At 40.0% G+C, this 68,588-nt stretch overlaps 2 protein-coding genes and 1 long non-coding RNA gene across 4 annotated transcripts in view; 2 read left to right on the top strand and 1 right to left on the bottom strand.

The window, feature by feature from the left end:
• Positions 1 to 13,411: 13,411 nt before the first annotated feature.
• UBE2N (ubiquitin conjugating enzyme E2 N) lies at positions 13,412 to 50,456 on the top strand. Its single transcript, XM_047743486.1, has 4 exons — positions 13,412 to 13,757; positions 48,542 to 48,788; positions 48,968 to 49,108; positions 49,737 to 50,456. Exons 1-4 carry the CDS (start codon positions 13,728 to 13,730, stop codon positions 49,775 to 49,777), a joined length of 459 nt encoding a protein of 152 aa, XP_047599442.1. The 5' UTR covers positions 13,412 to 13,727; the 3' UTR covers positions 49,778 to 50,456.
• Positions 50,457 to 58,389: 7,933 nt separating this feature from the next.
• NUDT4 (nudix hydrolase 4) overlaps positions 58,390 to 68,588 on the bottom strand; it is a 15,667-nt gene continuing 5,468 nt past the window's right edge. Inside the window, exons 2-5 of one of the 2 annotated variants that reach the window (XM_047743483.1) lie at positions 63,468 to 63,578; positions 62,252 to 62,296; positions 60,070 to 60,157; positions 58,390 to 59,791 (exon numbers count right to left, since the gene is read on the bottom strand). In XM_047743483.1, the coding sequence (XP_047599439.1) occupies positions 59,589 to 59,791; positions 60,070 to 60,157; positions 62,252 to 62,296; positions 63,468 to 63,578 (447 nt within the window). In that variant the 3' untranslated portion in view covers positions 58,390 to 59,588. The remainder of the gene's footprint in view (positions 59,792 to 60,069; positions 60,158 to 62,251; positions 62,297 to 63,467; positions 63,579 to 68,588) is intronic. The other variant, XM_047743484.1, reaches the window with a different exon arrangement.
• Positions 60,300 to 60,904, top strand: LOC125107957 (uncharacterized). Its single transcript, XR_007129713.1, has 2 exons — positions 60,300 to 60,442; positions 60,653 to 60,904. It is a non-coding gene; the product is annotated as an uncharacterized LOC125107957 (long non-coding RNA).

Raw genomic sequence — 68,588 nt, 5'->3', positions numbered from 1 at the left:
AATAAAGTCTAAAAAAAAAAAAGAAAAGAAAGAAAGAAAGAAAAAGAACTTCATCTGCTCTTAACCCATTGCTCTCCTTTATTTTTCTTCATAACATTTACCATTATGCAACATTCTATTATCATTTGTTTCTTTGCTTAATGTCTGTTCTTATGCTGGAATGCAAGCTCAATGAAGGCAGGAACAAGTACATATCGTGTTCTATACTCTGCATAAACCCAACATGTAGGACTGCATTTGGCCCCATTGTAGGCCTCTAATATTTGTTGAATGAATGAAACAATAACCCTGCAGATATCCAAAACAATAGATGATTGACTGCTGAAGCAGCAGTTTAGCCTGGAATTCCTTTCCTAAATGATTTGCAAAAATCAACTGACATATCTACATTTTTCTGAAAAGAATTCATAACTTTTATCATGTATTCAAGGGGGACAATAAACTCCTTGAAAGTCAAGGGCCATGTGATTTGAGTGCCTGAGTGGCTCAGTTGGTTAAGTGTCTGACTCTTGATTTTTAGCTCAAGTCTTGATCTCAGGGTCGTGAGTTCAAGCCCTGTTTTAAGTTCCACGCTGGACTTGGAGTCTACTTAAAAATCAAAAATAAAAACTTAAGGCCATAATCCTGAGTGGTTAATATTGAAAATAAATGGATGTAATATAAGTTCACAGTAAAGAAAAATAAATGTGAGCTGCTTTGGTGTCTTGCCCTACTTCTACAGAATACCAAGCTTGTTCTACTACTAATCTTAGGGCCCATGTCTGTCCTTTCTAATCTTGTCCATCCTTCAAAGCTGTCTTGTAATGTCTCTCTGAACTATGTTGTAGGAAGAGACAGAGAGGAGAAACAGACTTGAATGAACAATCAACTGGACTTGTTAAACATTTGTTATGCAATGCAGAAGAGGACTGGATCAACGATGACTCCAGAGGACACATTTTGATGGCTGAGAGCTGCGTGGGGATCACTGACCAACAGGAAGACTCACTTCATGGGACCAGGAAAAAAAAAATGACAAAACTGAGATGAGAAAAGAAACCAACCATGGTTTGGCTCTAGGCAAAGAGAATAACTTAGAAGTCTAAAGGGGGTAGAAATAGCTTATCCTCTGCTGGAATATGGTGTGGAGGAGAATGACAGGAGATGAGGAGAGTAAGAGCCAGGTCATGTTGGGCATATAGGCCGTGTAGTGACCACATGGAATCAGAACAGAGGCCATATGCATCGATGTTATGCTAAATGCAGTATGGAGTCACTGAAATGTTCTACCACCAAAAAAGAAACATGATATGATTTATGTTTGTATTTATTTTTATATTTTAATTTTTAAAGCTTTTATCTATTTATTTGAGAGAGAGAGAGAGAGAGAGCGCGCGCGCGTCGGGGGAGGGGCAGAGGGAGAGGGAGAAGCACACTCCCTGCTGAGCAGGGAGGCCTGACATGGGGTTTGATCCCAGGATCCTAGATCATGACCTGAGCTGAGACAGATACTTAACCAACTGAGCCACCCCAGGTGCCCCAGATTTATGTTTTTAAAATGTTACTCCGGCTCTGCTTGTGAGGAGTGGTGATGTGGTAGAGGATGGCAACCATGAGAGGAAGTGAAGGGCAGAGTGTCCAGGTATACATTGGAAGTAGAAATGATGGCTGAACCTGCTGCTGGATTATTGGATGTGGGAGTTGACAAGAGAGAGGAAAGACATCTCAGGAGTTGTTGATGACTACCTTGAAGGTGGTGTGGTTCAGGAGATAGGGGAGACTGAAAGAGGAGCAGGCTGGGCTGGGGGGGTGGTGAGAATAGAGATGAGTAATTCCATTTGGGCATTGCTGAGTTTGAGATATCTCTGAGATGTAAATAGAGCTATAATAAAAATATAAAAGGAGGCAGGTGGTTGGACATATGTGTCTGAAGAATAGAGTGTAGGCTAGATGCCGATTTGAAGCCAGGGGAATGTTGAGTGCATATACAGAGAGACTGTAGAAAAAAAGAACGAGAAAAAGGCCCCAGAATGTGGGCCCAGTGAATTCCAACATTTAGAGGTTGCGTGGAAGAGGACACCCAGCAAGGACGTCTCAGAGGTGGCGAGGAGAGAGGCACTATGAAAACCAAGAGACCGTGGGGTTAGAGTAGCTAAGAGAGGCATGTTGTAAAGAAATTTGATGCCCTCAAGTTTAAAACTATAATTCCCCCCAATACAAACTGGAAATGGCAGCAATAACTTACACTGGCCTACGTAAAAGCAGTTTAAATTCATGCGAATAAAGTGATGAAACAGACAAAATTTTGGCTTCAAATGGTTTCAGCTGAGAAGGGATGGCCTTTTTTCTTCCCTAACTTCACAGAAGAAAGTCACTTTTTATATAAATCAGAGATCAAAGACTCCAGAGCAATAACTGCCAAGCCATGAGGGCTAATCTTTCTAAAAACTCTAATTTATTTATTTTTTTAAAAATAATTTTTTAAGGTTTTATTTGTTTGACAGAGAGTGAGAGAAAGCCCAAGCTGGGGGAGTAGCAGGGGGGAGGGAGAAGCAGGCTCCCCACTGAGCAAGGAGCCCGATATGGGGCTCGATCACAGGACCCCGAGACCATGACCTGAGCCGAAGGCAGAGGCTTTAACCCACTGAGCCACCCAGGCGCCCCTAATTTATTTTTTATTACATAAAATTGTCTACAGTTTTGAGTACTTACCACGTGTCAGACATTAATCTTCAAACAGTTTACATAGGTTTTGGGTTTTTTTTTTCCTATTTCTTCTGAGAGTCCTAGGAGGTGGGTATAATTATTGTGACTGTCGTTATACAAATGAAGTTCCAGAAGCACAGAGAAGGGAAATAACTTGTTCAGCGTCATGCAAGGTACACCTGGTAGACCTGTGAATTGAGCCTGGGAACTACTGACTACAGCACCCGTCAGCATAACCTGTGCAATGCTCATTTCCAAATAGAAAATGTATATTAAAAAAAAACTAATGTTTTTTTACATTTAACAGATGTTAAAAAAAAAACCACACCCAATAAGATAGTCACTGTAACACTTCAGTGTATAATCTGCCACTTTTCATCTCTTCTTTTGTCCGTATTAAAATAGCTAACATTTATTGGACACGTTATGTGTACTGTTTTAAGATCCTGGGGAGCCCAGGTGGCTCAGTAGTTAAGCGTCTGCCTTCGACTCAGGTCCAGATCTCAGGGTCCTGGGATCAAGCCCACTGCTCAGTGGGGAGCCTACTTCTCCCTCTCCCCACTCCCCTTGCTTGTGTTCACTCTCTCTCTCTGTGTCTCTCTCTGTCAAATAAATAAAGAAAATCTTTTAAAAAATCCTATGCCAGTAAATAGTGGAGCTGACATATGAACCAGACAGCCTGGTTCTCCCTCAATCTCCCTCTTTTTCACACAAACACATATTTATGTTTTCTTTTATTCCAAAAATATACATATACAAATAAATAACATATACTTGCATTTATAGATTTTCTTTTTTTAAAACTACATGTATATGTATAATAGATGAATAACTCAACAATGTATCATGAACATCTTTCCTGTGAATAGCTTAAATAATGTCCGGGGTTTTCTTGAAAGATTTTATTTATTTACTTGTCAGAGAGAGAGTGAGCACAGGCAGGGGGAGTGGCAGGCAGAGGGGGACCAGGCTTCCTGTTGAGCAAGGAGCTTGAAGCAGCACTCCATCCCAAGACCCTGGGATCATGAGCTGAGCTGAAGGCAGAGGCTTAACTGAATGAGCCACCCAGGTGCACCTCTCTGCCCAAATTTGTATCTTGATTCCCTTATTTCCTAACTCTGTTATTTGGGAAAAATGTATTTTCTTAATATTTTTGAGTCTTAGTTTATTCTTTATAAAAGGAGTACAAAAATGATCTCCCCTACTTTATAGAATTGTTGAGTGGGTGGGTTAAAAAAAAGAAAGTAAGTAAAATGCTTAGCAAACGTAATTATCACTCATTCAATGCTAGCAATAATTATACCATGTAGGTACTTAGTAAATATTTGTATAATAAATTTTTATGAATATCTTGCCCAAGGAGATTACTTACTTCTTAGGCATGAAAATATAATCCTTCCCTTTTTTTAAAAAGTTTTTTTTTAAGACTTTTATTTATTTATTTGACATAGGGATCACAAGTAGGCAGAGAGGCAGGCAGAGAGAGAGAGGAGGAAGCAGGTTCCCTGCTGTGCAGAGAGCCCAATGTGAGGTTACATCCTGGGACCCTGAGACCATGACCTGAGCCGAAGGCAGAGGCTTAACCCACTGAGCCACCCAGGCGCCCTAATCCTTCCCTTTTGACTGTAAGAAATAATCTAATGAATGGAATTAAAAGTGAAAAATATAGTTAGTCTAAAATGGACAATAATAATTTCTAGCTTTAAGTTGGTATATCACTTAGGGTGACAGCAAAAGACATGTCATACTCAAACTGGTGTAATTCCAGAAGAGTTTATCTACAGAGGGATTCTTTACAGAAATGTGAGTGGAATTACAAGGAGTTAACAGTAGTGTAACTCAGGCTTAGTAGCACTGGCTGTTCCTTCCAGACCAGAAGGGACAAAGAGAGGGAGTGGTTACTAACTGCAGCCCAGAAAGAGAGAATCCTATAGTTGGCTACCTTAAGAGGAGTAATGATCTTTTGTCGAAGGGCATAGCCAGCCTAAGGTGACCTCACCGGGACCAATCCAGGTTAATAATTACGCTGACCTCCCCATCCTTCCGCAAACCAGAGAGCAGGGAACCCCCTCCACACAGGGTAGTACATTCAGATCAACTTCCTGGGCAGAGAGCAGGATGGACAAAGTAAAGAGTGGATCTAGAGGACTAAAAGGAAGATAACTGGCATCCTATCAGAATAAGTGTTGTTAGCATGCCTCTAGTGTTGTAACTGTAAAGCCAGAGATCGGTGCAAAATCCAATTGAATGTCACTTATCTTGAGAGCTTGTTTGGAGGTTCTAGCAGGGGAGCGCAGCTATTCGTATACCCTTGACCGAAGAACGGTCCTCTCCTCTATCGGGGAAGGTCGTCCTCTTCGACCGAGCGCGCAGCTTCGGGAGGGACGCACATGGAGCGGTGAGGGAGGAAGGGGACACCCGCCTAGCCAGCCAGATCAGCCGAATCAACCCTGGCGATCAATGGGGTGACAGATGTCGCAGCCAGATCGCCCTCACATCCGAATGTCACTTATCTATAAGCAATGCAACTCTCCCATACTGATAGGATGTGGAAAGAATTCTGAATAGTTTCAAGCAACAGTAGCTTTATTGAATATGTTGCTAAATCAAACCGTGAAACAACCTTGGTAAAAGATAAGGGGCTCCAATCACACCAAGAATTAAGTTAACGTGTAATGTGAGTTCAAGTGACAAGGGCAGTGAGATGACCCTATTTGGTGGACATGGACTTGGAATTCCTATTGGCACCACAACCATAAAAGAGGGCTCTGCTTCTCCCTCCAGGTCATTCAGAAGATGATCCTGGAAGTCTGTCTTTCCAGACTTCAGCCTCACAACCTATCTAGAAGGCACCCCTAAATTGCTTGTGTAGGTAATCTCAGTTTACTGAGATTTTTTTTTTTTTAAGATTAATTTTTTTTTTTAAGGAGCACCATTTTCTTTATTTTTTCTTTTTTATTAACACATAATGTATTATTTGTTTCAGGGGTACAGGTCTGTGAATCATCAGTCTAATATAATACAAAGTATTCACTATAGCACATACTCTCCCCAATGTCCATCACCCAGCCACTCTCCCACCCCTTTCCACTCTAGCAACCTTCAGTTCGTTTCCTGAGATTGAGAGTCTCTTATGGTTTGTCTCCCTTCCCTGTCCCATCTTGTTTCATTTTTCCCTCCCTTCTCCCTCAGCCTCCCACCCTGCCTCTCAAATTCCTCCTATCAGAGAGATCATATGATAATTATCTTTCTTTGATTGACTTATTTCACTTAGCATAATACCCTTTATTCCACCCACATTGTTGTAAATGGCAAGATTTCTTTTTTTGATGGCTGAGTAGTATTCCATTAGAGGGCAATTCCATGTCTGATCTGGCTCATCATACCTATAGAAACTAATGCTGTGCCTGGTACTTAATAGGAACTCACTAAATATTTATTAAATAATTGAGTGAATGAAATCTTCACTGTATCTTATGTATGCTCTTCACTGTATCTTCTATATCTTAATTATAGGACTTACCACATAAAATATATTAATTTGTTTTAATATCTGTTTCCCATACTAGAAAGTACGTTCCAGATTGGAGATCCTACCCAGTTCATTTTAAAATATTTGTTGGCATTAAGGAGGGCATGTGATGTGATGAGAACTGGGTGTTATTTGCAACAATGAATCATTGACCATTTTATCAAAAACTAACAATGTGGGGTGCCTGGGTGGCTCAGTGGGTTAAGCCGCTGCCTTCAGCTCGGGTCATGATCCCAGGGTCCTGGGATCGAGCCCCACATCGGGCTCTCTGCTCGGCAGGGAGCCTGCTTCCCTCTCACTCTCTCTCCCTGCCTCTTCGCCTACTTGTGATCTCTCTCTATCAAATGAATAAATAAAATCTTAAAAAAAAAAAAACTAACAATGTACTATATGTTGGATAATTGAATTTAAGTAAGAAAAAAAAAAATACCGGTTGCTAGAGAGGTCTAGTACATGATAGACAGAGAAAGAAGGAAGGCAGAAAGGCAGGAAGGGGGAATGTGTGTCGGGCATTAGGTTACTGCTGGACACACAGAAACAGTTGCATATATGCCTTACAAGGGCACACATTGTGGTGAGGGACATTTGTAAACAGATGATCAGAGTGAGCACTTGCTAGAACATACTGTGCAAGGTGTTTTGGAGAGGAGGGTAAGACAAGTGGGCTGATGGGGTGGAGAACGTGAGCAAAAAGGCACCCAGATGTGAAAAATCGGGGTGTTAGATTGTAGGTATGATGAATCATGGGACATTTAAAGCTTCGATGAAATTGTCTGGCCCCTGGGCTGAGGTTGCATATAGGGAGTGGAGACAGAAAGTAAGCAGTAGGTTAAGAAAATGTCAAGAGGTTTTGTAAATTGAAGCTACGAGGAATAAGTTCTCTGATGGGTGAATTTAAAATAATGAGCTGGGTCTGCTCAGCCTTTTCTCCTTCTCTCTTTTCTTCCCCCCCCTCCTTTTTCCCTTTCTTTTCTGTTCTCTCTCTCCCTTTCTTCTTCCTTTATGTCCTTTTTCCTCTTTCTTCTTCTTTTCCTCCTCTTCCTCCTCTTTCTCCCCCTCCACTTCCTCCTCTCCTTCTTCTCTTTCTTCTTCAGCAGTTTGTTTTCTGTTCTCCAGCATTCCCAGCTCTGCTCTGGCTGGGGTTATGGGGCTTGCCATTGTTTGGCTGTGCTAAGTGACTGGGGAGCAGATCGGGGGGAGTGTGAGTAAATCCAAGTTACTGCAGACTTAGAGCTATGTTCTCCAATCAGCTTTATTAGTAATGAAAGCAATGAATGTGCCAATCTCTATTTCAATCTGGTTGTAGTTTCAGGAGGGGACAGTGGGTTTTATTTCTTGGCCTCCTCAAAACCCAACAACCTGGAATACTGAACACCTGGGCCAACTTAAACAGGAACAATATGAAATATCTAATACCCGGACCAAGAAAATTGGAGCAAGCAGGAGGAAAGTTATGGGTTTGGGGTCAAAAAGGATCTAGCAAAACAGGAACAAGAACAGTAAAAGTCAAGGTTGCTGTTGCAACTGTTTTGTTTTCTCCAGCAGATCAGACAATGTGGGACAGTGACTCTCAAACTTTGGGCCCTTCAGTAGTGTCTGGGGAGTATGTTAAAAACACAGATGCATGGGGCCTGTGACTTGTACGTAGAAGACCTTGGGTGGGGCCCCTGCACCTGTATGTTTAACCAGCCTCTGAGGTGTTTAACCCTCCAAAGTCTGGAATCCTCTGCTCCAGAGTTTATTGGATCCCACGTCATTGTTACCAAAAACAAAACAGTTTTCAAAACATTTCTAATCATGCTGGAACCGGGTGGGCAGTTTTGCAGAGAGCAAGTGACACAACGGAGAAGCATATGATATGGGAAGCCAGTAAGACAGACCGGGGGAAGGCATACCAGGTGGAGAGAAAGGCAGGGCCAGTTTAGCTGGTAGGCTGAATATACAGTCACAGGCCCAGCTACGCAGCAGCTGAAGCCCAAGGTCATGGCATGCAAACAGTTCTTTGGGAACCTGGAAGGGTGGCATGCATTTGCAAGGAAAAGAACCCTCGCTTTGAGAGTTCCTGTTCCAGCTAGGCTTCTGGCCAAAGGTATTGAGTCACCATCCCCTGGAATCCTGTTGCCACTGGGAAATGGCCCAGAGAAAGGCGTACCCCCTCCATCTACCTTTATAGAGACACGGTGGAGTCAATGATGGTCCTACAGAATGCCTCCAGGGGCACATACTCTCCATGGGTGAGAGGACACTCAGAAATGTTCTGTAAAGAATAAAGCATTAGACAATGCTAACCCTTATTACTCTGATTCTCCTGGCTCTCATATTTTCTGATGCCTTCCACCTTAACATAGTGTTGTTATGACCTTGGATGATTCTGCTCAGCTCCTTCTTACAGGCTGGCACTGTGTTGGTTAACAGTTTATAAGTGCTCAGCTACTTACATTGACATTTTGAATAGGAGGCAGCAGACATTTTTTTTCCTTTCTTCTTTTATTTTTTGTTTATTTTTTAAAGATTTTTTAAAAATTTGACAGAGAAAGAGAGCACAAGTAGGCAGAGGCAGGCAGAGGGAGGAGAAGCAGGCTCCACATTGAGCAGAAAGCCTGACGCAGGGCTCAATCCCAGGACCCCAGGATCCTGACCTGGGGCTCAGGTCCCTGGGATTATGCCCTGAGTCAAAGGCAGACACTTAACTGACTGATCCACCCAGGCACCCCTCCTTTCTTCTTTTAAATCAGCGTGCGCCTTTTCTTCTTCCCCTACCCACTTCCTCCCTGAGTCAGTGTTCATGAACTCTCTTCTCACAGATACTCCTGTCTTGATCGCCCACGAAACGGTTTTCTCATGCTGCAAGAAACAATAAGGGTACTTGCAAACAAATAGTTCTGCCGCATGACTACCCGCCTGAATTGAAACAGGGCCTCTCTTTGAGATGACTGAGCCAGGATTTTCCAAACTCATCTACTCTATTTTGTCTCTGCAAAGCACAAGACAGTTGCTGAAAAAAAACAGTTGCCCTTCAGGAATTTGAGACGTTTAGGGATGAACGTGAACATCCTTTGGTTTCTGTAAGCATTCACTTATCGATTGTGAACCTATGTAACCTATTCTCAAAGAGGTGTTTATTTTTCCCCTGCAGTTATGGGCTCATTCCCTTGACAAATATTTTTTTGAGAACTATCATAGAGCAGGCCCTGAGCTAGGCCTCAGGAGTACCCTGGGGACCAAAATGGAAGACATCCATAATGTGGAGGAGCTCAGGTATGAATGTCCCAGGATATTACCTGCAGGGTAAATAGTACTTATGAATCTGCTAGTTTAAGATCACAGTAACAAACCTGGAATATTTGGGGATGGGGTTGGGGGTAGGGAAGGAACAGGATGAAATAAACTAGTGTTCTGGGAGTAAGAGCTTGTTGTGGAATAGAATTCTTCTAATTCCTCCAGCACAGCATTCTTGCTGATTCCCTCCCTATATCATAATGGAAAGGCACTTGCAGTTTGAATTCTGGAAGGAGCAGAGACTGGGAAAAAACAAAAACATAGTTGTGAGGCCTGACAAAAAGCCAAATATCAATTAGCTAAGAATTCTGCCACCCAGGTGCCCCAAGAATTCTTTTAAAAAAAAAAATAGCCTCCTGCAATCTTTTTTTTAAAATAAAAAAATAGGGGTGCCTGGGTGGCTCAGTGGGTTAAGCCGCTGCCTTCGGCTCAGGTCATGATCCCAGGTCCTGGGTTCGAGCCCCACATCGGGCTTTCTGCTCAGCAGGGAGCCTGCTTCCTCCTCTCTCTCTCTGCCTGCCTCTCTGCTTACTTGTGATTTCTCTCTGTCAAATAAATAAATAAAATCTTTTAAAAAAATTAAAATAAAAAATTAAAATAAAAAATATTTATTTTAAATAATTAATTTATTATAATAAATAATGTTATTTATTATAATAAATAATAAATTTATTTATTTTAAATAAATAAATATTTATTTATTTGACAGAGAGAGACACAGAGAGGGAACACAAGCAGGGAGAGTGGGAGAGGGAGAAGCAGGGTTCCTACCGATCAGGGAGCCCACGTGGGGCTCTATCCCAAGACTCTGCGACCATGACCTGAGCCCAAGGCAGACAGATGCTTAACGACTGAGCCACCCAGGCATCCCTAGAGTAAGGATTCTTTTTTTTTTTTTAAGATTTTATTTATTTATTTGATAGAGATTACAAGTATGCAGAGAGGCAGGCAGAGAGAGAGAGGGGAAAGCAGGCTCCCTGCTGAGCGTAGAGTCCGATGCAGGGCTCGATCCCAGGACCCTGAGACCATGACCTGAGCCGAAGGCAGAGGCTTAACCCATTGAGCCACCCAGGTGCACCTAGAGTAAGGATTCTTAACTAGATTTCTAACTTAAGAATAGTCTTCATCTTGATCCTGTGGCAACCTGTCCTTCTAAGATGATATCCTGTTCTACAGAACTTACATGAATCAGAAGTTCAGATTTTGTCTTCCAGATGAGTATAGTGTGAGTTGTTCTCAAGGGGGAAAAGAATGGGAAAAACAACTAGAAGAGACTTGCAAAAATATATTTTATCATTAATATTCTTGAGTGTTTCATGCCTTCAAATAGTCTCCACCAAAGTTATACTGTCATGTTTTGAAAATCTGGTTTCCTAAGGAAAACTATACCTGGTTCTATGAAGATTATGAAAATAATAGTCCATGCTAAGTGCTATGTGGTGTTTTTCATTTAAACTTCACAACAATCACATGAAGTATATACATTTCATAGGTGAAGAAAATGAAGGACAGCAAATGTTTAAGTTCTCAAACCTAGACTATGGCTCCCTCACTCTTAATTTGCATGATACCCATCTATCCTAATAGAGAAGAGCCAAGAGAAGGCATGTGGCAACATTTTTTTAAAATACATCATTGTTTACTCAAAATCTTTGTTCTCAAATTTTAGGATCCATCAAAAGTACACATATTTTAATGCAGACTCCCAGGCCTTGGCGCTGACTTAGAGAAAATCTCTGAGAGAAGGACTCCAGCCAGGCATGTTTATTTTAACCAGTGCTTAAGAGTCACAGGCAGGGGACACTAAGCCAGTTGGCTGTAAGCATAGTGACAAATGTCATACCTGTCACAGCTTGTTTTCCAAAGTTGGCCACAACCGTATCTTCCATCACACACAAACTATGCCAGTTTCTAGAATCTCTCCACTCCCCTTTCAAGAGGCGGATTCCATGCCCCATACCTTTGAAACTGGGTGGGTTTTTGTGATTAGTCAACCAATAGATTATAGTGGGAGTGATGCTATGTGACTTCCAGGGCTAGGTCAAAAAGACCATTCAGATTCTGGTTTTGCTAGCTAGAACACTCACTCACTCTTGGAACCCAACCACCAGGTGGAGAGAAAGCCAAAGCTGCTCCAGGGAGAGGCCCCCTAAGAGAGAGACTAATAGCCAGCACCAGCTTCGCCAGCTATGTGAGCCATCTTGGAAGTGGATCGGGGCCCAGTCAGGCTGTCCAGGCTGACACAGCACAGCACGGAGCAAAGATGTGCCTTCCTGCCAAGCCCTGCCCAAACTGAAGATTCAAGAGCTCAGTAACTGACTGTCGTTGCTTTAAACAGTACGAGCTGGTTAGGCAACAATAGCACACTTTTAACCTAATAGTTACTCTGCCTTTCTTCTTATTAGGGTGAATTCTCCTGGAAAATATTCTGAAAGCGTCCTTGTCCAATGTCATTTATTTTCTCAGATTCTTCTAATCATGGAGCCACTTATTTCAGACTCTTGGTTATGTGAGGTTCTCATTATTACCTCTGAGGCTTGGTTTCTCATCTCAAAAGCACTGGTAATAAGAGAACTTACCTCATGAGCTTTACAGTTAGTGGAGACAATCCATGTAATCATTTAGCATTGTGCCAAGCACAAAATAATTCTTATTATTTTTATTAGGTTTCTTGTATTCATAGTCTCCATTTAATGCAATATGTATACAAATATACACACAGACATATATACACACACAGACACAATATACATACATAGACACATACATACATATATATACAGATACTATATATATATATAGAGAGAGAGAGAGACACATAATTTTTCTTTTTTTCTTGTAGTCCAATGCCATTTTATGGGCTATTTCCTGTATCTGACATGCTCTTCCCTACCAGGTCAGTTAGAGTCTTATTAATCCTTGAGGGCAACTCTTCTCCTTTGGGAAGGACTTTTCTGACTTCTCAATCAACTAATGCCTGGGCTCTGGGCTCCAAAAGCGCCTTGGAGGAACCTCTACTACAGCCCTTAACACGCTGGGTTAATTAATTAATTAATTCGTTGTCTCTCTTCTCTGTTGGACTGGAAAGCAGTCAGTGTTGTCTCTGCATTCTCACCCACCAACACAGCACCTGGCACATCCTTACTCAATCTACTTTGTGTCCTCTGCTAGGAAACGCTGTGGTTAAGCAGTTAAGGGGTCCATGTTTTGAGAGACTTCCTCCGGGTCAAAACAGCTCCATTTTCTCCTGGATAATCTTGGAAAAAGCTAGTTGGCATTTCTGAGCCTCATTTGTAGAGATACCTTCTCAAGATTGCTATGAAATAAAATAATGCCTGCGAAAACCCTATCCCAGAGCAAGCAAGCAGTGACAAATGTGACAAAATGCTTCTCCAACAATCCCATTTTCAAGCACCGCCACTCTAATCTTCTTTTAGGGCCCTGCGTGCCATGGGTAATCCCTCTCTCAGGGATTTCTCTGGGCTTTCTAATCCTGCCCTCGGTCATTCCTCCAGCTAGCAGCTCTGCGTTCAGAAGCCAATTCCCTGCCTCCCAACTCTCTCCAGATCCTTTCTCTCAGCCTTCTCTGGGCTTAAGGAGCCCGATTTTCATGAAATTTAAAAATCAAAATTTAAATATCATAACTCTATGACTAGGGTTTCCCTGGATAAGTTCCGAGATCCGCATTCAGGACTATGGCTACTGAGTTTCAGTCTTTCACCTCCCTTTGAGGAAGGAGCCCCGGCTCCACTTAACCGGAGTCGTTCCCCGCTGTGGTCCGCGCGCAACGTAGAAACGTTGAATGAACGAACAAACGAACGCATGAATGAATGGGCTGCGCCCGCCGCTGAGCCTCTGTTACGTCGCCCACTGGCGCAGGCGTGGCCGCAGTAAAAGGCCTGTGGGGCGCCGGCCGCGTAATCGCACCGTCGCGCGGCGGGCTCGGCCACGAGCGCCAGAGCTCCGCGCCGCCTCGCGCCTCCTCCCCCAAGTCCCTGCCCCGCTGGGGCTCGTCACTTCCGCCAACCCCAGGCCGGGGCTGGGGCGGGGGAGGGGGCCAGGTCCTAGAGAAGCCCGCGCACGAGCAGGGACTACATTTCCCAAGGGGCCTCGGCGGCGGCGGCGGCGGGCGCGGCAACGTCCCCCGGAAGTGGAGCTCTGGACTTCCACTCGTGCGTGAGGCGAGCGGAGCCAGAGTCGAGACCAGAGGCCGAACTCGGGATCTGACAAGATGGCCGGGCTGCCCCGCAGGATTATCAAGGTAACCGCCCAGGCCAACCCCTGGCTCTGCGCTCTGCTCTTGACCGCTCGGCCGCCCCGGCGGCGCGGCTCCTCGCTTCCTCAGGCCTGCGGCCCGCCCTGGGAGGCCCCAGGCCAGCGCGGAGAGGGTCTGGCCGTGTCGGCTAGGGAAGTCAGGCTCTGGGGAGGGGGCTCCGGAGAGACTTCCGGCCGCGGTGGGGCAACGGGGCGGCGGGGACCGGGGGCTTCCCGTTGGCCGCCCGGCGGGCGGGGAAGGCCTGGCTTGCACCCTGGCGGAGGGTGGGGCCGCGGGGTTGCGGGGCTTTAGTCTTGGGCGCGGGCCCGCGCGGGCCTCCGCGGCCTCAGACCACCCGGGAGGAGGCCGCGGGCGCGCGCGAATCGCGGCGGGGCCCGGACTCCGGGCGGGAGTTGTGGCCCGTCGTAGGTCCTCGGCCCTGGAGCCTCCTCTCGGGCCGGGCGTGAGCGCGGGGGTGCGGAAGCCCCGGGTTCAGAATGAATGAACCAGGAGAGTGAGGCCGGGCGGGGCCCTGAGCCCCGGGAGGCGGCCCCGGGAGGGCCGCGCGTCCTGCCGCGGTAGGCAGATGTTCGCCGCAGGCTGCCGGGGTCCGGAGACGTGGGGCTCGCTCCCTGCTGCCTTCGCTTTCGTGATCTCCTCTCTTCTAAATAGGTTTCCGCTCGTTATCTCTGTGAAGTGATTTTACTCTGGTTGGCAAACTCTTTGAGAGCGGTTTCTGCTCAAGAAATAGTTTAACACAACATTGGGGGAGCGGCAGAGCATGTTAGGGGGACTTGGTGAAATACTTTGCTTCTCGATTTTATGCACTTTAATGTTTAAACTGTTCTCGGCTCTTTATGAATACTATACTTTGGCAAACATATGTAGAACTATGAAAAATGGACATATTGGTTTTGTAAATTCTTTATGTAATATCAGGTCCTCAGACGTGCGGTATTTCTTGGAGTACATAAAAACAGAACCTTGAAATTTCTTGTCGTTTTTAATGAAGATTTTAGTTGAACCTCTGTGTTGCTTAATAAGCGAGTTAAAGTGACTAAATTGCAGTATCATTTCCTTGATATAACCTGGTGAACGTGTATTTAATCTAGCTTGTTCTAAAGTTTGGGGGGAGATGCATAAAAGTCCAAGGTCTTTTAATGGGTGATGTATTGTGCCGTGCTTTCTGCAACTTACATATACCTGAGTTGGGCAGATGTCTCTGACCTAGAGTGCTTGACTTGGAGAAATAAGACGTTTTATAAGGTAGAAATTCTTAGAAATTAGAGAAGTAGCGTAGATTGTCATTGCGTGCTGCAGTCTAATGTGAACTTTCATAGTGCACAATTTATTGTATTAGGGATTTGTCTCAGACTTTGTCCAAGGCAGTTAAATTGCTGTATGCGTTGAATGGTTCTTACAATGTGGTTTTCCTCATATGACCCCAGTCATGTTTATTGAAGCCTCAGTTGAAAATGAGACATGGGGGCTCTAGATGTACACCAGATGTCTTCAAATTTTTGCTTCCTGTATTCAGGTTATTTATTGCCCACATAATACAAATTGACATTCTTAATAATTCTCCAAAATACGTAATGAAATAGGTTTAACATTTTTTACAGTTTTGCTTGATTCTGGACATAATCTGCAGTAATATGAAAGCCTTGGATGAACAAATAATCCTGTGAAACTTTGTTTAATAAAGTTACAGAAATGTTTTATGGCAGTGAAGTCCTCATAATTCAGTTTTGGCACACAATTTAGTTTACACTAGGTATTTCATTTTAGTATTTTAACCAAGACCGTGGTAATTTGTAAATATGGTCTTAATTTTACAGTATATTGTTGATAGCACTTCTTTGATAAAAAGGTGACTTCATTTGGGTTTTATCTTGGAAAAGTTAGGTGGTTTTATTTTAATGTTTATACTTAAGTTAACTGTTTTCTCTAGTCCCTAGGAAAGATTACAAGACTATAATGTGTTTTCTAGTGCTATTCTTGAATTATGTATATTTTCCCATAATCAGTGAAAAAAAAATTTTTTTTTAAAGATTATTTATTTGAGAGAATGTGTGTGGATTGAGTGGGGATGGGGAGGGGCAGAGGGAGAGACTCTCAGGCAGTTTCCCCACTGAGTACGGAGTCCCAGGCTGGGATGGTTCCTAAGACCCAAAAGATCACCTGAGCCGAAACCAAGAGTTGGACGTTCAACTGACTGAGCAACCCACCCGAAATGTTTGTTTTTTAATCAAAATTTTTTTAAGATTTGCCTCTTTTTTGTCATCTGCAATTCCATGTGGAATAGGTGGTGGTGGTGGTGCTGGGTAGGCAGCTGTGCTGTCCTGAATTGAACGAACACACCTCTTTCATTGGACAGCTATTGATAGGATGCTGTTCACTGCCAACTGGTCATTATTTGCATTTGCAGAAAAAATTTTTAAGGCTTTATTTTTATTTTTTAAAGATTTTTATTTATTTATTCTACAGAGATCACAAGTAGGCAGAGAGGCAGGCAGAGAGAGGGGGAAGCAGGCTCCCTGCTGTGCAGAGAGCCCAACCTGAGCCTTGATCCCAGGACCCTGAGATCATGACCTGAGCTGAAGGCAGGCGCTTAACCCACCGAGCCACCCAGGCGCCCCTTAAGGTTTTATTTTTATTTTTTTTAACAGTTTTATTTTATTTGACACAGAGAGACATCACAAGTAGGCAGAGAGGCAGGCAGAGAGAGAGAGGAGGAAGCAGACTCCCTGCTGAGCAGAGAGCCCAATGGGGGGCTTGATCCCAGGACCCTGGGATCATGACCTGAGCCAAAGGCAGAGGCTTTAACCCACTGAGCCACCCAGGTGCCCAAGGTTTTATTTTTAAGTAATCTCTACACCCAGAGTGGGACTTGAATCCACAACCCCGACATCAAGAATTGCATACTCCACCGACAGAGCCAGCCAGGTGCTCCTGCCTTTATGAAAGTCTTACATCATTTGATACTTGTAGCTCTTGATCTTGTGAAGTAGACTACCTTACATAGTCTAGAAACCCATTCAGATGACTTTCCTAAGTTCTTAAAACTGGCAAGGGACAGAACTCAGATCTTGGCCAGGTGTGACCTTTCCCTGCTTCTTGTTAATGAAATGACAATATATGTAAATATACTTTGATAACTATGAATAACTATACAAATATAAAATGATTTTTTTGAATTTCTATTCACTCATTTACTGTCTCACTCAGATTCCCATATACAATCCACTAGCAAATCCCCTAGGGCGTCAGCTTTCAAAATATATCCTTAATCAGCGACATTTACCTATCTCTCTGAAACCACTCTTCAGTTCCATCATTTGTTGCCTAGCCTACTGTATTAGTCTCCTAATACAGCTGCTCCTAAGCAGCAGCTAGCGTTAACTTTTTAAAAATACAGATCATGTCACTCCCATTCTCAGAACTGTACAAAGGTTCTCCATCACACTTAGAATACAATCTTGACTTTTTCTCCTGTAGTTACAAGGCCTTCCTTGCATCTGCTTGCCTCTGTGGTCATCTCCTGCATGTCTGTCCTTGGGTCACTCTTCTGCAACCACATTGTTGCTTTGCTCTGTCTGAAGAATAAGAGGCTAAGTTTGTTCCAGTGACAGGGCTTTCCTTCTGTTTACTACATTGCTTGTTTTGACATATTGTTCAGTTCTTGGCTCAAACGTCATCCTCAGAGAAGTCTACCTTAATTATCCCAAAACAGTTTTCCTCTCCCCCTCCCTTATAGTTCTTCTTCATTCCCATATTTCCTCCTCTTCTTTCTGTAGCATTTACAAGTATTTGAAGTTACATTATTTACTCTTTATCTCTGCTCCTACTAAAGCTCCACAAAAGCAGGGATTCTTAGATGACTTGGGCATTGCTCTAATACCCAGAGGATGTAATGGGCACTGAAATAATGAATGAATGAGTGTGCTTCAATCTCTGGAAGAAAGTTTTTAGCAGAGTTATTCTATATAATAATTTGACATTATTATTGCTTAGTAGATTCTGTCTAAATCATTGAGCTAAAAGTTAATTTCTGAGCTAGAAGTTAATCTCTAATTCGCTAAAAAATAAATCAGTTTTTTATTTTGTCTAATAGGAAGTACCTGAGTACAGCATTTGAAAGGTTCTACTGGGTACATAGAGAAAGTTACTCTCTCATCTGCCCTTCAGCATTCCAGGTGCCTGCCAGACAGTCATTATTTTTATTGTGTATTCTTCCAGAAAGACCAGAGAGATTTAGTATGTATGTATTAGGCCTAGTCCCCTCCTCCCAATGCAGATACCTTAATCTCCTCCCCCATTTTATCTTTGAGGTGACTCATTTTTTTAGAGGGGTTCTTTGTGAAACTGTGCTATTCGACCTTAATTTAACTGATTGCTTATTGCTGACTTTTAGATTGTCTCCAAAATTTGCTATGCAAACAGTGCTGTGATTAATGTAGTCCTACAGTTAGTAGTATTTTACATACATGGTGAATTATACTGAATTTTGACAGTTCTGTGTTTTACTGAGAACTTTAAGAATTTGCTTTTTTCTCTCTTCTCCTTGGCCAGAGCTCTTTTAGTCTTTAAAAGTGACTGAGCAGTTACAGCTTAAAATCATGTAAGATTAAGATTACTAGGGGTGCCTGGGTGACTCAGTCGGTTAAATGTCTTCCTTCGGCTCAGGTCGTGATCTCAGGGTCTTGGGATCAAGCCCACCATCAGGCTCCCTGCTCAGCAGAGTCTGCTTCTCCCTCTCTTTCTCTGACCCTCCTCCCGGCTTGACTTGTTCATCCTCTCCCCGCCCCCATTAAAAAAAAAAAAAAAGATAAAATAAGAGATCCTTCCTAATCTGTTCCTCATAAAGAAATAGAGTTACTTTGGGAGCAGATAAATCAGATCTGTAATTATGGCCTTGGTCTTCTCAAAGTTAATCACAGAGATGTAAAATACAGCCTAAAGAATAGTAGGTAATTTACTCAAGGAGTTGACTTACTTGATTAAAACCTGGCAAACCAACCTATTCAGATTAGATTTTCACCAGTCTTTCCTAGAATTTATTTTTCTGTTTGGTGAGGTTTAGTCAGATTCTTAAAAACTTAATATGGTCTGACTCTGCATTGAACTTGAGTCCTATATACTTTTTACTTTAATAATTTTGATTTTTAAAAATACAGATATTTCTTTTTTCCTATCACTATTTAAAAGCCATTCATTTGATATCTGTTCTAGTACATATGGTAGTTTTTAGTGAGAAAAGTCAGATAACTGGCCCTGTTTTTGAGCCTTCAAAGTCTGACTGATAATTTTTTTTTCCATTTAAAAAAAGGCATGAAAGTCTAACATGATGAGGATGGACTTGTTATATGTAATTAAAACATCCTTAGGAAACTGATAAACTCTTACAGTAAAATCTTGACCAGAAACAGTATGGTGCTTGGCTCTTTTGGTTGTCCCAGTTTAAGAATTTTCTGTTAAGAATTTTCAGGGGCACCTGGATGGCTCAGTTGGTTAAGCGTCTGACTCTTGATTTTGGCTCAGGTCATGATCTTAGGGTTCTGAGATCAAGCCCTGCTGCCAGCTCTGTGCTCAGTGGGGAGTCTGCTTGACATTCTGCCTTTCCCTCTCCCCCTCCCTCCCTTCATGGTCTGTTTCTCTCTCAATAAATAAATCTTTCTTAAAAAAAATTTTCGACCGGGATGCCTGGGTGGCTCAGTCAGTTAAGCTGCTACCTTTGGCTTAGTTCATGATCACAGGGTCCTGGGATTGAGTTCTGCATCGGGCTCCTTGCTCATTGGGGAGCTTGCTTCTCTCTCTGCCCCTGCCTGCCGCTCTGCTTGTGCACGCTCTCTCTCTCTCTCTCTGACAGATAAATAAATAAAATCTTAAAAAAAGGTTTTTTTGACCATTCTAGGATAATAAACCATATTTTTTATATATGACTTATTGGGTTTCAGGTTCTTGACAAGCTTATTTGTGAATCTTCTTGGTCTCGGTGGATTCCAAGTTAAGAAATCCCTGGACTGCTTTTGGTAGTGATTAAATTTTCAGGTTGTAAGGATACTTTTTAATTTACTGCCTGATGTTTGATTATGAAATGTGGGCTTAATTGAAAGTAAATTAAAAATAGCAGTTGAGTGTTACTTTTTTTTTTTTTTAAGATTTTATTTATTTATTTGACAGACAGAGATCACAAGTAGGCAGAGAGGCAGGCAGAGAGAGAGGAAGAATCAGGCTTCCCACTGAGCAGAGAGCCCGATGCGGGGCCCGATCCCAGGACCCCGGGATCATGATCTGAGCTGAAGGCAGAGGCTTTAACCCACTGAGCCACCCAGGTGCCCCGAGTGTTACTTTTTAAGCTTCTCTATTTCAAGCATTTTCTTTTGTCGAGGTTGATTGACTTTTACAATAGAAATTGAGTTTTGTCAAAATAGCTCGCACTTTTGTCTACCATGCTAAGTAATTATGGCATCAGAAATACTATGCTTTTGCTTTGTGGAAGTTCTAAATTTCTTTCACAGTTTGACCACTTATAGCTATAGAGTTTTACCTAAGAGGATGTCCATCGTTTTCCTTCTCTGATGAGTTTGTAGGCCAGAGAAGTTGGATGACTAGGATTCTGCTGAAAGTTGGTAACTTTGCTTTTTCCCCTATATCCCATAGGGTGGTTTACTTGTGTGTAAATGGTTTTAAGAAGCAGTTAAGTTGTACTACAGATTCAGGTAGTACAGATTGTGAACATACATTTAAATCTGTTATTGTGACTTATGAATGTGTATGCACTAGAGAAATAAATATCAGAAACGGGAATGAGGAGACCATCCACTAGGGGTTTTGGGCATTACAATTGTAGTCATCAGTTTTGATGTAGGTGCCTAATTTTTATATAATTTTACTTTATAAAAACAAAATAGATCTGAAAGGCATAATATGTGTAGTAATTTTATATCAAGAAATATTCCTTTGTATGAAAGATGTGTTAGACTGGTATTTTATTACACAGTTGAAATTTTCTTTGCAAATGTATATGAAGGACATCAGCATGGATATGTAAACTAGGAGATGGAGTAATAGGGAATTAGTTTACTTTTCCTGAAATCTTAGCAACTTCTAAAAATGTTTCCTACATGAAGTATTTTTTGTTTTGTTTTTAAATGCTAAGTAGTTGTCTTTAATTTGTGGATTAGATAGGATGTAGGATCACCATAGTCTGAAAACTGGCGCTAGCATCTCTGGTAGCAGAAACCATTATTGTATAATTGAAAGAACTAGATAACTGGTAAAGAGCCCTCAGAATCAATAGAGAGACTTCTCTATTAGCTATTCTTTTTAAAGAGCTGTAGTGTGATATAGCTTAGAGATATAACACTAATAGATATCACACTATTCAGGGTATTTTGTTTTATTTTAAAATCCTGGTTGTAGCTATTCTAGAATCCCTTAAGGGTACTTAGGGATACATAAAAATCAAAATTTTTATTATTCTGATTTGGCCTACAACTCAGATGTCTCTAACTGATTAGGATTTAGCTATAATTTAAATGATTTTATTTTATTTATTGATAAATAATCTCTGTACCCAACATGGGGCTTGTGGAGCTGGAACTCACGACCTTGAGATCAAAAGAGTCACATGCCCTGCTGACTGATCTAGCTAAGGGCTCTTAAGTGCTTTTAGATACTGTTTTCAGAATCTAATGTTGACATATTTTGCTTTTTTGGCTAATCTGTTCAGATTTCCAAACTCCCTTAGTTTTCATTATGTCTCTATCAGTAATTTGGTCTGTTTTGGGCAAATCTGTTTTTATTTTCAAAGTCTTTATAGTCTAGTGACTAAAGGAATTGTAGTCAGGAAAATACTAGAAAGAAGTATAACAGTTGTTATCTTTGTGTCTTGAGACTATGGGTGCCTTTATTTACAACTTTTGAAGATTTTTAAAAATAATTTATACTAAGGAAAATGTTATTCCCATAAAGTCTTTGTGTTCTTATCACAATTGGAATTACCATCCCCTTCCTCTCTTACTATAGGGCAGGGACACAAATGATGTACTCAGCTAGTAAGAGCCCAAGGCCAAATTTCATTCTTCTGTGAAATTGTGATTTTTCTGCCTTTTTAATATCCCTTTTTTTTTTTTTTTTAAATCCATTCTTGAGACATTTTCAGTTCAGATAAATGGACATTTACTGGATGCATAATATGTATTTAGCACTAAGCCAGGTGAATAAAAAAATGAATGCATCACTATCTAATGGAAAACTCAGTCATGAAACAAGAAATTAAAGTGAGGTGTGTTGTGAGAAAAGATACACATGGGATTTACCATAGACTGAGAATGAAGGAAAGTAAGGATGAGAGAATTTTTAAAAAATTTTATTTATTTATTTGACAGAGAGAGAGAGAGAGAGAGAGATCACAAGTAGGCAGAGTGGCAGGCGGTGGTGGAGGGGGGGGTGGGAAGCAGGGAACCCAGGACCCTGGGATCATGACCTGAGCTGAAGGCAGATGCTTAACCTACTGAGGCACTCGGGCACTCCGAGAGAATGTTTTTAAAGTTGAAGGAGGGAGGGGTGCATGGGTGGCTCATTTGGTTAAGTGTCTGCCTTTGACTCAGGTCACAATTCCAGGGTCCTGGAATGGAGCCTGGCATTGGGGTCCCTGCTCCATGGGGAGCCTGCATCTTCTCCTACTCCCCCTGCTTCTGTTCTTTCTCTTCTCTGTCAAATAAATACATAAAATCTTTAAAAGGTAAAGTTGAAGGAGGGAGAGTGAGTTTTGGGTAGATGGAATAGCAGGTATGAAAGCTGGAAGGAGAAAAAGCAGAAGAGAAAGAGTACACAAAAGTATACCATATTCCAGGAATCTAGTATGTGTGATGGATAGTGCCTTAAGTAATTTTTAGGGTCCCATTAAGAAGTATTACTGTCTAATTACTAAGTTTAGTGAGTTGGAATCAACTGTTGGCGAAGAATTTTTGAATTGTTAAATTCAGACTTAGTGTATGATTCATTCACCAGAGTGTAGTGTGACAACTGTTCCTGAAGTGAGATTGGTCATACAGTTTTTACTGTGTAAGTAAGACCTCTTTTATTGAACACTTACTATGTGCTAGGTACTGTTCTAAGCATGTTACATGCATTAATTTACTTAATTCTAACAGCAGGCCCATGATATGAATATTAGTTTAAACCCTGAATTACAGATACGGAAACCTGCACAGAGGGGTTAAGTGATTGGTGGAGCTGTGATATGAACTTAGGCAATCTAAATCTGTGCAACACAGGTGCTGTAGATGAAATGCACCAGAGCTTGTCTGCCCCTAGATAATAACTGGCAGTGTTTGTATTTTATATTTTATCATTTGGGCAAATGAAGTGGAAAAACATGTTCATTGCAAGATCTAAGTGCTTAGCTTTCGTGTTTTTATTTATTTATTTATTTGATAGAGAGAGAGATCACAAGTAGGCAGAGAGGCAGGCAGAGAGAGGGAAGCAGGCTCCCCACTGAGCAGAGAGCCCGATGCGGTGCTCGATCCCAGGATCCTGGGATCATGACCCAAGCTGAAGGCAGAGGCTTAACCCACTGAGCCACCCAGGTGCCCCAGCTTTCGTGTTTTTCATCAAAGTCTTTTTATTTATAGTTTAATTAGAGGCTTTTGCACAAGTGAGTCCCTATTTAGTAATAGTTTCACTTAAGATGGGATGACTTTGGTCTGGGGTGATATATTCCTGTCTTGCCCTCCTGGATCCTTTCACTTGGAGAAGTTTGGGGTTTGGGTGAGAAGGAACTAAAGAGCAGCTATTTGTCTTTCATTGTATGTTAATAAAAATAATTAATAAAGAAATCACATAGCCAGTACCTTTTCATACATAGAGAGCAAAGGCATCAGTGGGAACACTGAAGACATGACAGACAGTCCAGGATGGGGAGACCCATCAAGATTGGTTTAGGGAGGGGCGCCTGGGTGGCTCAGTGGGTTAAAGCCTCTGCCTTCAGCTCAGGTCATGATCCCAGGGTTCTGGGATCGTGCCCCGCGTCGGGCTCTCTGCTCCGCGGGAGCCTGCTTCCTCCTCTCTCTCTCTCTCTCTCTGCCTACTTGTGATCTCTGTCTGTCAAATAAATAAATAAAATCTTTAAAAAAAAAAAAAAAAGATTGGTTTAGGGAGAGGGGCGCCTGGGTGGCTCAGTGGGTTAAGCCGCTGCCTTCAGCTCGGGTCATGATCCCGGGTCCTGGGTTCAAGCCCCACATCGGGCTTTCTGCTCGGCAGGGAGCCTGCTTCCTCCTCTCTCTCTGCCTGCCTCTCTGCTTACTTGTGATTTCTCTGTCAAATAAAAAAAAAAAAATCTTAAAAAAAAAAAGATTGGTTTAGGGAGAGAGATTTTTAGATTTTTGAGCTAAATTTTGAAGGGTGAGTAGAAAAGTGAGGTGGCGGGGGTGGGGAGTTGGGAGTAGGATGTCATTCCAGGTTACACATATCAACTCCAAGAAGATACTTGAGCAGTGCTAAAGCTGTAACATGAGTCAGCACTTCTTTGCTTGGACCATAGGCACTTTAAAGGCAGTCTTAATTTTAAAAAGTTTTTTTTTTCTTCCAAAATGTAGTTTATGAATGGGTCTTCATTTTGAGTATTCAATTAATATACTAAGTATATTATAAACCCAAATAATTAAGTAATATGATTTTTCCCCTTCATTTTCTTTTGCTATTTCAGTCTTCTGTTCATAAAGTGGCTAACATCTTACTGAATATGGAAGGAAAACCTAAATGCTTCATTTATTTTTTTGAAATATAAATCATATACCATAAGATTCATCTATTTAAAATGTACAGTTCAGTGGGTTTTAAAAGTTTACAAAGTTGTGCAGCCATCACCACTGTAATTCCAGTACATTTTCATCATCCCGAAAAGAAATCCTATACCCATTAGTAGTCACTGTCCACCCTCTTAGTTCCTCAGCCCTTGAGAACTGCTTATTTTTCTCTCTCTGGTTTTGTCTGTTTGGGATTTTTCTTATAAATGTAATCGTATAATACATGACTTTTGTGTCTGGCGTCTTTCACTTAGCATGTTTTCAAGGTTCACATTTTAGCATGTATTGGTACTTCATTCCCTTTAAAATTTCTTAGCTGAAGTTTTCTGAGTAAATAACTTCTAAGAAATGACAGTGCTGAAGCATAGTGGTACTTTTATAAGGTAAATAATCTGTATTAGTTCCCCAAAACTAGTTATATTTGAAACCTACTTTGCTTTAGAACATTTAAGAAATATTCTTCAGCCTTGTGAGCCATTATTAAAAAAAAAAAAATGTCAGTGGTATTAAATCTTTTTTTTTTTCTAGTGGTAGTAAATCTTTATCTTTGAAGATTAGACTTGATTGCTAGACACTGAGAAAATTAAGCTAATGCTGGTGAATAATGTTAAGGATCAGCCCTGACTTTTATTCTTATCTCAAAGATTAAGAAACTTTGTGACCTTGGCCAAGTCACTCACTTACCCTGGGCCTCAGTTATTTCTAATTTGTATTTGAAAACTCGACGATTATATGATCCCTTTGGGCAGAATTTGAAACGGTGAGAAAAAAACCCATGTCGCATAATCCTGGAACTGATTTTCCCTTCTTGGCTTTTAAACTGGCTCTTAAGCAATTTAAAAAAACCAAAAACCAAATAACAAAACCCACAAAGGCTGGAGTAGTTAGCAGTATTCTAAAATAAATGTATAGTTTTCCAGTATAACTGGTAGGTAGGCCTGTATCCTATCAGCTTTGACAGTTTCAAAACCTTTAAATGTATATTATGTCCTGAGGTTCAGACCTTGAGCCTTTACTCATTATATAGTCTTATGAACACCTTTATTTACTTTTACCTGGCTTCGGTCCACATTGATCTGTGATTCCAAAATTTAGTGCTGAATTTCAGGTCTCCAAATGCCTCCTTTTTTCTTCACTTAGATGTCTTACTGACATTTTTAAATCAACTGTTTTTTTTTTTAAACAATAGAATGTATTTTGCTATCTCCCCTCATGTGTGTCAACACTTTTAGTGTTTCTTCCTTGTTATGTCAACATTAACCTAGTTGTCTGAGATTTATTCTTCCTCTTCCCTCCCAGTGTTTCTCTTCCACATTGAGTTTGCTAGTAAGCCCAGGATGGATTCAGCCTCAGGAATGTTTCTGACTTTTCTTAACCCATTCCCGTCTTCTCCTTCCAGTTGTCTTTGTATGTGGGCCCTTACTCATCCTCTCCTGATTGTTTTTGCAATAATCTCAGAACTCATCTCTGTCTTCACTCACTGCCCACCTGTATCCCTCTCTCCCCATCCATCACATTATTCTAAAACATTGATGTGATCATGTGGCTCTCCACTGTATATAGGGTAAGGTTCAGACTTTTAAAACTTGGCATACAAGCTGGTCTTTTCATCTTATTTTATTGACATCTCTTCCAGTTTCCTATTTCTTCTTTTTTTTTTTTTTAAGATTTTATTTATTTATTTGACAGAGAGAGACCACAAGTAGGCAGAGAGGCAGGCAGAGAGAGAGGGGGAAGCAGGCTCCCTGCTGAGCAGTGAGCAGAGAGCCCATGTGGGGCTCCATCGCAGGACCCTGAGATAATGACCTGAGCTGAAGGCAGAGGCTTAACCCACTGAGCCACCCAGGCACCCATTTCCTATTTCTTATATAACTTCTGATAGTGATACTGCTTACCAGCCAAAATGATGTATTTTCCAACTTCCGAATTATGCCATGTTTGCAGGGAAGCAGCCCTCATCAGACCTGATGGTCCAGCATTCTGTGTTTTGGGTTTGTTTCCTCTACTCTCCTGGGAAAATCTTGACAGTAGTCATTTTGTTTATGTTCTTTTTTTCTCTTTTTAATATTTAATTGATTAATTAATTTGAGAGAGAGAAAGAACAAGAGAGTGCAGGAGCCAGGGGAGAGGGAGAAGCAGACTCCCTGCTGAGCAGGGAGCCCAACACAGGGTTGATCCTAGGACCCTGAGATCATGACCTGAGCTGAAGGCAGACGTCTAACCTACTGAGTCACCCAGGTGCCCCTCTTGTTTATGTTCTTAATAACAAGTAGGTGGTGGTTTAGAATTAGAAATACTATTTTCTGTTATTTTACAGGTTCCATGAAAAGAAAATCAGGGATAAAATTTAAGTAATTTGCTTTTTTTTTTTTTTTTTTTAAATTTTATTTGAGAGAGGGAGCACACCTTTGGGAGAGAGAGAGAGAGAGCGAGCATGTTGGGGCTCACAAGGTAGGGAGGGCCAGAAAGAGAGGGAGCATGCATACTTAGAACTTGCTGAGTAGATCTGAAGTGTCCTTGCAACAACAAAAAAATCACAATGGAAAGTAACAGATAAAAGTTTGTGGTATTATTATTATCTGTCACATATGAAATATGGACAGTAACATAAGTTTGTGGTATTATTATTAACTGTCACATCTGCTACATCAGGTATACAGAATGTGTAACTGTATAACGTATAACTGAAAGATTTTACTTTTTTTTTTTTTAAGATTTTATTTTATTTATTTGACAGAGAGAGAGATATCACAAGTAAGCGGAGAGGCAGACAGAGAGAGAGAGAGGAGGAAGCAGGCTCTCCGCTGAGCAGAGAGCCTGATGCGGGGCTCGATCCCAAGACCCTGGGATCATGACCTGAGCCGAAGACAGAGGCTTTAACCCACTGAGCCACCCAGGCGCCCCGAAAGATTTTACTTTTTGATCAGTATCTTACCTTTTCCTCCACCTAACAGTGTTCTACTTTGTTTGTGTGTTTGTTTGTTTTTAAAGATTCCATGCATAAGTGAGATCGTGCATATTTGTCTTTCTGTGTTTGGCTTACTTAGCATAATTTCCTTGTTTTGAATGGCAGGATTTCCTAATTTTTTAAAGCAGATGAAGAAATATTTTAATTTGCTCTTTGTAAGTTGGAAAATAAAATATTTGGCACTGCCTGGGTCAAAGTTTTGAGTACCATATATACTTTTTAAGAAGTCTATAGACCCTTGCTCTGATGGTTCACATACACATATGTACTAGCCTTTCTGTTTTCTACTGCTTAATTGATAATAGTGGATTAACCATAACAGGGCTATAAACAAAGGTGTTGGAGAATTCCAGTGCTGGCTTCCTTCATTTTAAGGGTTACTTTAGCAGATTTTCCTGTGATAGGATGCAGCAGGACCCTGACAACCAAGATCCCAGTCCTAGTCGGTGAGCAGGCTTTTTGATACCTGTGCCCCACAGGTGTGTATTTAAAAATGCAGCTATTTAGGTCTCCTGTAAATGAAAAAAGAAAGTAAAACTAGCAGATGTTCTCTCTTAGGAGTAATTAGTTACAGCAGTTTTAATACTTTTAGAGTGTGCGCACATGTGCGCGCGCACACACACACACTCCAAAATGTTGCTTTATTTCTTGAGTTGAATCATCAGGCCAATTATGGTTATGATTTATGTATGTTAGTTTCTTAAAGGTTACAAGTATTAGTATGTTGAATATCTGCTTTGTTCTTTATACTGATTATAGACAGTTCCTCTGTGTATGGCAGACTGAGAAAAATAATTCTTTCTGGTTGGTATATATGAGCCACTTTTATATCATAAACTTAGTGATACAACTTCTGTTAGAAAATGGAAATATCTTGAAAAAATGTGATCAGTTGCAAAGTATAGAAATGTTACCCATTTCCCTCAATATCAAGAGCCTTATTCTTATCTCTGAAGAAAGCTTTATCATGGGAGTGAGAAGGATTGAGAAGGGATATTTGTATCTTCAGGCAGGGAGATCCCAGGGATTGTCCCCTTCCTTGTCCCCTTCCTTAATCTTGTTTTCTGTTGGTTACCTTTCTCTTTAGAATCATTTGACTCCCATGTATGTGAAAGTGTTGCCTCAAAGTATTACCTAAGCTGTGTGCAAAATTGCTGGACCCTGTATCTTCTGTCAAGGGTACTGGAGGGGTACTGTGGTTTGGGAGAAATTGGTTTGGGAGAAGGTGGTTGGGAATCTCAAAAATCTTCCCAGATTATGAAATTCTGATTATGTCATTCACACTTGGAATGTGAGCATATTACCAAGTAGTTCTCTGAAGAGCATCTAGCTGTAGCCTGCTGCATTGTAAAGTGAGGAAGGGTGGATCTTAGTTGGTGTAGTGTTGGTCCTGATACCTGTGAAACTTACATATGAATACCAGTAAAACCACTTTTTAAAAAAAAGGAAGTATTTTTGACAGTGTGTTATATTAGTTTCAGATGTCACAACATAGTGAATTGAACAGGTTTATAGCTTATGCTATGCTCACAAGTGCTAGCATTATTATAATACTGTTGACTATATTCGCTATGCTGTACCTTTTATTCCCGTGACTGACTCATTCCATAACTGGAAGCCTATATTTCCCATTCCTCTTCACCCATTTTGCTCATCCCCATCACTTTATTCTCTGTATTTATGGGTCTGTTTCTGCTTTTTGTTTTGCTTTTTAAATTCCACATGAGTGAAATTATATAGTATTTGTCTTTGTCTGATTTCACTTAACATTATGCCCTTTAGGTTGATCCATGTTGTCTCAAATGGCAAGATCTCATCCTTTTTTTGTAACTGAGTAGTATTCCAGTACATACACACACACAGACACACGCCATATCCTCTATCCATTCATCTGTTGATGGACACTTGGGTTGCTTTCATATCTTGGCTATTTTATTTAATGCTGCAGTAAACATAGGGATGTATATATCTTTTGGAATTACTGTTTTTGAGTAAGCCACCCTTTGAATCCTGAATTTGATTATTTGATTTTAGTTGCTAGATATGGGCATTGTGCCTTCTACTTGTTCAAGTGGAAAGATTCCCAGACATCTAGGGACCTGAGGTGCTTGCATGGGCACCTTCTGGGTTTGGTATTTCCTTAACTGGCATAACTGCCCTTCTACTTCCCAGCTGTCCTTTTATCCTTTGCAGAGTGAAGGGCAGTGAGGTTTGGGGTAGCACTAGCTTCTGGTACTAGTACTAGTAGCAGCTAGGCTTATCCTTACTGTGGCAATTCTGTGAACGTTTGGGAGCTGTCACATATATAAAGTTGTTCGGTGGGTGACTGAAAGGGTGAAAAGAGAGCTTTAAAGTATTGTGGAGGTAGAATAGGAAGCAGCTACCACTTCCAGGTTTGGGAAGAAAACAGAGAAAAGATAGAGGTTATTAAAATTGAGGAACTTGGGATGATGCAGAGCCCCATCAGGGATGCAGAACTCTAAAGGGAGTCCTACCCTCTCTGCAGGCACACATGGCGATTAAGCTGGTGCTGTCAGTGTGGGGTAAACTGCAGATTGAGTGAATGTGCTGCAGGCTGTTGGGTGATGCTCACAGGCACCTCAGACAGACAAGAAACCTCGAAGAGGCAAGTTCTCTCTTGTAGTTCCCCTTCAGCACTTCTCATCTGCAGAGTTTAGTGCTCAGTCCCTGGCAAAGCGGCAGAGTGGTTTGCAGAGTCCCACCTCCGGAATTACAAAGTATAGAAGGATAAGTGAGAGACCATTACCTTCCTTGTGACACAGATACAAATTTCCCGGTGTAGAGGTTTCAGAGAGAGAAAGCTGCCTGACCTTCTAGCTCAGCCCATGATAGATAGGGAAGAGCAAAAAACCCTGAAGATGTGGCAGTGTTTGGCTTGACTTCAGTCCTGCAGAATTAGGGATTTTGAGATCTTTTAAAAATGTTTTTGTTTTGACTAAGCTTAAGGTAAGGGAACCGCTCCCCCCCCCATACACACCATTTGTCATGATTTTTTTTTTTTAAAGTAAGTAACATATAAATGCCTTTGTTCCAAATGATTTGAATTTTCCTCCCTCTTTTTTGAACCAGTGCTCAAATCTCAGGACAGACAAGAACTGTGTGTATTCAGACTAGGGTGTTAGAGAAGAAAGGAAGCTTAGAGAAAGTGCCAGAGGATACAGGCGAGTGGTACCTTGGGGGTTCACTCTTGCCCCTATCCTTGGTGACTGCCTCAACTCTGAGGACACTTCTTTATATACTATTAGAACAAATTAAGAAACATTTTCAATTTTTAGCTCAGATACACCTTACAGTTACAACTCCGTCACTGACCTAACGTGAGCGTATTGATGTAAAGCACTGCTGGAGACTGAGGAGTCCAGGTACCAGCTCGTAAGTGTAAAAGAGCCCTTGACTGAAGTGAGCTTCTAGTGCACTAGTCCAGGTGTTCTGCCACTTGTGTTATCTTTCCGGAGGTGGATCTGAGGCTTAACTGAAACTACGTACGTGAACATCCAGGTCAGTTTTAAGGATTAATTCTTGTGTCATCCCTACACCTTGAAGTTCTAGCTAAATTTATCTAGCTTTCTAATTCATTAGCTTCTGAAAAAGTCCTGCCCGGGGTTTTGCCATTTATGAATGTCTTGAGGTTTTCTTTTTTTATTTTTATTTTTATTGATTTTTATTTTTTTAAAAAGATTTTATTTATTTATTTGACAGACAGAGATCACAAGCAGGCAGAGAGACAGGCAGAGAGAGAGAGGGAAGCAGGCTCCCCGCTGAGCAGAGAGCCCGATGCGGGGCTCGATCCCAGGACCCTGGGATCATGACCCGAGCCGAAGGCAGAGGCTTTAACCCACTGAGCCACCCAGGTGCCCCTAGGTTTTCTTTTTTTAAAGATTTTCTTTCTTTCTTTCTTTCTTTCTTTCTTTCTTTCTTTCTTTCTTTCTTCCTTTCTTCCTTTCTTTCTTTGACAGACAGAGATCACAGGTAGGCAGAGAGGCAGGCAGAGAGAGAGGAGGAAGCAGGCTCCCCGCCGAGCAGAGAGCCCAGTGCGGGGCTTGATCCCAGGACCCTGAGATCATGACCTGAGCAGAAGGCAGAGGCTTTAACCCACTGAGCCACCCAGGCGACCCTAGAGGTTTTCTTTTGTCTTTGGTACTGGGATTGTATATGCTTTTAACCCAAACACACAGTTCAGCCCTTTAAGCAGTTTCCATAAAGAGTCCACTACGTAGTTGCAAGCATTTTGCAAGTTTACGGATGTTTGTTGGAGAGTTAGGAGTATAGCAGCTAATGGTCATAAGCTCAGGTGAATGGGGGTCTTGTCTACACAAATTAAGACCCACTTCCTGCCCTCAGTAAGCTCAAGACACACACTAGGCTTTTTTTCCCCTATTTTAAATAAACTCTTTTAAGGTGTAATCTACATACAAGTAATGCAGCCATTTTAAGTGTATCATTTACATTTTGACAATAACTATGAAACCACCATCTTGTTAAGATTTGGAATATTCGGGGCGCCTGGGTGGCTCAGTGGGTTAAAGCCTCTGCCTTCGGCTCAGGTCATGATCCCAGGGTCCTGGGATCAAGCCCCGCACTGGGCTCTCTGCTCAGCGGAGAGTCTGCTTCCTCCTATCTCTCTCTGCCTGCTTCTCTGCCTACTTGTGATCTCTGTATGTCAAATAAATAAATAAAATCTTAAAAAAAAAAAAAAAGATTTGGAATATTCCATCCCAGCACTGTTTATACTGTTTTGAACTTTGTGTTTTCACTTATGTAGAAGGATGTTTTTCTGTACTGTTACACATTACCTTTACAACATCTTTTTCTCTCAGGCTTTGGTGTGATCATTATTTCTGGAGCTGTACTTTTGAACATATTTGCAGTTTTTCCTTGGGATAAATTCAAAGACATGAAATTTTAAGGGTTGGATTAACTTGTAATCCCACCGACCATGATTATGAGAGCCAGTTTTCTCCATAACAGTAAATAGCATTATTATTATTTTTTTTTTTTAGTCTTTGTCTATTCTGAGTTTTAAGGGTTGTCTTGAAAGTGAGACATTGTTACTTTCAAAATAGGGTTACTTTCACAATACTTATTCTGTTTCCGTGGGTGATTTTATTTAAAAACATTTTTTTCTTGCTTTTTTGGGTAAGTGGTACTTGGACATGTTACAAAATTCAGCAGAAAGTTATTCAGCTGAAGTGTCTCCCACCTCTCAACCATCTAGTCACTTTCCTCAAGGAAACCACTAAGTTGGATCATTTACATCTGTTATTTTATAATTTTGTAAGCTTTTATAATCTTTTTTTGAAATTTTATTATTTTTGTTTAGTTAGAGTTTTACATCATATCATATTAGTTCATACTGCTAGCAGGCCCTAAGTCCAGCATTTATATTATGTTGTTGCAGAGACTCTGGCTGTCCCGTATGAAGAGGCTGAATTTGACCCAGTACTATTGTACACAGATGCTCTCTCATATGTCAGCCTCAGTATGTAAATTTGTGCTTATTTCAGTTATATTAAAATCTCAGTTGTATGGGTCATTTCTTTGTCTGGCTCAGTGGCACAGGATAAAATAATCATCTAAAATTACAGAAAAATAAAATATCTACTGAGCTATATACTCCATCCAGCTGGATCTCTTAAGATTATGTAACTTTCGGGGCACCTGGGTAGCTCAGTCAGTTAAGCATCTGTCTTTGGCTCAGGTCATAATCTCAGGGCCCTGGGGTCAAGTCCCACGTGGGGGCTCCCTGCTTGGTTGGGGAGTCCGCATCTCCCTCTCCCTCTGCTTCCCCTCCAGTTTGTGCTCTCTTTCTCTCTTTTCTACTATCTCAGATAAATAAATAAAATCTTAAAAAAAAACTTAACTTTCAAACCAGACTGATAATGTGTAAAATATTAAAAATCTCAAAAGTACTCAAGAAAATGAGATTAATTTCAAATTCTTCCAAAAACCTTGAAGTAGAAGACTGAATCTTTAATATGTCAGCCAGTTCTTATTAGCAAATGATCATTATTTTTTTAAAAATTATTATTTTTTAAACATATAATATATTTTTATCCACAGGGGTACAGGTCTGTGAATCGCCAGGTTTACACATTTCACAGCACTCACCATAGCACATACCCTCCCCAATGTCCATAACCCCAGCCCCCCTCCTCCATCAACCCTCAGTTTGTTTTGTGAGATTAAGAGTCACTTACGGTTTTTCTCCCTCCCAATCCCATCTTGTTTCGCAAATGATCATTATTAAACTTGAGAAAGATGATTATTAGATTATCAAAGATATTAAAGGGGCAAAAGAAACTTAAGCTTGATATTCTGGTGCTTAGCATTTGGTCCTTTAAGTGCATAACTTGTAAGGAGAATAGCAAGGGTAAAGCTTTTGAGCAGAAGTATGAAATAGTTCATGTTGGGTTTTAAACTTTAAAAAAAAAATTCTTTTTTTTCTCCTGATATTCTTGCCATTTATGGCCACTATCTGGCTTCTTAAAACCTTGAGCCTACCATTTTTGGAAGTTCTTGAATCCCCCTTTACCCTTTCTGTATTTTTCTTTCCGTAGTAGTTAGGTCTGTTCATTCAAGCCCATATGGAATGTGACAGTCTGTGGTGCTCAGTATTGAGGCTGCAAACACTACACCTGGACCCTGACCTATAGGAACTAGTGTAGCTGGGGAGTTAGACTGTAGGGGGGAGATAGCTTTCTGCAGAAGGTGCACCCCTACCTCCCAATAGTACTCTTAGCCAGTAGCATTTACTCAGTTGCTTACCTCTTAAATGACAATCAACTTCTCAAAATGGTAGAAATGCTGCTTTGTGGGCAAAATAATGTTTAGTATCTTAAATGTCTTAGATCTACTTCCTAATTCTGAAGAGCAAAAAGATTTTGGGTATGTGGAGCTTGTGTGAGTTCTGTGTGGCAGGAGCACCGAATGTGGGGGTTGGCTTTCTGGGCTCGACTTGCAGCTGTGCCAAGTACTAGCTTGTACAGCCTGCTTGACCTCTACTTCATCTGTTTAATACACTAATCTAGTTCTAAGGTGGTTGGGAGAGTTATAGTGCAGAGAAGAGAGCTTACCATAATACAGTGAGCCTTATAATGTTATTACTGTTTTCTGATTTTGCAAAGATGCTGCTTCACCGTAAATCTGGAAAAAATGAATTCCTTCTCAGTGTAAGTGTACTTGCGTTCATCATTTATGCATTAGTCCCACAAAATGGATAACCTTAAACTTTAACCGTCTGTAATGGGGGATAGATTTTTTTTTTTTTAAAGCATAGTGGATGCCCATTTACCAACAGTGGGTAGGAAAATGGGATGTTTGGGGTCAGTAATCTGATTTTATTGAAATTCTCATTTTGATTTTATTAGAATTACCATATAATAAGTTTTCCATGAGTTAAACAATAATGAAGTTGATTTGTATTGCTGCTAAACTGAAGTTTTATTCTTGAATCCAAAGTATTTGGGATCTTGGGCTGTACAACTTCAGGGGGTGCCATTCATATAGACTGTGATGTGAATGGGCCTTTCTTGGGAGTGGTGCAGTATGGCAGCCTTATTAAAGGGTGCTTATTTTGGGGGACACAGGATCCCTAATATCTGATTGTTTCCTAGTTTGCCTCAGTGTTTAGTGTGCAGTATTTTTTCTTCTTGTGGTTTGGATTTTGGACAGAATTACGTCAGTGGCACAATTGGATTGAGAATGCAAATCTGGTTTAACTAACTTGTTTTTGTTTCCCTTACTGAAAATTTAATCTGCTCTGCTTCTGTCTTGTCTGTTAATATAAGCAAAGGCCTTTCTTATTAGTGAAGACCTCAGGCATTTAGCGCTTAAATTTTGTTTTGATTACCACATTTGAAACCTGAAGTAACTAGTGATCAAGGATTGGATAAGTAATGCATGGTAGTTGTACCAGAGAAGCCACTAGCTTGGAGGCCAGTAAAAGTGCCTATTTATGCCACATAGTTGTGCAAGGAATATTGATTAATTTACGTGTAAAACAACCAGGAAAGTGGGGTAGACTGACACAGTAATTGAAAAAAATGTAAAAATATTAAACTGTTTTTAAAAAGGGCTTTTGTCTTTATCGGAATAAATACAAACATACTAAGATGTTAACCAGATTTTGTTTATTAGGAGTATAGCTATTTAAGTGAGTATAGCTACTTAAGTCAACATTGTATTTTTCGTTAATGAGCAGGTGGGAAAGAATTGGGGGAGAAAAGCAGGTACCATTAGCAACGAATTTCTTTAGCTATTAAGCATTGGCATGGATGCTGGGGATACAGCCCATAATACCTCTTCCCTCAATAGGGCGAAACAGTGAGCAGTAATAACAGTGTTAAAGAGTATTATAGGGGTGCCTAGGTGGTGCAGCTGGTTAAGCACCCTGCTCTTGGTTTTAGCTCACGTCGTGATCTCAGGGTCTTGAGATTGAGCCCTGTGTCTCGAGCTCTGCGCTAAGCACAGCTTGCTTGGGACTCTCTTCCCCCTCTTCCCCTCCCCCCTGCTCTTTCTCAAATACAATAAATCTTTAAAAAAATAAGAGTATTATAAAAGGGGACGTTTTAGCAGAAGGGAGCATAAAACAGTAAGATTTAACCCATTTCGATGTTAAAATACTTAGTTTTAGTGTTAGAGGGAATCTTTGAAATGTTGGAGGGACTAAATTTTAGAAGTTGGGGAGTTTAAGTGAATTTGTGTGAAGTGAATTTGTGTGATTGTATAACAAATTGGTACAGTTAAGATTGGGATTAAATAGAGATGTCTTAGCTCCAGGTTTTTTCCCTAGGAGGTATACCAGACTGTTTAGTTATAAGTTAGCTCTTTCAGTGTGAAATTAGCTCCCTCTTTAAAGGCAGTTAAAGTAGATAGAAGTTCTTTGATAGAGAGGTTAGCCTGCTCTCCTTTGATCTCATTTAATCCCAAAGAGATCCCCAACCCCAGGTCTATTAACTCTTTCCTTTTCTTCACTTTCTTCTCTATCTAGGTTAAGCTTTGTATTTTTAGCAAGCAATGGAGTTCAACTTTGGCTAGTTTAAGTAGAAATAGCATTATTGAGTTACAGGTATCTCACATAATCTTCAGGGGTGCCGAAGAAAGACACATTCAGGAAACAAGGCTCAGAATCACAATACGGTGGAGACTTTCCTGCTGGCGTTGTGGGCTTCGTACTCTGCAGTTCCACTGCTAATGCCAAGTACAGAATGCCGCACTAGAACCTCTTCCGTAGTAGAGGTAACTACTGCTATTATCTCCAGAATGGATCCTTCTGTTGTATTTTACCTTTGACAGGTTTTGACTGAACCTAAATCTCACACATGCTTAGGAGAGAGTTAGGAAATTTCCCAAGACTAAAGCTTCTGTTGAGGGAGGTGGGGATCTATAAAGGTTGGGGGTATTATTCCCCAACAAGGCTGTTCAGCCTGTCAGGTGGTCTAAAGGAATGATGAACACCCATTATGAACCTAATTTTTCTTATGCCACCGACATAATCCTGTGTGACTATGGATAACTTTTTCTGTTTTCAAACAACAGTTACTTCAAACTTTAACATTCTTAAGCTCCCAATTCCAGCATTATACTAAGGAAGGGAAGGTGAATGAATGGTGAAAATTCCACCATGAATGAATGGTGGAATTTTACTGTTGTTTCATTGTAGACAAATGTGTAGATGAATGGCTGAAATTAACACGTAAAGGCCTTGAAATGGATTATCAACTTCAACCATTTGAAATTTTAAGAAAGAAACCCACAGTCTAGATGATTTCTAACTTAAATGCTGAATTTTTTTTAAAGTACAAGTTTACTGGTTTTTGCTAAGGCATCAATCATAATTTTAGTTTTCACTATACAGAAACAGGCATTTAAAAAATTGCCTATTTTCATTCAGGATGAATACAGAAGACCTTTCCTCCCTCACCTACTAAGTTATATACTTCTTCCCAGAATCTGAAGCATTCAGGTTTTTAAAAAATGCTTTTTGATGGGTTTGCTAATGGTGCCTTGAGGACCTTATTACAGCAGCAATCTCAGTGAAGTGTTACTAGGCTAGATAGTCTCTCTTCATTCAGAGTTCCAAGACATCATTCCTAAGACACAGAATTCATTAAGACCAAAGGACAGTTACATTATTTAGATCAGTAAAGGCATATATTAAATTTTTGAGCTGGTGCTAAAGAAAGTCCAGGCATCATCAAATCAGAAACTAAGAAAAAAATGGAGATGTTAACTTTCATGAGTGATGCCAGTATTTAGAAATCTTTCAAAAAACAGAAAAAGATGGAGATGTAAAGTTATCTTCCCAGAAAACTTTTGAAATGTCTGTAGAAATAAGCAAGAACATAATGTGCTCCCAGTGTAGTCCTGTTGTTCTTGTAGTTAGTATCCCTAATCGCCTTCTCTAAGACCTTGACATACCGTATTTGAAAAATGCATCTTTCAAAAACTGACTTTTATAAATATATTTTATACTCACAGTGAAATTCTTGAAGGACAAAGGGACTTTTTTTTAAAATTCTTCCTTTGAATTAGTTGGTACCACAATGCCATGTACAAAATAAACATTTGTTAGTAAATTCATATTTCAGAGTCACAACATTTTAGAGCATAGTGGTTTCATGTAATAACAGAGATAGGCAAAGTGGCTTACCATATAATGGATAATTCCAGGTCAAAATGACATATACCGATTTTTCCATTAAATAAAGCAGAGTTTTTTCTACTTCATTTATGTTACTAAGACTGTATACTTCTTCAGTTGCCAATCCCAAAGGAAAAAAAGAAAAAAAGTGACATTATGGCTTAAATTAATTTACCTCTTTGATGAAGCACTTTTTCATGATTATGAAGGACTGAAAGGAGCCCTTCCTTAACTTCTGTGCTATTTACTGTCCTGACAAACATTTGAGATTTACTGTTCATATTGTTAATTGTCTTTCTATAGGTCACTGAGATTAAGAAATCAGGCTCTGAAGCCAGACTGAGTAGAATCCAGTTACCTGGATTTCAGTCTTGGCTCTGCCACTTGCTATAACTTTGGTTATAATATAAGTGGTTAGTTTTAGTTTCTCATTTCCCTCATTTGTAAAATGGGTATGAAGATTGAGTTAATAATACATGTAGAGCACTTAAATCACTGTTTGGCACAGTTATTGTTACTTGATTTTTTTTTTTTTTATTGCTTCTCTGCCCATCTGGGTGTAGTGCTTAATAATTGCAGAGTCCCTGCCTTTAGGGAATTTACAGACTAGTGGGGGCAGGAAAAGAGACAGACTGCAGTGGAACAAAAGAATTTGGGGTTGGTAGACAAGGAATTCAGCCTAATGGTTTTCCCTGTTGGAGGCACACTTTGCTAGTAGGATTTTCAGATTTTTGTCTGTTGCCAGTGATTGGAATAATTGTAAATGCCATTCCTGGGGTGGAAGTTACCCTCTACTAACAGTTAAGTATAGTAATTCTTCATATCAGCTCTGTGTGGTGCCTAAGCACACATGCATTTATTCATTCACTGAGCAAGCATGTATTTAGCACTTCACCACCACCATTTGCTAGTCGGAGTTCTCATCTTCAAATAATTATTGTCCCAGCTGTAGTGAGAGGGGTGGTGGTAAGGTCCAGGCAACTCCAGACTAATTCAGACCTGAGAAACAAGTCAGTTGAAGATCCTTAGCTTTTCAGAAGTCCTTCCCTGGCTTCCAAGTCTCTTTTCCTTTTCACTGAACTTAACGGAAGTACTGATTTGGTCTTGGTTTGAGAGAAAAAACTAGAGAGTTCTAGGCCAGGTTATTCCATTCTATCTCTTGGTTATTACTCCAAAGTGGAATACAGAGTACAGCTGACCCTTGAAGAACATGGGTTTGAACTGTGCTCACTGGTCTGTTTATATGTGAGTTCACTTGTACGTGGATTTTTTAGTTTTGATAAATGCAGTGCAGAACTGGGGTGCCTGGGTGGCTCAGTCAGTTAAGTGCCTGCCCTTGGCTCAGGTCATGATCTCAGGGTCCTGGGATCGAGCCCCGCATGGGGCTCTCTGCTCAGCAGGGAGCCTGCTTCCTCCTCTCTCTCTGCCTGCCTCTCTGCCTACTTATGAGCTCTCTGTCAGATAAATAAATAAAATCTTTTAAAAAATGCAGTATAGAACTATTTTTTTTTAAAAAGATTTATTTATTTATTTATTTGACAGAGAGAGAGAGAGAGAGAGAGCACAAGCAGGCAGAGAGGCAGGCAGAGAGAGAGGAGGAAGCAGGCTCCCTGCTGAGCAGAGAGCCCGATGCGGACCTGAGATCATGACCTGAGCCGAAGGCAGCGGCTTAACCCACTGAGCCACCCAGGCGCCCCTGCAGTATAGAACTATTAAATACATTTTCTCTTCCTTGTGATTCTTTTTAAAAATATATTTTTATTTATTTATTTGAGAGAGAGAGAGAGAGAGAGAGAGAGAGAGCATGTGCAAGCAGGGGCAGAGGGAGAAGCAGACTCCCTGCTGAGCAGGGAGCCAGACACGGGGCTCTGTCCCAGGATGGGGAGATCATGACCCTGAGCTGAAGGCAGATTCTTAACTGACCGAGCTACCCAGGTGCCCCTCATTTTCTTAACATGGTCTTTTCTCTAGCTTACTGTATTATAAGAATACAGTGTATAATACATACATACAATATGTATTAATTGACTTATAGGTAAGGTGTTTGGTCAACAGTAGACTCTTAGTAGTTAAGTTTCTGGGGGGGGGTCAGTATTTATATGTGGATTTTCAACTGTGTGGGGGGTTGGTTCCCCTAACTTGTATGTTGTTCATGTGTCAACTATACTTTCTTACTACTTATCGGTCCACTAGAAATAAAGCTTTTCATCACAGGGATACCTTAGTCTAAGATCTTAAGATTTAGTCCTTGGTGCCTAGAGCCTTTGAAAGGGCTTCTTCCATTTTTCCTTCTTTTCAGAGAAGGAAAATGGGAGGTTTATGTGTGTGGGAGTAGAGGGAAAAATGGAAGGTGGAGGGTGTGCCTTGAGAATTGTTAGTCTCCTCTGACTTTAGGGTAAACATTTTTTAAAAACTTAGTGAATTAGAGTAAAATAGTTTATCAGCTATTGGAGGAGGAAAAGGGGTTCAAATGAGTAAGTTAAGTCTTTTATCCACTAGGGGGTAGTGTGGACTGTAAAAATTAAAATGATCTCTGAGGGATTAACCCATATTTTTTCATGCAGTTGCCTTGTTTCAGTTAATTTTTGTCCATGCTGTGGTTTTTTGAAATGGCTACGAGTCATTATTTTTGAGCACAGGCTTGTGACTGTACCAAACATTAACAGCCACATTCCTAATACTAGTGATTCAGATGTTCTGACATTACTGTTGCATAGAACTTTTGAGGGGAAAAAAGTGATACTTTAAAGTTTCTCTGCCAGTTTTTACTCACTATTTAAAATAAATTATATTGGTAATGTGTAAGTGACATTATAACAGTATTGTCTTGTGTTTCACTGTCCTATATGGTAGCTGCTAGCCCCATGTGGCTATTGAGCAGTTGCAGTGTGACTAGTTTGAATTGATATGTGTTGTAAGTATGTAAGTATAAATTACTGGATTTTGAAGACTTTGTATGAAAAAAGATTATATTAATAACTTTTATGTTGATTACATGTTGAAATGATACTGTTTGAATATACTGTTAAATAAAATACTAATTTTAACTGCTTTTTACTTTTTAATGTGGTTAGTGGAAAATTTAGTGTTATATTTGCAGCTCATATATCTGTTGGGCAGCACTGCTGTAGAGAAAGCATTCATCAACCATTTTTATCATGCTATATGCACCTCTAGCTCACCCTCATGATTTGTAAGGAAGTGGTGCAGTAGGGAAATTGAGCACAATTTTGGCTCTGTTTCTAATCCCAGCCAGAATAAATACAGTCAGTTCTACTATAATGAGATCTATGCATTCCTAAAATTACTGCGTTCATAGACCAAAATTGTGTAGTAAGAACGACATGGCTCATGGATAAAATGTTAGGGACGTGACACTCAAAATGTTGGTAACTTTTTTTTTTTTTTAAATTCCCACTTATCTTAGATGGCGAAATTGTAGATGCCCTTGAAGTAGTTTACAGTTGAAAAATAGGCTTTTGCTTTATCAGTAATCCCAGAAAAGGAGCCCCTGCTTGGTAATATTTTTAAATTGCTTGTAGATGTGGTTAGAGACTGGAGTACACAGAGCAGACATCACTGAGGCACCTCTCAGTTTGATAAGACTAGTAGTGATAACAAAATTGATGGTGTTACCAAGTGTAGTCAGATGGCTCTTGGGTGAGATGATCTAAAGATCCACAATTGACATTATTAGTAATACATTAGTAAACATCTTTGTGTTTCAGAGAATAATTCTTTTTTAATTTTAGAGAGTGAGGGCATGGTAAGGGACAAAGGGAGAGGGAAAATGAGTCTTAAGCTGACTCTGTGCTGAGTGTGGAGCAGGTCTTAATATCAGGACCCTGAGATCATGACCTGAGCTGAAACCTAAAGTCAGGTGCTTAGCTGACTGTGTCACCCAGGTGCCACCAGAGGATATTCTAAATAGGAAAAAAACCTAATGGCTGTAGGTATATGTTGGAGGTAGTATATAGATATAGGTAGTATATATATATACACCGATATATATATATATATATATGTATATATATATATATATAGTATATAGTTGGAGGTGTATATAGAAAGTTATTAAAGTATATAATGTATGTAGTGTAATCATGTATATATGTATATAATGTAATGTAAAGTATATAGAAAGTTGGAGGTGTATATAGAAAGTTATTAAATGGATCAACTTTTCTCATATGCAAATTGCCACTTTTTCCCTCCCTCCTTCCTTGTTCTTCCTTCCTTTCTTTGGGGGGGAGGGGCAAAGGGGAGAGCGAATCTCAAGCCGAGTCCCTGCTGAGCATGAAGCTGGACCTGGAGCTAGATCTCAGGACCCTGAGATTATGACCTGAACCAAAATCAATACACTTAAATGACTGAGCCACCAGTCATCCCTGCCACTTTTTTTTTCTAAGAATACTGTTATCTAAAATTTTACTGTACATACTTCATTCACTGCCTTAAAAAGATGTATAAGACGACCTTAATTAACAGTTCTTGATAGTGAGCACAAGTTGTTATTGAACTTTACAGAGGGACAAGACCTAGTTAATGGAATTTAGTTGACAGACTGTCAAGTGTTGCAGTTTACTGTGGTATAATCCTGAAATTTGCTCTTCAAGTCCCAGTAGATCTATTGATGACCAGATCAATTTGATGTTACTTAATTCCTTTTTAAGGTATTTATAGCATGAACTATTACACTCACTCTGTAAGATGAGATAGTTTCCTTGAGACTTACTCCTCCTGTCACTTAAATTCATACTCTATTTTTATGTACTTCCTTTTCTGTTTTTTAGTAACTAATTCCCTAAATAGTTTATAATACATTTTGTTCTGTATGGCCTAAACTTAGTTCTGCCTGGGATTGGGTCAGAGGATTGTTTTTAAGCAAGTAGGATTATAATGCAACTAATGGTTATTCTGTTTTCTTTAAAAACAAATACTGGGGGCACCTGGGTGGCTCAGTGGGTTAATAAGCCTCTGCCCTCGGCTCAGGTCATGATCTCAGGGTCTTGGGATCAAGCACTGCATCAGGCTCTCTGCTCAGCAGGGAGCCTGCCCCCCCCCCCCCCCGCCCCGCCTGCCTCTCTGCCTACTTGCGATCTCTCTCTCTGTCAAATAAATAAATAAACACCCCCCCCCCCCCCGCAAAGATTTAGAGGGGGAAGCAGGCTCCCTGCTGAGCAGAGAGCCCTGAGATCATGACCTGAGCTGAAAGCGGAGGCTTTAACCCACTGAGCCACCCAGGGGCCGCAATAAATAAAATCTTTAAAAAAAAACAAATACTGTTGTTTAATAAATCTTAAGATTTGTTACTGTGCTTTGTTCTTAATTCTTTTTGAGTTGGTTGTATATGGCTATGACCTTCCTATGTGATCTCATTTGTTAAGTCTTTCTGCAGTATTCCTCTTTTGATCTTCATAGCAACTCTACATGAGAGGTAATCTTAATTATGATATAGATAAGTCAGCTGAGACTCAGAGCAGTGTAGATTATTTGCTCAAAAGTAATAGTTACGTAAGCAATGAAGAAGGAATTTGAACCCGTTACTTCTAGACTTGAAGAAATCATACTGTACTTGTCTTTTTACCAAAGAATAATATAAAACTAGAATGTGTTTCATAGTTACCCATGTGTGAGTACTAGCAGGAAGGATTTTATTTCCTACCCACTTTTGCCTTTTTCAGGAAAAAAATGGACTCTAAGTTCTGTGCGTGAGACTTGTTCCATTTGGTTTGGATTTTATTCTTTTTTCCTCCCATAATTTATGCTGTGGGTTTGTTTGGGAAATCAGTGCCATGTAGTCAGATAATTATGCATCTCTTCATTATATCAAAATCTATGAGAACTTGAGAGCGTATAAAAACTGTTTAAAAATGTTTTCCATACGTAAAGGCTTATGCTAGAATGTGTTCAGATTAAATTTTATAATTGATCAGGCCATGTGGTATGTTTAATATGTACATTCTTTAGAAAGAGTCTTATTTTGAGGAGGAACTGAGGATGAGGAAGGAATGATGAATCTTACAATGTGTTCTAAGTGTGATTTTGAGGCTATTTTGGGATATGATCTTGGAGGCCCTTCTGGCTGCTTTTTATAGCCTAGAATAGAGCTGCTACTACTTTGTGTAACCAGGGAGTGGGATTTGGGGGCCCTTAGACCCCAGCCTTTTCTTTTTTTCCCTAATCTTCCAACTTCTGGATTTCTAAAAATAGGAAGACCTGGGGCAAAACAAAAGGAGGGTCGAGGTGAGGAGAGGTCAGAATTCAAGGAATTTTACCATCTAGCTTTTTTCTCATTTCTTTACTCTTACTGTTGGTCCTTAGTATCTTTATTTTATTTTATTTTATTTTAATTTTTTTGCTAAAAATGAAGACCTGCCTCTTTTGTTCTAATTCCGTGTTGGTGGACTTCCTACAGTGGGAGGCTTCATTATTGCCTGTTGAGGGTTTTTTTTTTTTTTTTTTTTAAGATTTGTTTATTTACTTGAGAGAGGAAGAGAGAGCGCAAGTGCGAGACAGCATGCACAAGCTGGGGCGTGGAGGGGCAGAGAGGGAGGGAGAAGCAGACTCCCCACTGAGCAGGGAGCCGAGTGCCAGGCTAGAGCTGAAGGCAAGTATCAACTGAGCCACCCAGGTGCCCCTCTGAGATTTTTTATGCAGTAAAAATGTTTTACTTTGAATCCAAAGAACATTTTGCTAAAAGTAGTTCACAGCATTTCAGTTTCTCATTTCCCTTGCACTGCTATGATTAAAACAAAGCAAAAAAAAACCAGTCTCTAAAGTACTAAAGGCATTGCTTTAAATGGCTATGGGTTTAACACAGTTTGGAAAAGGGTTTAATTTTTTATCTGCATCTTATGATTATTTCAGTATAAGACAGGGAAATCTCTTTTAGTGTGTACCCTGTAGGTTGTAGAATGGAATGGTGTAAGGTGTAGGATTTTTCATAAGTGAAGGTGGCGTAAATACAGTATTCTCATTGTTTTTCATATCTAAAACTTCAGATATAGCAGTGTTCTAAAACTTCAACTGCACGTGCCTATTCAAAATGTTGAATGTATATTACTAACATATAAAATTACACATGGAATTACCAGTTTCTTTTATTGAGTGTTAACTATTTTTGGCTAAAAAAGTATGTTTATAAATAAAAGTTAGGTTATTTTTTCCCACGCGTGAATGGATCCTTTTGTTATCCTCCTGTGATGTGCGTATCCTGCTTTGAATAACACTGCTTTAATGTTGAAGATGCAGTTCTGATAGTTTATTCTTTGTTCTTTGTAACATCAAATAGATTTCATAATTCAGCAAGTATTTATTGAACATCTGTGGTGCTGGGCACTGTTCCAAATGCTGAGGATATAGCAGTAAATAGGCACAAATCTCCTTTTATGGCACTTCCATTCTGAACAAAATAAGTGAGATATGTAATGTGTTAGTAGAGCTCTGGAGATAACATTAGGGCAACAGGGATAGGAGGGTTTGGGATTAGGTGGACCGGGCTTTTGCAATTTCAACTATGGAGGCCTTACCCGAGAAAACACATCTGAATGAAGATCTTAGGAGCTCTCAGGTAGCAAACCAGGTAGAAATTTCAGGGGAATAAAAAGCAAGGGCAAAGCTTTTGAGGGAGGAGTATGTCCAGCAGGTTGGAAAACTATTAAGCCGCTAATCTTGCTGGGGCAAAGCGCCAGGTAAGAGTATTGGGGGAAACATAGCTGAAGATGAGTTAAGAGTAGCCAGAGTCAGGGGATCATATAAAACCTCTTCTTGGGGGGTCATTGTAAGGACTTCCAAAGGTCCATGGAACAGACCCAGGAGTGAGTGGTGAACAAGGTCAGAAGCAGGAAGAACAAAGCTTGGCTATTACAGTGTACCAGCCGAGAGCTGATGGTGGCTTGGATCATAAGTGTAGCTGCAGGGCCGTAAGAAGGAGTCCAGTAGATTTGGAAATTCAAGCGAATAAAATATGCTGATCAGTTTAGATATGGTGGAGATAAAGGGAAAGATTTGATCAGTTGGAAGGATGGAGTGATGGTTAACTAAAGTGAAGATGGCTTTGCGGGAAGAGCATATTGAAGGTGGGGAAAGTCATGCTAAGTTGGGATGCTCATTAAGACACACAAGAGGAGCTGTTGAACAAATTGTTATGGATAGAAGAGGTGTAATCCAGGGGAGAGATCTGTGCTGAATATGAGATTAGGGAGACATCGTATACAGGGTGTATTTAGTATTCAGATTCATTGGACAACATGGGATCACTATAGAAGTGTGTAAAAGAAGCCTTAGGACAGAGCCCTGGTGCACTTCCGTGTTGGGGAGTCAGGGAAGGAACCAGCAAGGAGGTTGCAGCTAGACAAGTAGGAAGAGAATCAGGAGAGCTCGGCTGTAGGAAGCTGGGTGATGTTTGGCAAGGAGGAGGGCAGACCAACAGGGTAAGATGTTACATTTAGGTCAAATAAGATGAAGATTAAGCATTGGCTATTTGATTTAACTATGTGGGAATCACTGTTGACCTCAACAGGCACGTTAGTGGCTAGACCCTGATTGGAGTGTTGTGTTCAAGATAGGAGGGGAGGAGAAAAATTGGAAAACAATCAGATATAGATAACTTTGAAAAAGCAGCAAAGCAGTGGTGCATTAGCTGGTGAGGAGGTGGTGGGAGAGTGAGGTCAAGGTTATTTTCTCCTCTTACTGGGAGAAATTACAGCAAGTTTGTACAGTTTGGGGAAAGAGCCAATGAGGAGGGGGAACTGCTGGTTGAAGAAAAGAAAGAGATCCTACAGCATTGTCCTTGGAATAGGTGGAAAGGAGAGAAGATTTAATGCTTTAGAGGAGAGGTCAGTCTTGGCCAAGGGTGACAGCCATTTTATCCACAGTGACAAGAGGACAGGCAAAGCATATGGGCACACAGTTGAAGGTGGGTGTGCAAACTTGAGGAAGTATCTGTTTTCTTGTGAAATAGACCTCAGAGTCATCAGCCAAAAATGAGGGTGAGGATAGAGATACTGGAGGTTTGAAGAGAGAAGAGTGTTCTAGATATTTAGGAGAGAGGGAGAAAGATGGGAAAGAGAACTAATGATTGTTGGGGAGCAGCATAAGGGTTCAGTGTCAAGGTTGTATATATTTCTCTAGCCCTGTCTAGGTGCCTAGGCACTTGGCCCTCCTACATTCCCTTCTGTTTTTTAGAGGAAAGATTTTTTTTTTTTTTTTTAAGATTTTATTTATTTGACAGAGGTCACAAGTAGGCAGAGAGGCAGGCAGAGAGAGAGGAGGAAGCAGGCTCCCTGCTGAGCAGAGAGCCCGATGCAGGGCTCGATCCCAGGACCCTGAGACCATGACCTGAGCCGAAGGCAGAGGCTTTAACCCACTGAGCCACCCAGGCGCCCCCTAGAGGAAAGATTTTTCAGTGAGTTTTAGAACTCATTTTACTTTTAAAAAAATTAAGAGATTTTATTATTTTTTTAGTTTTTTTTTAAAAAGATTTTTATTTATTTATTTGACAGGCAGAGATCACAAGTAGGCAGGCAGGCAGAGAGATTGGAGGAAGCAGGCTCCCCACTGAGTAGGCAGAGGAGCAGGCAGAGCGAGCCACCCAGGCGCTCCCTAGGAGATTTTATTTTTACGTAATCTCCACACCCAGCGTGGAGCTGGAACTCACAACACCAAGACCAAGAGTTCATGTACTGACTGAGCCAGTCAGGCGCCCCTAATTTTACTTTTTAAAGGTTTTGGTAGAGTTTAAACAGTGTAAGTGGCCTTTACCTGTGTGATAATCCCAGTGTTATTTTCTTTTTTCTCTTCTCTCTTGCCTCCTCTCTCTTCCACTCCCCTATCCTCACTTCTCTCCTTAGTACAAAATCAGTTTCATTATCCTAATTTTTATTATCAGCATATGCTCAGACATTTGCAGCTGCAGTGTATGTCATTACTATTCACTTGCATTTGCATTCAGGTGATTGGGATTATTTAAATAGTGTTTTCTTTGAACTTGGAGTTTAAAAAAATACATACCCTTAGAGTGAAGAAATTCTGTTGTGTCCAGTCACAAGAGACAAACTTCTTTTTTTTTTTTAAAGATATTATTTATTTTATTTGACAGAGATCACAAGTAGGCAGAGAGGCAGGCAGAGAGAGAGAGAGGAGGAAGCAGGCTCCCTGCCTTGCAGAAAGCCCGATGCGGGCTCGATCCCAGGACCCTGGGATCATGACCTGAGCCAAAGGCAGAGGCTTTAACCCACTGAGCCACCCAGGTGCCCCACAAGAGATGAACTTCTTAATTTTTAATTTGGGGTTTAGCAAAGTGACATTTGTTTCATAAATGTGTCATGTTTTTCTGTTGTAGGAAACCCAGCGTTTGCTGGCAGAACCAGTTCCTGGCATTAAAGCAGAACCAGATGAGAGCAACGCCCGTTATTTTCATGTGGTCATTGCTGGCCCTCAGGATTCCCCCTTTGAGGGAGGGACTTTTAAGCTTGAACTATTCCTACCAGAAGAATACCCGATGGCAGCCCCTAAAGTACGTTTCATGACCAAAATTTATCATCCTAATGTAGACAAGTTGGGAAGAATATGTTTAGATATTTTGAAAGGTAAGTGTTACCTTTATTAATATATGCTATTAAGATTTCTCCTTTTTCTCTTAAGCATTTTATATTGAGAATCTGAACATTGCCTTATATAAAGACCACAAAGGTCTGTGGGAATGCAATGCAGTAGTTCTGGGGCTTTTGTTTCATGCTTGATCATTCTGGGCCTGTTGCCTTCATAGATAAGTGGTCCCCAGCACTGCAGATCCGCACAGTTCTGCTATCGATCCAGGCTTTGTTAAGTGCTCCCAATCCGGATGATCCGTTAGCAAACGATGTAGCAGAGCAGTGGAAGACCAACGAGGCCCAAGCCATAGAAACAGGTATTTAATACCCATCCTCCTTCACACCACTCCACTTTTTCAAATAATATATACTACTGTTATAAAAACTTTTCGAGTCTTAACAAAAAGGAAAAGATACATTAAGAGGAATAAGTCATATCCTGTTTGTACTATGTAAACACTTCTCAACAGCAGATGTTTAAACTCTTAGGGCCTGCTGCATGATCCCCAAATGTAAAGACAGCCTATAATTGGTTTATCAAATACTCCTTGTGTACCATTCACCTAGCAGTACATGAAGATACTAGAAAACTTTTCAACCCTTTTGAGCTGCTTTTGTAATTCATCTGATCAGTAAAACTATGCCAGTTTATAGCTAGGGAGTTTGAAAGTCAGTAAGCTTCTTCCTGTTACAGATTTTAACAAAATTAGTGGAGAGCGTATCTAAAAATGAAGGAGACAAAAGGAGACAACTCTTTTCATCCTGCTGAATTTTGTAGATTCCATTGTAGTGTTTTGGTAATTAGATACACACAGTCTTTCTGTCTGATCCAGATGATAGAAAATAGCATGCATTCAACATAATACTGCTTTATGTTTATAGAGTTTGGAAAGTAACATATTGAACTAAGTAAAATAATAATTGCACGTTTGTTTTTGTCTACAGCTAGAGCATGGACTAGGCTATATGCCATGAATAATATTTAAAATCGATCTGATCATCAAGTGTGCATCACTTATCCTGTTCTGCCAAGACTTCTTCCTTTTTTGTTTGCATTTAATGGACACAGTCTTAGAAACATTACAGAATAAAAGTCCAGACATCTTCAGTCCTTTGGTGATTAAATGCACATTAGCAAATCTATGTCTTGTCCTGATTCACTGTTGTAAAGCATGAGCAGAGGCTAGAAGTACCATCTGGATTGTTGTGAAACGTTTAAAAGCAGCGGCCCTTCTCTGCTTTTATTCATTTCCCCCATCGTGGTTAAGCACTGTGAATGAAGGTAGTTGTCAGGGTTAGCTGCAGGGGTGTGGGTGTTTTTCTTTATTACTTTTTTGAGGGGGAGAGGTAGTTTTATTTTAATTTTATGGGCTCCTTTCCCCCTTTTTATGGTGATCTAATTGCATTGGTTAAAAGCAGCTAACCAGTTCTTTAGAATATGCTCTCTAGCCAAGTCTAACTTTATTTAGACACTGTAGATGGACAAGCTTGATTGAACCAAAATGGGAACATTAAACAAACATCACAGCCCTCACTAATAACATTGTGACTTTGCTGTCAAGTGTAGAATCCTTCCTTCAAGAAAAAGCTTGTGACCATTTTGTATGGCTTGTCTGGAAACTTCTGTAAATCTTATGTTTTAGTAAAATATTTTTTGTTATTCTACTTTGCCTTTGTACAGTTTATTTTACTGTGTTTATTTCATTTTCCCAATGTGACAATCGTATTTAAAAATTAAAACTGATGGAACATTCTCTTTTGGTCTTTACCATCTGACAAGTTGATCTGGCAAAAGGTGGATTTTGCCAGTTTCTTTTCACTGATGCAAACTTGTGTTAAGATACCACTGAATGGAGTGTTTATAAGCTGGCCCTGAGCATGCATAAAGCATCGGTATTTGGTTTTTGTTTTTTTTTTTCTTACCTCCTAGAAATCTGAATAAATGTGTTGGTGTTGTCTGATTAGGTAGATGATCATTGGTGTCTTGCCATGTACAGGAGAGTCACAGCAAAGCCGCATTGTGACTTTGTGTAGGACTCACATGTTGTGCCACATTTGTTTGTATCTGGCATTTGGGATATGACCCTTTTCTTAGTTCTTGTCTGGAAACCACGTGTAACCACTGGTGTGTGTTATTAAGAAACACCAATCTGATAATCGTTTGGGGTTGCTAAAGCATTTATGAGTCTTCCTTATAGACCTGATGAGCAGATCTCAAGCAACCAGCTTGCATAAGTGTCATCTGAAAGGTTTCTTCCTTTGAGTATCAGATCCTCAGTTAATGATTCTTTCATCCTTCAGTATTTGCTATGGGAGCTCCTATTGTTTGATATTCAGTAATTTTTTTTCTGCATTGACAGAGTTCCTCCCCTCAAAAAACTGTTCTTTCCCACCCTTCTCCGTATCAGATTCCCTATCCTTGTTCTTTGTAAGTCATCAGTGTAGCCAGTCCCAAGTATATAAATGTTAACCCCCTCCCCACACCCCCCTCACCCCCTGGGTTGGAATCTTTGTCTCTTGCAATTTAAGGTAATGGATATTGTAGCCCGTCTGAATTTCCCCCACTCTTGATTCTCATAACTTCTGGAGTTTCTTCAGAATGTGGTGTATTTTATTGTGCTCCTATGTAAGATGAAGAATTATCTATTAAAATTACATTTTCAACATATGAAAGTTTTTGATGACTGGTAACTGGTATCCTTCCAAATAAATGCATTGCTTGGAAACAAATGTTAGTTTAATTCAGAATAAAATTGTTCATAACCTTGATGTTGTAAATTTAAAGCTCTTGAAGAGCGGTTGACATAACAATTCTTGTGCTGTAGAGGGTGTTTTGCAACTAAGGAAACAGAATCACATTCTGGGGCCAAAATGAACACTCAAGCAGTGAGCTCTATTTAGTGTAGATGGCACTACTCATGATGGTAGCTAGTACCACATAGTGATTTGTAAGATTTAAATCCATTGTACCATAAGAATATGTCTAGAATGGGACTCAGGTCTACTGATTTGAGTTCTAGAAGTACTAAAATGGAATAATACACTGTTTTTGTTTCAAATATATGAATTCCCGATTTCATGGCATTGTTTTTTTCCTTTGTAATTTGTTAAGAGCCCCCATTGTTTCATTAAGACTCTTTCTCAGCTAGTGGGATGAAAGGAGTCAGTCTTTTGATTGAACTTGTTTAGGATTAGAAGGGGCTCTCGGAGAGGCCAGGTAAACTGCAAAAATTTGTCAGCCACTTCTGGCTTTTGGGCCTCTTTTCCTTGGCCCCACACAGTGTGTGGTTGGTTAAAATACTTTGAATTCAGTGCCAGCATTTTTAAAAATCAGGAAATTCACATTAAAAAAACCACTCCAATTCTGGTAACATGAATGATACGAAGATCAGGCAACTGCAGCCACGCTCTGCGTTTGTGCAGAGCACCTTCTGGGAGGAGTGGAGTAGCCGCCTCCGGAGCCGCGCGTCCCTCTCTCCTTCAGAGACTCCGCAGTGGGCTGTGAGTCCCGGACCTTCCAGCCTGCTTGATCCTTTATGTAGTCCTCTCCCTATAGCCTTTGATTTTTAACTCCTAAGCTTAAGGGAACAGTGAATCCGACGGAAGTATTTATGTACGCAGCACTGTGCCACTTGTGGATGATTAAGTGAATGAGATTGGCATGCGGCTTTTCCTGCGGACCTTCTAATGGGGGAGGGGCACAGACAAACTGCAGTTGCCGCTCTGTATGGAGAAGGGAAGGAATACTTGGAAAGGGCTGCTCTTCTAGTTCCAGCCAGATGAACACCTCCAAGCCGGAGGAATACCATGTACAAAGCCCTGGGGGAGAGGAAAAGAATCTGAGTATGTAAGTGGCTTCTTGAAAAATCTATTCTGCCCCCATTAGGAGCTTTTCTGAAATCCAGAGACATTGACTGGAGCTTTATTTGATTTGATTTTCTGTTTTGTTGCAGTCTACTTTGTTTTGATTTTTTTACACACTAGTTATTCTTGGTCATGCCTAATAAAATCTTGGTTCCGCAGTGTGTAGAACTTAAACCCTGCTCTAGACCAAGAATATACTTAAATACAAAATTTCAGAAGCATTTAAAAATAAGCTTAAATGCAAACTGGTACTTGAACAAGCCACAGGTGCTGTGGTTTAGCACTGTTCAGAGAGGGTACGGGAAGAAATCTAAGTATCCTGCAAGACACCATAAACACAACATTAGCGAGATGGAACTGTTGGTGTCATAAGAATGACAGAAATTGTCTTTATTTTTCTATTTGACAATTCAGGATTTTTTTTTTTTTAAGCTATTCTAGCCATATCACATTTTGTTAGTTGCAAAGGTTTTAAAAAGGTATCCTTATCTGGGAAAGCTGGCCAAAAAGCAAGTAATTAAATGCCATTATTCATGGCAGCTAATTTATCAGTCGATTTAAGAAAAATGTAGTATCTCATTGAAATAATGTATTTTTGGGCTGGGGGTAACATTTCATTTAGCTATTTAGCATGCTGCTTAGTTTAAGGAATTATATCAGGGGTTTATTTTTTAAATGATTTAATGATCACAAAAGCAAAACATGTTGAATGTAATAACTTGAAAGAAATATAAAGAATAAAAATCTGTAATCTTCCACCCAGCCTGGTGATACTTTGTTTCCTTAACTCTATGCCCCTGTGTTAATTTCCATTTCTCATTGATGTTGGAAATTGGGAGGATTTGTTCCAAGGGTTAGCTTTGCTACAGCTTTGTTACAAATTGGGTAAGTTCCCATTGGCTGCAAAACTAGGATTTGGGCCACAGTTTTTCCTTTTGAGTATGGAACTACACATGAAGAGTTCCAGTACTCCTTTTTCTCCCCAGTTACATCTGGACGATCTTTCAGTTGGTCTCATTTATCTGTGCCTGTTGGTGTGGCATCTCAGTTGTGTGAATGTAGACTTGGTACACAGTCAAGCCTCTACTGACTTGATGTAATTGTTTCAGTTTCTGACTTGGTTGTAGAAGCAGAATAATTGCCAGAGTATTTTTCAACCTTGCTTATTGTGTCTCCTAGCAGAGTCACAACTGAAATCTGATCATTTAAAAGTACATTTTGTGTTGCTCATTAAGGAACTTTTACCATTTTTCTCTAATCATGTTATTTGTGGGACAAAACAGGTCTTAGAAAGACTGATAACCTCACCACCTTTGTAGAGTACCTAGCAGGCTTCCTTTTTACATACTCTAATCCATTCTCACCCACCATGACTCTTTTGAAATAGTTCTATGATCTAGATTAGTAAATCCCAATTAAATTTCAGTATAATCTAGTTAAGTTGAAAGACTTGTCAAAAGCATTTTAGATAAGGTAGGTTGGTTGCACTAGATTTGGACTGGGTGGTTGGTTTTGGTAGGGAGCATTAGGACTGTGAGTAGCCAAGGAAATGAATAGGGCGAAAGTTTTTTTTTTTTCTCCTCCAACAAAATATTTGGGGCTCAGTTGTCTGTGGTTCGGTTACTCGCCTCTGTCCTTGTTGGTGAGAACGCATCCATAGACAATTTTAAATGGTTGGAGGTGGGACGCCTGGGTGGCTCAGTTGGTTGGACGACTGCCTTCAGCTCAGGTCATGATCCTGGAGTCCCGGGATCGAGTCCTGCATCGGGCTCCCGGCTCCACGGGGAGTCTGCTTCTCTCTGTGACCTTCTCCTCGCTCATGCTCTCTCTCACTGTCTCTCTCTCTCAAATAAATAAATAAAATCTTTAAAAAAAAATAAAATGGTTGGAGGTGCTCTGCTGTGATAAAACTTTAATTTTCACGGGCCATAAAATTATTTTCAACCACTTAAAAAAAGTGTTAAGTTTGTGAGCAGTGCAAAGACAGGTGGGGGCTAAGGTTTAGCCTGTAGCCTCCTTGGCTGTGATTGATTATTCACTGCTCTTGTATTGGAACAAATGTCTCTCCTCCCCCCTCCTCCTTAAAAAAAGTGATACATTACTGTTACTCCAGTAACAAAGATGGTGTAGGTTTCCTTTTCCCCCTTTGCTGTTAATATATATATCTTGATAGTATGCAGAGATTGAGCATTTATCAAGCTCAGTTTTTTCATGCAAGATTACTGAACATTTTCACATTGAAAATTTTTTGGAGTATTTATTTTAAATTTTTAAATTATACAGGTTTTAAAGAAATCCATACAGGTTCCTTTTTAAAAAGTGACTTAGCAGGTAATGCTTTTTTAAAATGTTACTGAAAGTTTACCTTGGGGCATTGCATTTCTTTGTTATCTATGTAATATCTATTTATCATAATCCCTGTTACATTTAAATTGATGCCATTTTATGAAGTCTGCATTATACATTTTAACCATATTTTGATTGTGCAGTTTGTCTAAGTATTTCAGTTTACTAGATTCCCAGAAGTGGAGCTGTAAAATTTTGCTAAGTAGTATTCTCCAAAAGGCTATACTGATTTACGTGCAGAAATCCTTACCTGACATGAATGTCGTTTGTGTCTGCATAATATTCCTTTACGTGGATAGGTTATTAGTCGACCATACCCCTTTAGTTGCCTGCCTAATCTTGGTACATAAATCTTTATCCACATCCTTGGAGAGGGTTTGGAATTCCCAGTGTAATTTGATCAAAAGATGTGTTTTTAAGGTTCTTGATACACATTAATGGTCAAAGTATTCTTTTTAAGGAATGAATTTGATTAAAAATTGAGAGTAACAGTGGGAGTTACAATACTGTCACTGGTGTTGAGAACCATGAAATGTGATGTGCAGGTAGTTAATATTTCCACATACTGTCAAGAGTAACTTTGGGGATCATAAGTAGTTTCAATCATGACAAAGCAGAGTTATTTAAGACTGGCTTCTGGCAAAAAGAACTAAGCCTTTGGATAAATTTGGGTCTTTGCTATAATGCAATGCCAAGAGAGGCCTTTGGGGCCTTCTCACTTGACTGTTAGAATTCAGCCAATGGCCCTGGTCAGGAAGATTAAAAAAGGGCGGGGGGGGGGGGGGGGGGAATAGTACCAGAGACAAGATCACTTTTCAACCTGATTATTCTACAGCTCCATATAAAATGTTGCTTTTGAAGACTGGAGATGTTAAGTCTATTTTTTTTTTTTTTAAATGGTTCTGGGTGGCACTAATGGTCTGCTTTGGATCCTGGGATTAAGCCCTGCTCAGCAGGAAGCCTGCTTCTCCCTCTCTCCCCTGCACCTGTGTTCCCTCTCCTTGTCTGTCAAAGTAGTAGTTGTTCAACACCTTGAAATCCCAGGGCCCTGAGATCACAACCTGAGCTGAAGTCATGCTTAACCAACTCAGTCACACAGATGCTCTTAGACTCTAACCGTCTTGAGGGCAGAAACCTACTCTGTGCTATGATCAACAATATAAACGTTAGGAATATAGGAAACAAGTGTTAGCCTGAAACTTTGAGGCACAAATCAACTACATGACATTCCTGCTACAACACAGTTTACTAGAAACAATAAACTCTAGTGTTTAGTCCTGTCAATTTGTCTACAAAGTTCAGTTTAAGGGAACCTACAGGGAATTCTTATATTCCAGTGTAAAGACAACATTGGGAAATGCCAGGCTTTTGTTTTTCCTCCAACTTACTAACAGTCAAAAGCCAGAGGAGATTCGAATGGAACTTTTATGTGAGAATTCTTAAGTTGGTCTTTAGTAGGCAGTATTTTGGGGAAATAGAAATTGTATTTTGGTGGGGAAGGTAACTTAGCCAGTTACCCTTTTAAAAAACAGCTGTAATAAAAAGTGATGGCAGTATATAGTTATCTACAACATGTTAACAGCAAAGTACATAATTACAGAATAGAAGAGCTCATGGAAATTATTAAAATTAACAAAACCTACTGAAGAACAGAAATAAGATCGCCATAGTGGGCCACCATGAGACTGGCATCTTAACAGAGAAATGTCCATTTTGGAGAGTAATGGAAACACTTTACTGGTGGACAATCCCTTTTAACCCAGTGTTAAAATCCCACTTAGTAAGGGATCATGTATGAAAGTGTATAAATATACTATGAAATGATGTGTATGACCACCCATGGGAGCAAAGTAAATATTTACTGTGGAATGCCAGACACATTTTCCACTCGATGTTCAGTTATGGTTAAAAAAAATTATTTCCATTTTTATTTGGTTTCCAAATATAAAAAAAGTCAAGATTCTTAAACCAATGATCTCTGAGACCATGCAAAGCAATTTAGAGTGTATACAACAATCAGTGCCCCCTTGTTTTGCTGCTTTATACAACTGTTTGACAAAGTTTAATGGCACATGCCTGGTTGGAAAAATTTCACCTGTTTATTAAAAAACACACACACATACACACACACAACCCCCCAACAACAAATATTCAGGACAGTTTGCTACTGTATGTCTGCACGTCAACTTATAACCTAGTTACTTCTTTTATTTAGGAGGCACATGGGACTGAAAAATTTAGCTGCCCAATTTTATCCATCTACACCACAGAAAGCAGAATGAGTCCCAACACTCTGTGAAGTTTCGAGGGTTGAGATAGTAGACACTGTTTGTTATCCATAGTAGATTCAACTATTGAGCCTGGAAAGGAAGGCTTTTTCTCCTTAACAGAAATGGAAATCTCTTTAGGGCCTTTCCTCTAATTTTGCTAGACTGGGTTCCAGAGGAATAGTGAAGAATCCCTCATGTGAAATTCAAAGTGTGACAACTGTGAAGAATTCTTCTGCATCATACCAATTTTTCCTAGTTGCATAGACCTGAAGACAGTTGGTCTAAATGGCACTGAAGAAAATCCTGACCCGAGTGGCACTACTTAGTCCAAATGTTCTTGACCAAAAAAAATTATACAACAATATTTATAGGCTCACTTTTAAGAGATGGCTGACAATACTGTACATATTTTACATGTCAAATACATAGTCCAGGAGTTTATAAAATAAGTTCATGCATTATTACCTCTAAGAATATCATGTACAAGATAACCCCCCTCCCCCAGTACTTGTGACAGCATTTCAGGTGGACAGTTTTATATACAAAATCCAGTTCCTCTGCTGTGTTAAGGTATATAATTTAAAGAAACTTCAGCGATTACTGAGAAAAAAATCTTAAGTCCATTAAAGATTCAAAGTGTCAATCTGTGGATTTAAAATGTTTACTTTTTAAAAAACACCCAGGAAGCATAACCTGTACAAAGAAAAATATAAAAATTCTGGATGATCCTGTTTGATCACACTACATAATTTAGAATGAAATGTCATTGGTTAAAAGTCTTTCTACTTTATTCATTCCTCTGACAGCATTAATTTGTGAACTAGTATTTTATTTAGTTCAGCTGCATTTATGGCACAAATCTTTTTCGAAACAGCTGCACCGATTTTCCTTAGGTGTAACAGCACTCTATTTTTTAGCAGCAAGTATATTTTTAAAGGTTAACAATTTGTAGAATGTACAACTATACTAACTTTCTACTCTATACTCACCAGTTATAATATTTACAAGGCTAACGCCTACATACAGAATCATCTTTCACTCCTCCCACCCCATGTTTTTCTTATTCAAAGGTTTCTGTCCTCCCATCTCATTTCTGAGGTGTTTTTTTTTGGGGGGGGGGCGGGGGAGAAGAGTACAGGGGCTTCAGACAAGGTACCTGTGTGTTTGTCAATGGATTCTTGATTCCAAGTGAGTATAAAAACAAGACAAAATAATTCTTGGTTCAGGTATGTTCCAGTGCCCCAATAGTTATAGGATAAGTAGTACTTACTAGCAACCTATAAAAGATGAGACATTCTTAGGTGTCTTAATAATCTAAGTCTGTAACAGTGGAACAGCAAGGAGGCCATTTCTCAACTGTGATGTAGTCACCGTTGACTAGCATTTGAGGTTAGACTCTAATCCTGTGGTTACTACTGGTAACCAGTAAGTTTAACTAGAGGGGTCAGTAAATTAAAAAACAGGAAACATTTACCTCAAGAGAATTATTGTTTCTCAAATATTCTGGGTAGAGAGATTATGGATAAAGGGAATTGGCAATCTAGCATGCTAACTCAAATCCCATGAATACAGTTTTTCATGATGATGTATTTATTACATGCATCTTTCTTAACATAGACCTCTCTAAAAATCACCAACTGTATACAGTTAATAGTCCTTTAACAGAAAGTTTGGGTTATAGAGGGGAAATGGCCCTATCAGGTAGCTAGTGACATACCAGTTGTGAAAATTTATAGACAAATGAGTTGACAAATTCCTAAAAATAGCAAATTAAGTCCTTTGTCAAAGTAGTTATTGGACCATACAGAAATAGTCCAAATCTGGAATTTAGAAATTAAAACTGTGATCCTGTGATACACATTTTCAGATCGATAGATTTCTTTAATATCAAGATTTTTGTAAATTTCTACAACAGAACAATTTGTTGACTATGTTAATGCTGTGATGAGAAAATAATTTAGAGAAAAGATCTACCCATAAGTAAGCTGATCTGACAAAAACCACAGACTGATGTCAAATGGATGAAAAACTAAACAAAATGTATGAAAAAAAAATGACAACTAAAATGGGGGGTGTGGGTTGGGGCTGGGAGCACAATTAAGGCATCTAAAAAAAATTCCACATGGCTTTGGCTTATTAAAATATTTTACACTTTTTTTTTTAAGAAGATCTGAAAACATCTGAAAAACTTGCAAATTGTTTGAAAATCCTGCATGGCAAATTCAGACAGTTTGCAAGCGTCATTTGGATGTTTACCAAGGAAAATAAAGAGACCTCTCCCCACAAGACTGCACATGGGAGGTCCTCCCAGTTCTCTCTATCTTATACTGGATGGCAACCCAGAGGTCTGTGCAGCAGTCACGAACAAGGTGTTGTTATCTGGAAGGGAAGGGACTGTGGAATTTCCATTGGTTGGAGAACAACCCAGCTTTAGTTTTTCCAGATACTCTGCATGTACAGGCTTATGACACTGGAGAACTTTGATGGCATCTTCTACTTTGAACCACTCTCTCTTCCTTCCTAGAAAATAGTAGGACATTGGTCATTATACAGTAAAGTCAATTATAAAAGTAGGCCAATGCTTTTACAATGCCCTTCACCCCCTACCCCACAAATAACTTTACCGTTTTTTTGAAATGACTTATGCTGGTGGAAGAATTTTAAGAGAAGTGTGGACATACATATACTGATCCTCTTTGAAAAAGGTAACCAAAAGTAATTCAAGATGAAAACTATACAAGTACGAAGTACTTGAATTAAGAGAATCCAGATGGCAAAGGGAAAGGGAACGAACTTACCTATATTAACAGAATCTTCCCAGTCTTCTAATATTTCAGTGACAGTAAGAACATAAACATATGTTCTATGCTTTCTGTCTTGGTTCTGCTTGAATATAAAAAGAAAAGCATTTTAATCTCCAGGAGCTAGCTATTACACATTTTTGAGGAAAAAAGTCAGTTGTGGCATACTACTGCTTAGCAATACTATGCATACTATGCTTGGCATAGGCAAGTATAATCCAGTTGTATAACCCAGCACAGAAGTGAATTTTATATGGAAAAAAAAATATGTAAAATGGTGAAATTAACTCCCCATAGTAAACTTTTGGCACTTTGATTTCAACACATGTTTTTAAGAGACATGAAGTACCGATAGTTTAAAAGCTTCCAGGTGGGGCGCCTGGGTGGCTCAGTGGGTTAAGCTGCTGCCTTTGGCTCGGGTCATGATCTCAGTGTCCTGGGATCGAGTCCCACACTGGGCTCTCTGCTCGGCAGGGAGCCTACTTCCCTTCCTCTCTCTCTGCCTGCCTCTCTGCCTACTTGTGATCTCGGTCTGTCAAATAAATAAATAAAATCTTTAAAAAAAAAAAAAAGCTTCCAGGTGAACTATACGTGGCCAAAGTTGAGAATGGGTTACTCATTTCTGGAGTATTACCTTTTAGTCCCGTGTGCTCAAACTCGATTTTTACCCACATTAAAACTGCCACCTTGTCTTGTTTCTAGATTCAAAATTAAACATATGTTGGTTTTAAAATGAAGGGGCTCATCTTCATCTCAATTAAAAGTTAGCCTTGTCTACTATAGTCTAGGACTTCAGATAACTGAAAATTTGAAATTTGAAAATTTTTCAATTTTTTTTTTTTTTAAATAGACTCTATGCCTGACATGGGGCTTGAACTCAAAACCCTGAGATCTAAAACTGCTTGCTGTATGAACTGAGCCAGCCTGGCAGCCTGATAGTTGCCAGAATTTTTTCTACCACAAACAACCTAATTCACTCAATCCAAATAGCACATTATGTCTTTGGGAAGGTAACAGAAACAACAAAAAAGGAGAGGCATCTCTCACATAGAACATTACTGTTCATTATTTTTAAGAACTTACTGTCTTACTTCTATGCCTGGAAAATCAATACATTTATTATGTTATGTTCACAAATTCACTGAGATCACCAGGGTGAACAGGCAGGACAATTCTAACCTTCCCTTACATATTCTAAGGGGAAAGATACATTTGTTACTTTTTCCTGTTCAGATTCTATGAAATTTGGCATTTGTAATGCCAGTATTACTATTACCTACCTGTGTTATAGAAGCGTTATTTATAATGTGAGAAGTTCCCTTCAAACATCTTGTCAACATACTGGGGTGCCTGGGTGGCTCAGTGGGTTAAGCCTCTGCCTTCGGCTCAGGTCATGATCCCAGGGTCCTGGGATCGAGCCCCGCATCGGGCTCTCTGCTCCGCAGGGAGCCTGCCTCCACCTCTCTCTCTCTGCCTGCCTCTCTGCCTACTTGTGATCTCTGTCTGTCAAATAAATAAATAAAATCTTAAAAAAAAAAATCTTGTCAACATACTGAAATGTGCTTGCTATTTGTACCTTGGCTACTCTGAATTATAGAAAAACCCTCAATACATTTTTCACTTTTAGCCAGGAGATGGTGCTCTTCAATTGAGTAAAGCAAGTGCTGAATTCTGGGAAAGACTGAATACTAAAATTTGAGAACTTTACAGGAGTCATCTATTCTACCAAGTACTGCACAATTTCTGAATTCTGTGGAAAGCCTTTTCCATTTTTTTTTTTTTAAATTTTGAGAGGGAGGGAGGCTGCCCATGCAAGCGTGAGCAGGAGCAGAGGCGTAAAGAAAAATCCCAAGCAGACCTCCCTGCTGAGCACCAACGACCCTGAGATCAAGACCTGAGCCACAATCAAGAGTGGGTTAGGGCCATTGTACTGGACTAAGCTGGACTAAGCCACCCAGGCACCCCCTTAAAAATAAAATGTTTATGGTTCTACCAGAAGGACACAACTAACCCTTAAGTAGTAAAGGGGAAAAAAAGCTTACTTCCCTCCCTCTTAATCCTTTTAACTTACTTGCTTACTGATAGTTTTAGTCTTGCTCAGGTTGTGCCAGATTATTTGGCTGGTTAAGAAAGAATGGTTATAATTCTATTATTCGAAAGGATTACTTTGGCTACTCACCTCAAATATGCCCAGGAGTCTGCCTAACTTTCCTTTGACTCCAGCCTATTAAAAAAGGATGAAGTAAAATTGTTACCTTTCCTAAGAAAATTTATACTGAAGTTATTTTCTGACTATTTCAACTTTTGGATCTAAGCACAACAGGCCCTCCTATACCTCCTATACTCCTAAGCCTGCTTCTGTGAAGGTTTTTTTTGGCAATGGCAAGATTCATGACCTGTGGTCTGCTATAAAACATGGCTTAATTTATTCCATATGCAAGTTCAGACTGACCAAACTGACTGTCATTTATTTTTTTTAGAAATGACAGGGACTGACCAAAAATTAGACTTTCTACCAATTTGGGACAAAATGAATGAAAAGACTTTTCTGTACAGCAAGCACTTATTACCTTTCTTTAAGGACTTTCTGCCCCACCCCCTTCTTTCTTCACACGACTCAGGAGGTACAATTCTTTTCTATATGTTACCCTTCAAATGCAGAGTCCTCATTACTTTTACCCATTACTGTAACCGACTGACTGACTGGAACGTCATATCCACACCACAACGAACACTGACACCCGCTGTCTCCTCTATCTAGGAAATGTTCCTCCCTCAGGAAGCTGCTCATCCTTTAAGACCCATCTCTATGAAACCTTTCTAACTACAGAACCAAGACCCAATGAGAGCATTAGAATTTGCTTCCCATTTATACCCTAACTGCTGCTCAGTAATTTAACAGCACTTCAATCTATGCTGTAAAAGCAAATTCTATGAGCAACTTTAAGAAGATAAGCACGCCATGTATGCTTTTGTGTGTGTGTGTGCGCGTGCGCATGCCTCATTTTATTCAGCTTTAGGACAATACACAAAAGAAGTTTGCTTATTCATCTGAACAGTCTAGCACATGATTGTCTCTGTGCATTCCAGTGTATTACTCGCTGCTCAGAGACAAGGTCACCATGTTATCTACTGATCACTCATCAAACTGGTTGTCTGTTAAACAATTCTGGGGGGACGTCTACATTGCTTTTAGCTCTGTTTTACCAGGTAGCAAATGTATCTTCTTAGCAAAATGCCACCTATAGTTGCCTGCTTAAAAATGTTGAACAACAAAGAGAACCCATGTGATCTGCCTTGTCGTCTTCTCAGTGCACATGTAGCCCAAGCGCCCCACAAACACTTAAAACTTCCCAAGGACAGCCAACAAGCTACTGCAGGTTTATTTATCTCACCTCTTCGTACACCTCCCTCACAGCAGCGCCACCGGGTTCCTCCTCTGGCTCCATGCCTCCTCCAGGGACAATCCACTGGTCAGGGTACCGGCTGCTGCTCACCAGCAGCACCTGCAAGAAGGAGGACCACCGTACACTCCTGCCGCCCAGGGAGCACCGCAGCCCCCAACACCACCCTCAAACCTCCACCGGGCTGGGAAGCCCTTCCATGTTAACACACCTTTCGGAGTCATTCAAATAAGAGGAGTGCAGAGTCTACCACAGACAAGCAACTGACAGCTTCTGTACAGTTTTTCAGAATTCAACAGTATTGTGCTCACATTACGACACCATCTGAATGAACCTAATGAAATCACTTTAACTACCAGATTCAATTCGTGAAACACTCCAATTCTTGGAGACTAACAAAAGATAGAAGCCAAGACTTGGTTTACTAGCCTCAGAGCTGTATGCACTTAGGTTTGTGGTCATGATACCTGTTTTTTAAATTACAGAATCTTATCATTCTCCCTAAGAGTATGTGACCCCAGGCTCATCGCTCTGTTCCCTCACCTATGGAATGTATGAATACAGTTAACTAAGACTGAGAAAGGAGTAGGGAGATTCAGGTAAAGCCAATGCTCAGTATATAGAGAGTTCCTATTATATTTACACTTACAATTGGGTGGAAAGAAGACTTACAATTGGGTGGAAAGAAATAAATTGGGTGGAATTGGTTCATATTCCGAACCAATTATAAATGAACAAAAGTCACTTCTTTTGATAACAGGCAGTTGTAACTTATGATCTAGAAGAGGGTTGGCAAGCTATAGTGTGTGTACGGCTTTCCGTACAGTCCGGGAGCTAAAAATGGTTTTTGCATGTTTAATTATATGAAATTCAGATTCCAGTGTTCATAAATTAGAAAATCTAGCCACACTCATTCATATTTTTTACATGTTGCCTATGACTGCTTTCATACTCCAACAGTAGAGTTGGGTAGCTGTGACAGAAACAATGTGGCCCACAAAGCCTAAAAATATCTGGCTCTGTACAGGAAAAGTCTGCAGACCTCAATCAAGAGTAGCATTAACCTTGAAATATGCAAGCACTTTTTAAAAAAAAGGATGACATTATCAGAGTATCGTAGAGGATCATTATTTTAACAGTGCCTGAAATAAGAATTATGTATTTATCTTATGAATGAAAATTTGTGAGCTAGGGTAGGTTAAAATTCACCCAAATTAAAACACAAAGGCTATGATAAATAACCAAACGATATTTGTGAGGTAACAGGTGCCTTAACCAACTTGAACAAAAATGTTCACCAAATTACCTTGGTATACTGCCTTCAGAACATAAACCATTCTCACCAGATACATCAATCAATTCAGAGCCAAGTTTAATCTGTGAGGTGTGTACTGGTTTTCCGACATGCATGCCAGTAGTTCTATCTGCTCAGCTCCATCCCTACTGCCAGCAGCTGCTGGAGTGGAGAGCTCACAGCCAGGATGGGAGTTGCCTCCTACTTGAGGAGGCCACCAGGAACTCAACCTTCGCCAACTACGGAAGTGCCAGGCTGACAGTAAACAGTTCAGCAACTCCCATCTTTCCCCAAAAAACCTCTAAAGTGCGGAGTTGGGAGATCAGGGAACACCTATCCAGGCATATATCCCCTCATTCTGAAAATTAAGCAGCAAATTTTGGTCTATGGACACACCATCATTGCAAAATGATCAACCAACGTTCAAGGGGCCTGAGCATTGTTTCCCTCATTCCTCATCTGGAGAAGACTCTATTGCTTCTACTGGGACTTTATTCCTTCAAACGAACTAACTGGCAGAACAGTGCAAATCCAGAGGAAGCACTGTAAGATAACAACTGGTAAAACCTTAGAATAGTAATGGCTGGGGCGCCTAGGTGGCGCAGTTGGTTAAGCAGCTCAGGTCATGATCCTGGGGTCCTGGGATAGAGCCCCTCATTGAAGCCTGCTTCTCCTTCTCTCTGTTGCTCCTCCTGCTTGTGCTGTCAAATAAATAAAATCTTTAAAAAGAAAATATTAATGGCTGACACTGAAGGTACCACCAAGTCCAAATATCGCAATTCTGGTAAAAGGAAATGTAAGCCTTTTTAAGCTTTCTTAAATATTAGCAAACAGGGCTTACATACCAAAATTAGAAACTAAAGACCCAGAATAAGCAAATCCAGCAAGTAGAAAACACTGGTTTGAACTTGAAGATGTTTCGCAACTGTACAGATCACAACCAAGGTGTGTTTCATTCCTGGATGCACACAATGAAGGCTGCTGATCTACCATTCAGTGCACCAGTGCCATCCTCTCTAAAATCAAGCATCCATCCTTGTAGGGCTGTTTAGTGTTAATGAGAATGAAACACCGTAAGTCCTGGCCGAGGCACCGGCTGTTGGCCCTCACTAGCTCTTTGTTTTCTCAGATAAGCCAGAATCAGCTTACCAAGAATTAGGCTTTCTCCCCCAAATTTTGCCACTTGCATTTTTTTATAATTATTGAGAGTTAATAGTGAAATGAGTGCAGAAAAATTACCAAAAAGAAAGCAAAGATTAATTAAAGGTGGTTATTAAAAACTGGTATCAAATTAAATATGGATGAGGGTACTATAAAAGACTAGAAAAAGGAAATTTAAAAATCCAGAAAGAGCCAGCAAGAATCTTCAAAGTTCAAGATCTTTAAACAAAGTGAAACTGGAAATCAGATTTCGCTTTTTATTTTATTCAAAAGGGAGGCTTACGAAGGTTCTATGGTATTTCAATGCTTTGACCTATATTGAGACCGGCAAATACATTTTTAAGTTAAAACGAAAATGCTTAAGGTATAAAAGCATGTATCTTGTATCAAGGGAAAAGTAAACCACAACTACTGTTTCTGACTGCAGAGGTAGAGGCCTCTTTCCTGATCACTAGGTGCCAATGGGTTACAGATAATCTAGTTTTTATTGCCTGGATGAATTCTTACTACCTAATTTCTATGCTCCCTAAGCAACTTCCTTGATTACTTTCACAATGGGATAGGCCACTGAAGGGGCTAGCTATTGGAAAAGTACATCCTTATTTAGTAAACAGGGAGTTTCAAAGCCACTGATATTCTTATGTTTGAGTCTTGGAAAAAATGAAACTCTCATGTATCTAAGTCAATGATGATTCCCATTTGTCCCAAGATGGTCTTTAAGACCACAAAGTACATAAGGTTAATAATGTTGAAAAGCCATTAGTAGAGTCTGTCTGCTTTTCTGAACTAACACTTATGCTTCCAATTAAATCCAAATCTTTAATCTGCAACCTACAGGACATCATTCACATATGACTAAAATTATCATCCAAAGTCAGTGACATGGAATCTCTGTATGCTTCAACATCTCCCTTCATAAACTATTTTAGAAAAGTATGAAAACATTTTTAGACAAATGTTTTAGACAGTTTTAGACAAATGTTTTAAACAGTTTTAGACAAACAGTTTAGTAGAATCTGAGAACTTATCATGTGGAGTCCCTTGACATTCCGAATTGATTAAATTTAACTGATCAAACCATTACTTCAAATGTATCTCTCCAAAATAGGATATATTTAATAAATGAGTAATTGATACCAGAAATGATCAGCATCTAAACTACTAGCTTAAAAGATCTGATAATGAGCCTTCAGTGATGAAACAGATTTGAAAACCAGTATGTTTCATGAAGTATCTGCCTACTCATCTAGAGTACTTCAGAGTTCAAATGAGGTCAAGGCCACATTTGTATGTTTGTTGTGGTGTTGGTGATTATTCTACACAGGTAGAAGAAACTAATCTGAATAGCATTAAGTAGAGACAAGTGATTTAAATTCCTTCCAACATGCTAGAAGAATCTAAACGTGAACTCCCATTACAAATTACTCAATATCCTCAAAAAAAAAAAAAAAAAAGAAAAAGCCATCTTAACATTTCTACAACATCCCCAATCTACCAGATCTGTAATATAGGTTCAGCATGCTTACTGATGCTCTGAAAACATTATTACTGAAGTAACAGAGGTGTAGTATCTCATTCCGTTAGGAGGAAACACCAAAATACAACAGCTGACATATCCATCCCTGGTTGTTCATAGGTTTTATTTTTTATTTTTATTTTTTTAAAGATTTTATTTATTTATTTGACAGAGAGAGCTCACAAGCAGGCAGAGAGGCAGGCAGAGAGAGAGGAGGAAGCAGGCTCCCTGCTGAGCAGAGAGCCCGATGCGGGACTCGATCCCAGGACTCCGAGATCATGACCTGAGCCGAAGGCAGCGTCTTAACCCACTGAGCCACCCAGGCGCCCCTGTTCATAGGTTTTAAATTCATTTTCAAATACCTTTCTGGGCGTATTACATTTTGTGTATCCAAGATGATAGTCTGCCACATTAGTGACAAGGTGACAGCCGTGAAGAACGACATTCAACCTTCCAGATAGGCCAGAGTTGAGACCAAAGGCAAGATTTATAAAAAGGAGGTTAGCCAACCCACCAGGCTGCAGAATTAGACTTGAATCAAACTCAACCTCAAAGCCAGCACTGTTAGAGTTGTGAAAAGCAAAGACACTTCCTTGATTCAATCGGCCCACCTTCATATAAGCATTCCTGCTGCTATATACTATCAAACCTCAACCCCTCCTCCTTCCATGTATTGAACAAACACCACCATTCCCTTATCATTGTTAAAAAGCCAATTCTCACACTTGTCTTTTTGTTAGACAATGTTTTAAGCATTTGGAATATAAGTAGTAATTATAATGATCTACTTGGAACCAGCCCTTAGTCTTACTGGACAAAGGTCTGTCAATGAATTGGGAGTATCTCTATACTCTGTATCACCTAGTAAAGTACTCCTCATTGGGGCTGTGTAAGAGCTTGTAAAAGGGGGGGGGGGCGGGGGGGAATGCTGTGTAAGGTTTATGTAATACAGTTATGACCTCAGAAGATGGAGGTACTTCGAAATTCCTATACATCAAGCGGCCCCCAAATGTCATTTGTGTTTCAGCTTTTACCCTTAATAACTGTTCTTGGTCACAGTCAGCTTCTGGGAACAACTAGTCACTACAAATGACTACTTTTAGTGGGGGCAAGCTATCTGGAGAAACTAGGTGATCCCTAC

This window comes from Lutra lutra, chromosome 8, assembly GCF_902655055.1.
Source record: "Lutra lutra chromosome 8, mLutLut1.2, whole genome shotgun sequence".
NCBI lineage: Eukaryota > Metazoa > Chordata > Mammalia > Carnivora > Mustelidae > Lutra > Lutra lutra.
This window is presented reverse-complemented; position numbering and strand designations above follow the sequence as displayed.

Coding starts and splice junctions, on each gene's coding strand:
- UBE2N (XM_047743486.1), top strand. CDS start 13,728: ATGGCCGGGCTGCCCCGCAGGATTATCAAG. Junction 13,758..48,541: donor TGCCCCGCAGGATTATCAAG/GTAACCGCCCAG, acceptor TTTCTGTTGTAG/GAAACCCAGCGTTTGCTGGC. Junction 49,109..49,736: donor GGCCCAAGCCATAGAAACAG/GTATTTAATACC, acceptor TTTTGTCTACAG/CTAGAGCATGGACTAGGCTA.